Raw genomic sequence first — 72089 nt, forward strand, 5'->3', positions numbered from 1 at the left:
CACAAGCTCATGTTCATTCTTTTTCCCACTTTGCAAGCATCAATAATTCATCATGAAACAGTCCAACATTTAAACTCTAATGCCATCAATTAATCCAACTTACAAGAGAATGAAGATGAAAATTGAGTATTTTGGATTATATTTATTTTGTTTTAGAGACAATATTTATAATTATGTTTTGGATTATGTTTATTTTGCTTTGGGAACAATATTTATAATTATGTTTTGGATGAAAATTTGGTTTATAATTATATTTATTAGATATTTATAATTACAAAGACTTTAATGTTTGTGAATATAAAAATTATAATTTGTTTATACTTTTAGAAATTATAATAGTTAAAAATAAAAAATTGGAGAGATTTTTTATGCCTTTATATATATTATTTAATAGTTAAAAATAAAAAAAAAAAGAAAAAAAAGGTTATTTGGCGGGCTTAGCCCGCCAGCCCACCATTAGGCGGGGTGGGGCGGGCTTCCTCGCTTGCCACCCCTACTCAAAACTTATCATTAAGCACTAATCAATTTATATACTCATACATTTATTTCTATCTTAAAGTCAACTAGCCTAAATCTTCAGAGAATATTTTATATTACATACGTGAAATCTAAACCATACTTGGCCACTTTTTTCACGTATTGTCCAAAGCCAAACACAGCCTCACAAGTCCAAAAATCACCAAGGCACAAGTACCCGACCTCCACCAAGCTCCAAGGCTCACAATTCAAGCTCCAACATATACATATATACACCTAATTTCATATATATCACATATACATACCCAAATTCAATACTCAAAATACCAAATCAAGAGATTAGCTAGAGTTCTAGTATCCTCACCTTATCCAAGCGTCGTATAAGTAAGAGTGAATATCTTTCTCAAGCTAATCGGATCCTAGTACATCAAGAGTCAAAAACTCAACACCACTTACATAATTTCGAGAAATTGGGGGAAAGGAAGGCTGAGAGAGAGAAAGAGTGGCTTACCCATGAAATTATTCCGATGGATTTGTAGAGCTCGACAAGATGGACGCGTGGCTGCAAACAGTGCGGCGATCGGAACTCGGAACCAGAAGTTATGATGGATTTAATGGAAGACAAGGGTTTGTTCCTCACCTTCTTCCTCCTTGGCTATGGAACGTGAATGAGGAAATGAAGAGGAGTGCAATGAGCTGAAGCTCATTAAATGGGTAAGTGTGGGTTGGGCCTTGGGCCCATTTTAGATTCGGTTCAACCGGTTCGGTTTATTCGGCTCAATCTTAGGCTAAATTCTTTGAAATTAGTGTCAAAATTCTCATTTTAATGAACTCTATCCTAATTTAATATAATATTTATATTTTAAATTTTTTTATTAAAATTTAATTTATTGACTAATTATTTCCTAATTTAACGGAGTTTACACTATATATATCACATTGTGATTTGTGAATTTGCATGTAAGTTCTTCTTCTTCCATAGACTCATCGTTGCAATGTCTTTGCTGGTCGCCGTCGCTGTGAGCCCGTCGCCAGAGCCCGTAGCCGTCACATATTCTTGTAAGTTCCTTTCTGTCTCTCTCTGATTATTATATTTATTTTTGTAGTTTTTGTATCTACTATTTTTATCATGAAATTCTGAATTTACGCTTGTCAATAACAATCGCATCAATATTACTGAAACCTAGTTAGCATAATAAATTCTTCTTGATTTGGAGATTCGATTTACTTATTGAATTTTCATCTTTTTTGTTAGTCATTGTGGTTTGATAGGGTTCCTATTGGATTTGACATTTGTTTTTGGTGAATTTATGCTCTGAATTTACCAATTTGTTGTTTATTTTGCTTTTATTAATGTAGAATCTAGCTTGGCATGAAAAATTTCGGAGTGTATTTTATAGGAGAAGACAAAAAGAAGAAGAAGAATAAAAAGGAGATGGAGGAGGCAAACAAGGATATACCAATCGGTCCAGTGAAACTGGGTCATAGGAGCTTCGATTTTTCGATGGACATTTTCGATTACATCTACAACTTTCTTCATTCCTGGCCCCTTAATCTCAACATCAACAAAGTTCAATTCCAAATTCCTCTTTTCTTAGCCTCAATCTAATAATAATGATAAGAAGAAAATGTATTATCAATGTCTATGCATATTTATAATCTTGCATGTATATTACGCTAGATTCAGTTATCTGTGATAATGAATAATGATTGACTTATGTTTAACAGTTCTGGATTGAATGAACTGCTTGCTAATTCATAATTGGCATAAAATGATGTCTTGATGTAATTGTGTGGCATATGAACATGAAATGTTGTTGGAATTGCTGAAGAAAGGACACAAGCGTGCTTCTCGGAAGATAGGCGTGAGAGTCCACTCCTTTCAAGTGTGTTGTGCATACTTCTCCAGCTTCTTCCATACTTCCTCTAACGGTAAAATTGCACTATCCAAATTTTTTACTCTCTATTACATCATTGTGTGTTTCTTTAACACTCATATTCCTTTGTAAAGTGATGCCTTACTTCATCCAAGTTCAACCAATTTTTGGTTTTTGTTACTATCAACTTTCATTTGTTTCATATTCAATGCTAGAGCTTTTGAATGGCTGGGAAATAGAACAGTATAATTTTTCTTTTGAAAAATTCTAGTTGGCTTGGCCATATGTTTTTAGATTTGACAAGTGGAGCAGCGTAAATTGCAGATGTAAATGTTATTTCAGAATGAATACCGAACATAAATACACAATGTACTTCATAAGAAAAACAGATTAGGAACTAGGAACTTCCGGTTTACTACATAAAGTCTCTGAGTGGAGAGGTAAGCAACTATATATAAGTATTCTACTTCATGGATTCTGAACTTTCTCGAGTAAATTTATGCAGATTTAAGTTTTAGCTTTGGGTTCTGTTGAGATGTTTAGTTAAAATCTTTCTAACTTTGGGATATTATGGTTAATTAAATAAATAATTGTAAATAGGAGTTTGCACACCTATAGAAAAAGATGAGGCATCATGAGATTGCCAAAGAAGATAGAGCGAAGTATGTATATGTAGGAAAGATTTTCAGTAATAAAATTCCTTATCTTTGTTTTCTTTCTCTTGCTTATGTTTTATTTTGGAATTTTGTCTAACTCAAAGCTGGTGACAGAAGCTCTGCAAAAGATGAAGGAAAAAATTTTTGAAATTACAGGGTCTCACATTTCTTCTTAAATACTTCAGGTATATAATGTTGCTAATTTGCTAAATTTCCATCTTTATTTAATGGTAAAGAAAAAATTGGTTTCACATTTTTTTGAGAGTAGCTGGTAATTTTAATATTTCAATTATTTCTCTCTTTAATTATAAACTTGTGTCAAGCATTGTTTACAAGCTGAAAGAGATATAGTGTTCGAAGAACTAAGGCCACATTTTTTATCCCTAGCTCACAATATGCATATTCTGCTCACTTAGTAAAGAAGATGCGGGACAATGATAATAGTCAACCTGAAATATTTCTAGTGATATGTTACTTTTACTTGATGGATTTTGAACTATATGGGTCATGGATTCTGGCTATGTGACGCATCAAAGACTATCCAATTAATGAAATATATTCGAATTTTATTTTTATATTTAAAAATTTATTTACATTAACTATCTATTATTTTCAAATAAAAAAAATCTAATAAAAAAATTTGGCCATTAAAATCGACAGCGCTGTTGTCGTTTTTTTAATTTAAAATAGAAAAAATCGACAGCAACATTGTCGCTTTTTTAGTTTAAAAATCGACAGCATCATTTAATTTTAATAAATCAAAATATCGACGGATAAGTTGTTGATTTTAGATAATATTATCGACTGGCAAGATGTCGCTTTTATTAAAAACTTATCGACAGTTTAGCTAACCGTCGATTTTTAATATTATCGACAGTTTTACCGTCAATTTTAATAGTGTTTCTTATATATATATAGTTTCATTATACATCCAAATATTTTTGTCAACTAAATTTAATTAAATTAGTTAAAACCTAACAAAAATTACTTACAATATGCACATAAATTACACTTTTTTTACATGAAAAATAATATATACCAACCTTTTTCAACCGTGATACAAGAATTTCTTAACTAAAATTTTTCATGATTCTAGACTTGATGCTGCAGCTCTTTTCTTTCTTTTGCTTCTTTTTATTCTTTTTTTTTTCGTGCAAAATCTCTATATTTTTATTTATAAAGTTATGTGTTTTTCCTTCTAAAATTTTTATGTTTATTGTAAAAAAAATCCAAAAAAAAAATTGTAAGTTTTCTTCATTTTATTATTATTTTTTTATTCTTGTTAAAGAGTGAAATAAGAAAAATTATGAAAGTGTAAAATAAAAAAAAATATAAAAATGAGGAGGAGTTGTTTGAAAAAAATTATAAAATAAAAAAATAACACTAAAATTTTTTAATCGTCACACCTGAATTTTTTAACTTTGACGTTGAAATTTCTTAACCGTGACAGGAATTTCTTAGCCGAAATTTTTTAATGTTCTAGACTTGATGCAACAGTCTTTTAACAAGAGAATTTATTTGGCTTCTTCTTCTTTCTTCTTTTTTAGTTGATCTTACTTTTTTTGGTTATGTTTTTTTTTCTTCTTGTTTTTGTTTTTTTTTAGAAAGAGATTAAAAAAGAAAACGGAATAAAGAAGAAGAGGATGATGATAATGTATGCATGTATGTTGATGATGAAGAAGAAAAGAAAGGAGAAAAAAAGACATGAAAAAAAAAAAAGAAAAAAAAGGAAGAAAAAAAAAACTACACAAAATGTGTACGTAAAATTCAGTTATTTACGATTTTATTTCAATTGAAATAAAGTATCGCGTGAATATGAGATGTATAATTTTAATTTAGTTGAACTCTTTAAGTAAAAGGCTTGACTGCGTAACTTTTTTTTATATATATATACAAATAATATATAATAACTAATTTAGTGGTTAATTTTTAGTATATATATATAATTTGAGTGGTAGTGTTAATTTAATTTGGATATCTAAAAATCATTAGGGATGAAAGAGGGTAAAGTATATCTATTTTATTCCTAAAATTTTTAGAACCTTCCAAAAATACATTCAAAATGTAATTAAAATCAATTTTGCTCTTCATGTCTAAAAAATAAATTTTATTTTTATATTAATATTTTTACAATTAACTTATTTAAACCATTTTTAAAATATAATTTTAATCTTCTAACTTTATATCTTGGCTCCCAATTTTTTTGGACAAAATTTAACAATTTTAAGTGTATAAAATTATTATATATTATAGAATTTTATTTTTTATTTAAAAAATAAAATAAGTGATTGTTTTATATAAATAAATATATTATTAAACTAAAAAATAAGTCACAATCCTTAAAATTGAGAAAAATATTATTGTCAATCATTTTTTATGTTCAAATTTTTAAATATTTAAGCTTTTTTTTTTCGTTTTAAATATTTTTCTCTTAATTTTTATACTTATTATCTTATAAAAATATATAATAACATCAATATCTAATTAAATATTAAAAAATTCTTATATATTACAGTAGATACATGAAAATAAATTATTTTAAAATTTATTTATTTATTTATAATATTAAAATTATAACATATTAAATAAATTTATTAAAATGATTATACTTTTTATATTTTATTTAGAAATATGTTTTAAAGGCATATAACAAAATTATCAAATAATTTATTTATATTATTTTATAGTATATTATTTTATGATATTAAAAATAAAAATATAATTTATTATCGCAATAATACACAACAAATACAACAAAATAAACTAATTAAAAGTGTAGATAATTTTTTTATTTTATCAAATTTAAAATTAATTTTTTTTATAAAAATTAAGATAACTTTTTTTATATAACAAATACTTATTATTTTTAATTAAAAAATACTAATCATATTATATATATTATGAAATATATAATATTATATTTGATTATATAATATTTTAATTTTTGACACATCTTCTACCAAAATTTTAGTTCTGTCACTGTCTATGTTCCACTTTATCCAACCCCACCCAACTCCATCTTGATTCTATCACCCACGTGCATTTTAAAAAGTTTGGACTTTTAAGTATAAGTGTGGTTAAGAGTGAAGTGCTCTATTAGAATTTTCTAGTGCTCTGTTATGGTTTTTAACAAAATTTTTGCTGCCGTCAATGCTACACTGTCAATGTCAATTAAATTTTAACTTAAATCTCTGACTACTAGTTTGACAAAGATAGTCTACGTAATTTGCATGGCTGAGGCAAGGAAAGATGAAGATCGGACTGAGGAAGAAAATCGAAAAGGAGGTAGGAATGTGATTCTGCTGGAAGAGGCAGATATATCAGAAGGTATTAACTCTTGCTCCAATAGTCTCTATCGCAGACTCTTTGCTTCCAAAACCTTCTCAGTTGGAACCATGGGGAATGCTTTAAAGGATATATGAGAAAATCCGGAGGGATTTAGCGTGAGTGACAAAGGAGACAATTACTTCCAATTCTTTTTTAATAAAGTGGGGAAGGTCTTGCGTGTTGAACGTGGTTCTCCGTGGTTATTCAAGGATTACGTGCTCCATGTCAAGAGATGGAAGGAAGATCAAAATGGTGATGAAGAGATTTTTCCAATTTTTCAGTTTGGGTTCAATTTTGGAGTTTGCCAAAATCGTTTAAAACCCTCGAAGTTGGACATAAATTGGGAGAGAGGCTGGGCACAGTGTTGGAGGTAGGTAAATTTCAAATGAGAGGCAGAGAAACTAGGATTGTAAAGGCCAAGATCAATATTGAAGCTACCAAGAAAGTGAGGGATCAGTTAATTGTTGCAGGACCTAATAAAAAGGAGGTAGAGGTGGCATTGCGCTATGAGAGACTTGGAAAGTTCTGTACCTACTGCGCAAAATTGGGGCACGAGGTGAAAAACTGCCATGATCTGCTGAAGGACACAGAGAGTGATAGGGTAAAAGAGGATGACATTGGCGAATGGGTTAAAGCCAGCCAAGTGGGAATACAAATTAACTCTGAAAGAGAAAGAACATTTAATAACTCAGCCCAGAATCAGAATAAGCTTACTCAACGTAAGAAAAAGCCAGTCTTAAACTGCTTATTGGAGGAATTTGCAAGGATGTCAATGCAAGAGGAGGAACAAAGTTTGAAACTACAAAACGCTGGCAACAAGGCAGCACCTGAGTCACCTCAATCAGCCAACTCTAGAACAGAATGCATGGAGGTTATCATAGCTGGTCAGTCCAATGCCAAGGAGGATGAAGGATAACCTATGCAATTCACTATTGGGCAATGTCTCACAACAGAGGAAGGCAGGAAGTGGAAAAAATTAGCAAGACAAGGTGCTGGAGGGTTGGATACTAAAGCTGCATCCAAAAAAAGGTTGATGAGTGGTATAGTTGAAGGATCTACAAAGAAAGCAAGAACAGAGGATGAAAATATAGTTGAACAGGGGGTGGAGGGTGCCAGCCTACAAATGGCACCCAAGGCGCCATGGAAACTATAGTTTGGAATTGTCGGGGTTTGGAGAGACCCCTGACAATTCACACCCTAAAAGGGATATGTAAATCCCACTCCCCTGAGATTGTGTTCATAAGTGAAACAAAGAAATAATCTCGACAGGTGGAAGCAAAACTCCGGGCATGTAGCTATGAAAACTGACATATTGTTAACCTGTCAGGAATGGCAGGAGGACTTGCGCTAGCTTGGAAGGACAGCATCAATGTTCAAATTATAAACAGTGGGAAATTATTTGTAGCAGTGACGAACGGAACTCTCGCGCGATCTAGAATTTTCACAAATAAATTTCCGTTGGTAGTATAACTTCTAGACCGACAAGGATTCCTTTCGTACAAAAGTTTGGTTGTCACAAGTAACAAAACCCAATAAAATTTATAACCGAAGTATTTAAACCTCGGGTCGTATCTCAAGGAATTGCAGGGCAGTATGATTTATTATTGGTTATAAGAAAAAGCGTATTTTTGTTTGGGTTTTTGAAATAAGGAACAAGTAATTTAAATCGCAAGAAAAATAAATTAATAATTATAAAAATCTCTTGCAAGGTATAAGAACTGGAAATCCTATCCTAGTTATCCTTATCAGGTGTGATGAGAATTCTTATTGCTCCCACTTAGTTAACCCTTACTAAATAAAGGAAAGTCAAGTGGATCAATCAATTTGATCCTCAAGTCCTAGTCAACTCCTGTGAAAAGACTAGCTTTAGAGCGATCCAAATCAATCAGCAATTTCCAATTTTCAATCAACTGCTGAGTCTGATAACTCAAGTGTTACCAATTACTTAACCAAAGCAAAAAGGGAATAAATCTTAAATTAAATTGAAAGCATTATAAATAGAGTAAAATAATCATAAATCTGAAATACCTCAAATTATATTAAATAGAATATTCAAATCTAACATGGAAAGATTCATAAGCCAATTTGGCAACATAAGTAATTAACAAATAAAAGCATTAGAGTATCTAAAAGTAGAAGAGAACATAAAATTAAAGTTGGGAACATTGAACCTGGATTGAAGTAATAACCATAAAGTAAAAGAAATCCTAATTCTAAAACCTAAGAGAGAGGAGAGAGCCTCTCTCTCTCTAAAACTACATCTAAGACCTCAAATTCTTTTTTGAAAGTTGTATCAAATGTTGTTATTGATTTCCCCATTCTCTGGCTACTATTCTGTGTTTCTGGACTTGGATTTGGGCCGAAAAAGGGCCCAGAAATTGCTGGGAGTAACTTCTGCAGTTTTCTGCACGTGGCGTCCGTCACGCGTGCGCGTGAGTCATGCGTCTACGTCATTTGAAGTTTTTCCTTGTCACGCGTACGCGTCAGTCACGCGTGCGCGTCAGTTGTGTTCTGCTCAAGGCACGCGTCCGCATCGTCCACGCGTACGCGTCACTGCCATTTCGCGCTAGGCACGCGTCCGCGTCGTCCACGCATGCGCGTCGCTGCCTTTTTTCTTCAAAACTCCATTTTTGTGCTTTCCTTCCATTTTTGCATGTTTCCTTTCTGTCCTTTAAGCCATTCCTGCCCTATGAAGCCTGAAAATACTTAACACACAAATCAAGGCATCGAATGGTAATAAGAGGGAATTAATATTTGGTAATTTAAAGGCTTGGGAAGCAAGTTTCCAATTATAGAACAAAATCAAGAAGGAAATTGTAAAACCATGCATTTTGTATGGATAAGTGTATGAAAGATTGATAAAATCCACTCAATTGAGCACAAGATAAACCGTAAAATAGTGGTTTATCAATCTTTCCACACTTAAACATTAGCATGTCCTCATGCTAAGCTCAAGAGAAGCTATAAAGGAGTGAAGAAGAATGGTAGAATGTATGAAATGCAACCTATCTATATGAATGCTACTACATGATAAGATGTTTGTACCTACTTGGTTAAAAGTAAATAAGCTCTTCAAGACAAACATAAATCAGATTTCACTAATTCAAATTATACAATAAAAGACAAGTAAACTTGCAGAAGAAAATAGCTCATGAAAGCCGGGAACAAAGAATCGAGCATCGAACCCTCACCGGAAGTGTATACACTCTAATCACTCAAGTGTTTAAGGTTCGATTCTCTCAATTCTCTACTAACCTTGCTTTCTAAGGCTTGCTCTTCTTCTACCAATCAACAGAAATTTAATGCATAGATACACATATCAAGAGGTCTTTTAAGGGTTGTAATAGGGTTAGGGTCAAGGTAGGATTGTATTTGGCCAAGTGGACTAAAATCCGAATCCTTAATTAACTTAAACTTTCCACCTAACTTTAGACAATCCATGTAATCGTAATACCACATCTAACTATCCATTAACCATGTTTTCCACATATTCATGCATTCTAATTTCAAGTACAGTACATATGCATTGCTTTCACCACTTACTTTGGGGCATTTTGTCCCCTTTTATTATTTGCTCTTTTTCTTTTCTTTTTCTTTTTTTTTCTTTTTTTTATATATATGCCTATAATTTTTTTCTTTTTTTTTCAATGCATATGATTAAATTATTGAATGCATGAACATGTCCTAAACATTTCTTTCACATTTTCATGAAGAAGTTTAACATACTTAATTTCCAAAACTAAACGTTTCCAACCCACTTTCTGCACACTTAATTCATGAGCACTCTCACTAGTCTCAGCTAACCAAGGATTCAAATTAAGGACATTATTGTTTTTCGCTTAGAGTTAATGATGTGCTAAAGTAAAGAATAAAAGGGATAAAATAGGCTCAAATTGGTTTGCAAGGGATAATGAAAGGGTAAGGCCATATGGGTATGTAAGCTCAGTGAAACAAAGGCCTCAATCATATAAGTGCATGCATACATCAAACCATGGAAATATAGAATCAAGCAAGACAAAGATCACAATTTTAGAGAAAACAACACATCAAAAATAAAATATTGGTTGATAGAATGCAACCAATTCAAATAGGCTCAAAATCTCACAGGTTTTATGTGTTCGAGCTCTAAACCATGTTCCAGTATAATATTTCTTCAAACAAGTTCAACAAAAGTTTTAATTCAAATTAGTGAAATGTTATAAAAAGTTTCTTGAAAAAGAAAATATTACTCTAACCAAGTGGTGCTAAAATATGCACAAAATCAAATAAATATGCAATCAACATGCAAATGCAACAATGAATTAGCAAAGAAAATAACACATTGGTGTTGAAAAGAAAATAACTAACCCATGGAGATCGGTATCGACCTTCCCACACTTAAATATCGCACCGTCCTCTGTGCATGCTAAGATGTGCAAGTGGATGGGGGCTACAACTGATGCTTTTCTCCAAGGATTGTACAGATGGACTTGTTTGTCTCCCCATTTAGAAGCTTTCCCTTTCCCTTCTTTGGTGTCCATCCTGAAAGAAGAGGAAAAAGAAGAAAAGTAACCCAAAAACAAAGATAGAAAATAAATAAAATATGGTTGGGTTAATGCCAAATGATGAGAGTCTCAATTACATGGTAGCTACAACATGCAAGTGAGAAAATAGTAGAAGCACATGGCAAATCAATAGTGCAAAAAATTGCAACAAATGGGGGAGAGGGAGTGGGTAATGCAAGATAGTATAAGTGCATATCAATGCAAATAGAATACAAGTATCATAAAAAATTAGCATTGACTTATGAATAATAATACCCAATCAGAATAAAACAAGTCATGAAGCACCAGAATAATTCAAGAAAAAATGCAACAGTTGAATAAGAAAATTTTAACACCAATGGAAAAATAATAATTTTAGAAAAGAAAATAAAAATATGCACAAAATTAAAATGAAATGAATAAAAGTATGCAAATAAATTAAGTAAAATAAAATAGAAGTGAAGAGGGATGAGAGGTTAAAGGGATGAAGAAGAAGAAAGTAAGAAAGGAGGAAGAAAGAAAGAGAAAAGATAGAAGAAAGAAGAAAGAATGATAATAGAAAGATAAGTAGGATTGGAGAAGAAAAGATAGGAATTCTGGTGCTGATATGGATAAACTGTGCGTCGCATGCGACGCGGACGCGTGGAGCACGCGTTCGTATGGTTGGCGTTATCTTCAAGTAACGCGGACGCGTGGGTCACGCGTTCACGTGAAGTGGATTGTGCCATTGGCGCGAGTGCAGCCTTGCGCACGTGCAACTTTCTGTTTCATACTCTCATTGCCAAAATTCAGGGTGACGCGTGCGCGTGGGTGACGCGCACGCGTGGATGACCTTTTTTTGAAAAATGACGCGGACACGTGGGGCACGCGTTTGCGTGATAGGGCTTGTGCTTCCAGCATCATTCCAGCCCCACTCCATCATAACTTTCTGCAATACACCTCTTTACGTCGATTTTGCAGGGTCACGCGTGCGCATGGGCGACGCGCACGGATGGGAGGCTATTTTTCAAAATGACGCGGACGCGTCAGCGACGCGTTCGCATGGGCATGGTTGTGCCTAAGGCACGCCTCCAGCCATGCTTCCGCGTGACTCTCTGCTTCTTTTCTTCCTAGTTTCTAATGCACGAATGACGCAGACGCGTCGGCGACGCTTGCGCGTCGCGTGCTTTTTTTTTTATGCAGTATGCAGAATGCAGAATGCAAATGCTGATGCAGGCACTATGAATGAACACTAAGAAAAATAAAATAGAACTAAAAAATAAAACAAAATAAAATAAAAATAAGACTGAAAAAGAACGATCATACCATGGTGGGTTGTCTCCCACCTAGCACTTTTAGTTAAAGTCCTTAAGTTGGACATTTGTTGAGCTCCCTGTCATGGTGGCTTATGCTTAAACTCATCCAAAAATCTCCACCAACGTTTACAATTCCAATAGCCTCCGGGGTCCCATACTAGGCAAGTAAAGCTTTCGAGCAAGTTAGAGCAGGTTTTCAGACTCCATGAGTATTGATTATCAGGATAAATTCCAGGATCTCAAACCGTGCTTTTGTACCCATCTTTGTCTTGATCTACATTTTTCCAGCCGGGTAGTACGGAATTTGAATTCTCACTAAGATTACTAAACATCTTCCGAGACCCATTCAATTGAACTCGAAACCAATCCTTGTACCTCAAATTGAAGCGTGGAGCTTTATTGAATCTTGCATACTAGCTCTGAGTGCGAGCCATTTCGCTCTTACTCTTAAAGCCACAAAGAGCTCTAAGCTGGCCATCTGTTTCAAGCAAACCATATTCAAGTGGAAAAGTAAAGATAAAGGCTAAGAATTTTACCCACTTGAAGTTTGTATTGGGTGGTAATGGCCTTGGGATAGGTGTTTCCAGTGGTTTTGCAAGCTCTGCTCCCTTGTATTCTTCTGTGAATTTCTCCACTTTTTTGAAAACTTCTTCAACTGTAACCACATCTTGATCAAAGTCTTCGATATCTTCCTCATCACTCAAGTTATAAATTGGAGGTTGAGAAAAGTCTACCTCCGCATCATCTTCGTATTCACTAGGGGAAGATTCTTCAATCTCAAAGAATTCACTTGCGGATGCAAGTTCATTACTAGGAGAACTTGATTCTAGTTATCAGTACCAAGGAAACTTGCTTCTTGATCTGTTCCGTCCAGTTCTTCATAAGATACATGCTTCGAGGGTCATGCACTATCCTCCTTAGCATCGATTGCAAATTGCTTGGCAGAATTTTCCACAATTCTTAGTTCCCATGGAGGTTCAGCATCTCCTAAGTCTTCAACCAATTCTTCTTCTTTGATAATCACGACTTCCTCTACTTGTTCCAGTACAAAGTCAAGCTCCGTACTGTCCACTGGAGTTTCTAGTATCTCCTTCATGCTACGTTCTTCATTAGATTGTCCACATGAAGCCATGGGGTTCCTTGAGTGTCCGAACGTCGGGAAGCTAATCGATTGATCGCTTGATCCAATTGGTGAAGGGTTGCATGAAATTTATTCACTGTTTCCTTGAGACGCTCCTGTGATTCTCGGGTCTATGGATATGGACATGGTGCATATGGAAGTGGTGGTTCTTGGGAGTAATTGGATTGGAGTTGGGGTGGATAAGGGTTAGGGTCATATGGAGGTGAATGGTGGTAGGTGACTTGTGAGTGTGGTGGTTCATAGCTATGTTGAGGAGGTGGTTCATAAGTAAATGATGGGGCTTGTGGGTAACTACAAGGGGGTCCACCATATCTATTATCTTGGTACACACCTCGGAATGGCTCTTGACCATAGTAATTTAGTGGGTGTTGGTTGTCACGAAGAGGTCCACCATAACTATTGTCTTGGCATGCATTATAGAATGGTCGTTGTCCATGGTATCTTGGAAGGTGTTGTTGCCGAAAGGGTTGATCAGATCCTTGTGGCTTCTTCCATCTTTGATTATTTTGACCTCGATGCATGTTCCTGTTATAGCTTCCATTCCTTACAATAACATTAGAACCAAACTCAAAGCGACGGGGGTGAGAGCTCATAGTAGCTAATAAAAAAATTAAAAAAAATAAAAACAAATAAACAAGCAAAATAAAATATTTACAATAACCAATGATAAGGCACACAGTTGCAATTCCCCGGCAACGGCGCCATTTTGACGAACGGAACTCTCGCGCAATCTAGAATTTTCACAAATAAATTTTCGTTGGTAGTATAGCTTCTAGACCGACAAGGATTCCTTTCGTACAAAAGTTTGGTTGTCACAAGTAACAAAACCCAATAAAATTTATAACCGAAGTATTTAAACCTCGGGTCGTATCTCAAGAAATTGCAGGGCAGTATTATTTATTATTGGTTATGAGAAAAAGTGTATTTTTGTTTGGGTTTTTGAAATAAGGAACAAGTAATTTAAATCGCAAGAAAAATAAATTAATAATTATAAAAATCTCTTGCAAGGTGTAAGAACTGGAAATCTCATCCTAGTTATCCTTATCAGGTGTGATGAGAATTGTTATTGCTCCCACTTAGTTAACCCTTACTAAATAAAGAAAAGTCAAGTGGATCAATCAATTTGATCCTCAAGTCCTAGTCAACTCCTGTGGAAAGACTAGCTTTAGAGCAATCCAAATCAATCAGCAATTCCCAATTTTCAATCAACTGCTGAGTCTGATAACTCAAGTGTTACCAATTACTTAACCAAAGCAAAAAGGGAATAAATCTTAAATTAAATTGAAAGCATTATAAATAGAGTAAAACAATCATAAATCTGAAATACCTCAAATTATATTAAATAGAATATTCAAATCTAACATGGAAAGATTCATAAGCCAATTTGGCAACATAAGTAATTAACACATAAAAGCATTAGAGTATCTAAAAGTAGAAGAGAACATAAAATTAAAGTTGGGAACATTGAACCTGGATTGAAGTAATAACCATAAAGTAAAAGAAATCCTAATTCTAAAACCTAAGAGAGAGGAGAGAGCCTCTCTCTCTCTAAAACTACATCTAAGACCTCAAATTCTTTTTTGAAAGTTGTATCAAATGTTGTTATTGATTTCCCCATTCTCTGGCTACTATTCTGTGTTTATGGACTTGGATTTGGGCCGAAAAAGGGCCCAGAAATTGCTGGGAGTGACTTCTGCAGTTTTCTGCACGTGGCGTCCGTCACGCGTCCGCGTCATTTGAAGTTTTTCCTTATCACGCGTACGTGTCAGTCACGCGTGCGCGTCAGTTGTGTTCTGCTCTAGGCACGCGTCCGCGTCGTCCACGCGTACGCGTCACTGCCATTTCGCGCTAGGCACGCGTCCGCGTCGTCCACGCGTGCGCGTCGCTGCCTTTTTTCTTAAAAACTCTATTTTTGTGCTTTTCTTCCATTTTTGCATGTTCCCTTTCTGTCCTCTAAGCCATTCCTGCCCTATGAAGCCTGAAAATACTTAACACACAAATCAAGGCATCGAATGGTAATAAGAGGAAATTAATATTTGGTAATTTAAAGGCTTGGGAAGCAAGTTTCCAATTATAGAACAAAATCAAGAAGGAAATTGTAAAACCATGCATTTTGTATGGATAAGTGTATGAAAGATTGATAAAATCCACTCAATTGAGCACAAGATAAACCGTAAAATTGTAGTTTATCAAGCAGCTGAAGTTAAGGAGTTCGGAAACAATGGGGTATGGACATTCATTGGTGTCCATTTGAGCTGTTCGGAACAAATTCGAGCCATACAGTTTGAGGAGCTTACAACAATGAGTCAACAACTAGAAGGAAAAGTGGTAATAGCGGGAGATTTTAATGCTATAATAAGTCAAGCGAAAAAGGATGGTGGAGGCAAAAAATCAGCAACTACCATTGCAACATTCATTAATTTTATTGATAGCAACGAATTAGTGGATATTGGAATTGTGGGACGGCCTTTCACATGGACAAACCGAAGACAAGGAGAGGATTTGGTGAAGGAGAGGCTTGACCGCTATTTAGTAGGGATGGGATGGAAGCTGAAGTTTTCGAATGCAGTGGTGCACAGGTGGTACGGTATTTATAACCCACAAACTAACCAGCAAGTGCACCGGGTTGTACCAAGTAATACCTCAGGTGAGTGAGGGTCGATCCCACGAGGATTGAAGGACTAAGCAACAATGGTTGATTAATTTACTTAGTTAGGCAAACAGAAAATAGTGGTTGAGAGTTCAAAGACATTAAACAATAGCAAGAATATTGAAGAAAGGCAAGTAAATAAGTTGGGAATAAAATATGGAGAAGGCAGTTAAGGCTTCAGAGTTATCTATTTTCCGGATTGACTGTTCTTATTAACTATTTTAATCATGCAAGATTTAATTCATGGCAAACTATATGTGACTAGACCCTAATTCCTTAGACCTTTCTAGTCTCCTCTAAAATTCATCAACCGCCAATTCCTTGGTCAATTAATTCCAATTAGGGGGTGAAGTTTAATTCTAGTTTATGTGCCACAGAAACTCTAATTACCCAAATATAAAAGGATTATATATCACGTATCCCGTTAAATCCAAATAATTAGAAGTTTAGGAGAAATTGTTTTCAAGCTGTTGTTCAAGTAAAGAGATGTTCCAAGTTATACAAGAACTCAATTAGAAAGAGGGTCATACTTCCGTTCCACCCAAATTCATAAGATAAAGAACGAAAACAATTTTTGAATTATAAATCACTACATGAATTAAAATAGAAAAATAATAGTATCAATCCATACAATAGATAGAGCTCCTAACCTTAACAGTGGAGGTTTAGTTGCTCATGGTACAGAGAAAATAAGGATTCTGATAAAAATGTATTTTGGTAGTTTGAATGGAATAATGTTGTGTTTGAATCTCCCTGTTGGAATCCCCTTTTATATCTAATCCTCATTAATTTAAAAATCTATTGATGTGTGGAAAACGATCCAACACAAAACTCACCGGCAAGTGTACCGGGTCGCATCAAGTAATAATAACTCACATGAGTGAGGTCGATCCCACATGGATTGAAGGATTGAGCAATTTTAGTTTAGTGGTTGATTTAGTCAAGCGAATCAAGTATTGGTTGAGTGGTTTGTATTTGGCAGAAACTAAATTGCATGAATTGTAAAGGGAGAGGGAAGAATTGCAGTAAATTGAAGAGAACAAGAAGTAAAAGTGCTGAATCTTAAAGAACAAGTAAATTAAATTTCAGAAACTTAGATTGCAAGAAATGTAAATAACTGAATCTTAAAATGCAAGAAATGTAAATTGCTTGAATTATAAAAGGGATTGGGAGCTGGGATTGCAGAATTTAAACAAGGAGAAGTAAATTGCAACAAAACAGAAGAGTAAAAGGTGAATTGAAGTAAAGTAGATCTAAACAGAAAAGTAGAAATGCTTGAGAAATTAAAACAGAAAATGATGCTTAATTTGTAGCAATTAAAAGGATGTTGAAGATCTCAGGAGGAAGAGACTAGAAAACAAGTCTAGATCTCAAATCCTTCCTTGATCCAACAAGAACAATTGCAAAATGAAAATGGAAAATTAAATTGCAGAAAGAGTAGAAGAATGAAACAGTAAACAGAAATTGAATTATGCAGTAAAAGTAAACAAGAGATCTCAAGGTGAGATTGAAACAGAAGTTCTTCAATTCTCCACCCAAGATCTAAGATGAAAAGTAAAGGGTGCTCAAGCAAGAACAAGGAAGAAGAGAGATCAATTCTCCTTCCTAATTCTCCAAGATCCAAGTTCAATGTAAAGAGCTTTCAAAATTACAAAAAATGGAAATTCAAAGAAGCAAAAGAAAATTTCAAAGTAAGTAAAAGGTAAAAGTAAAAAGGTCCTTCCTAAATCAAACTAACACCTATTTATACACTTCCTAATTTGGATCTAAGAATTTGGGTGGGCTCTAAAATTTGGTGAAGAAATGAATTAATTTGGATTTTTGATCAATTTTTGGCTCATGGTGCATCTCCCAGGGGAGAGTTCGGCTCTTGGCAAGAGCTTTGGCCAAGAGCTTTGGTTCCCTTTCCTTCCAAATTGTTGCGCACGGTTCCTTGTGACAAGAGAACAAAGCTCTTTGCAAGAGCTTGAAAGCTCTTGGCAAGAGCTTTACTTGTCCTTGAGGTCCTTGGTTCAAGTCTTGGGTGGAGCACTTGTGGAGCTAATTTCCTTGCAACCAAGTAGCGCCTGATGTCTCCCTTCCTTGAGGTGCCTAGTTCGATCCTTGGGGAGTGCAAAAGCTGCCCATTTTTCATGGCACAAGAGTAGCGCCCAAAGCTTTGCTTCCTTGAGGGACTTAGTTCGAACCTTGGTGAGTGAAAACAAGCCAAAATTGGCTTGTTTTTCCTTGTGAAGTAGCGCTGGCCCCCCTCCCCTTGGTCATGGGTTCAAGCCTTGGTGAGTGAATTGGCAAGCTTTTCTTCCTTGATTTTCTTTGGAGCATGCCCGAAAAAGCTCTTGGCAAGAGCTTCCAAGTTCTTTGGCAAGAGCTTGACTCTTGCTTCCTTCTTCCATGTGTTCTTGATAAAGCTCTTGGCAAGAGCTTCAAAGCTCTTGGCAAGAGCTTGGCTTCTGATTCTTTAAAGGAAAGCTCTCCACAAGAGCTTTAAAGCTCTTGGAAAGAGCTTTGTGCCCTTGTTTCTTGACTTCACCCACGCTTTTCCTTGTTTGAGCCACGCTTCTCTTCCTTGTGCCACGCTTTCTTTCTTTGCTTAGATCATGCTTCTTAGGCTATGCTTTTCTTATTTTTTTCTTTTCTTCACCTACAAGTAATCAAAACAACTAATCAAAGTATCACAAAATTCACAAAGCTTAAAATTCATTTAAAACCAATTAATTTTAGTTTAAACTTCATGATTTTGCATCAATTAAAGGGTGGTTGATTGATTCAAAGAAACCATGCACATCCACTCCAAATTGCTAACTTACAATGCAAGAAAGTGCATAAAACCTAATAAAAATAAAGAAAAAGACTAGTAAAACTAGGCTAAGATGACTTGTCATCACAACACCAAACTTAAAACTTGCTTGTCCCCAAGCAAGCACTAAACATAAGAGAAGATAAAATGAAATAGAGAAGCATGCATGTCCTTATTAGGAAGATAGTTGAATTTGGTTTATGGGGTTTTATGCAGATCAAAAGTAGCTCATTTTTTACTTGCTGTCAAAACAAACAATGTTTCCTTAAGAGTTCACCAAGGTTGCTGCTACTATGCCTTACTTTCTGCTTATTTCCCTTGTTAACTTTTTCTTCTTTCTTTTGCATTAAAGAGCTTATTTCTTATTGAAGGCTTGGTGTCAAATGTTGCAGTGGCCTTTGGCTTAATTTCACTTAATATTTCTTCACCACAGACACATGGCTCACCTTTTTCTTCCTAGGATCATTGATGCCTAGCATCTCTTTGGATAACTAAATGTTTTGTAGCTAGGTTGCTCTTTATTGTGGACTTTCAGTTGGCAATCCCAAATCAGTTGATCTAAGTGACCAAGTTTTGAAATACTCCTTAGAACTTACTTGTCCAAGCATATCCTAGTACACAAACACCACAGGCATATGTCCTAGGGTCCGAGCTATTGGTGTCTAGCCTTATTATTTGTTTCTTTGCCACTTTTTGGCTTTTCTATTTCTTTTTCTTTCTGTTTTGATTTATTTTCAAGGGGCTTTCATTAATTGAAGGATCATAACAGCAAACTAGCTTAGGCTCCAAAGAACCTGTCATTATGCAACATTTATTTTGTGAGCTATCAATTGAATCAGACACATACCACCACTAACTTTCATTCTAACTTTTGCAACATTGAACAATTACTTTTCTAAATCAAACATCTTTATTTTATTCAATCAGCAAGGGAAACAAAGCAAAGTATTCAAGTCAATGAATGATGACAATTATTATGCAGATAAGCAAAAATTATGCAGATAGATTTCTTCAGCATGTACTTCCACTTGCAACTAAATGATCATTCCAGCCAGATATAAAGGAGTCTCTGAATTAAATCATTACATATCAATAAGAATCAAGTATAGATACAACCTGTGGGTTGCAGCTTCTCATTCTTCCTTCTGTTTGCTCCTTTTGAATCATAATGCAAGTGTTCTTTGAATTTGTTGGCTATTTTCCTGCATAATCCTCAAAAGTGGCTTGCTTCTCAAGCCCTTAAGGTGTCAGGTTAATTTGCAAGGCTCATTTGTGTGCTTTTGAACTTACTTTGGTGTGTGAACACTAAACTTAGTTCCTTGCCAATGCCTCTCATGCAGCAAATTTATTGCCTGTGAAATCCTTTTTCGTGCTAAAGGTAATGAAACTAAAAACTCTGAACAGCAGATAGTTAACTAGTTCATCTAATTGTTTGAAGCTAGCATTAGGCAGAAAATGAGAATGTATTTTATGATGAGATTTTGGTGGAACACCAAACTTAGAATCCATCATTCTCCCTTATATTGTTTTGGTGTGCAACACCAAACTTAGCTCCTTGCAATATAAATAAAGCTAATTAACCATTTTTATTAAATAGCTATGAAAAGAAAACTACCTCAGGTTGGGTTGCCTCCCAATAAGCGCTCTTTTATTGTCACTAGCTTGACATTGAACTCCTCTTTTATGGTGGTTGATGACTGTAGTGCCTCAACTTGTCCCCTCTGACTGTGAGCTTCTTCTTTGTTCCTTGATGCTCAATCTCATCATGCTCTAGTGAGAGTATTTTGCTCACAGTATAGTAATCATCAGTCTGTTGGCTTGCTCCCAGTTGTTGATAGATCAACTGTACTTTGTCACCCTTGGAAAGCCCTTCTGTTGGAATTTTTTTGTTCTTCCAACCCTTTTTGCTTCTGTTCTTGTTTTTCTTCCCTCCTTTTGTTGACCCTTCTTCTTTGACAATAGGCTTCCCCTTGAGATTTCTCTTTTTGGTTGCCACTACTCCAATGTCTTCTTAAACTTCTTCATTATTTTGCACAATCTCTTCCTCTATTTGACCTGCTGTATCATCTATCTCTTGCTTTGGAAAGCAACTGTTGTTTGTCTTGTTGATCCCTTCCTTCCATTGCAGATTTTCTTTGTCAATTTTCATACAGTCCTTCTTTTCATCAATGAACTGTGTTTCTGGAAGTACATTCAGGGTGACACTTTCATCATGCATTTTGAGGGTTAGCTCTCCTCGTTCTACGTCTATAATGGCCCTTGCAGTGGCTAAGAATGGTCTTCCCAATATAATGAAATCACCTTCATCTTCATCTAAATCTAAGATCACAAAATCTGTTGGGAAGATGAATTTGTCCACTTTTACTAGAAGGTTCTCAATCACACCCCTGGGACATATCACGGACTTGTCCACCAGTTCTGAGGACATCTGTACTGGTTTCACTTCTTCTATGCACAGCTTCTTCACTAAAGAAGAAGGCATCAAGTTGATACTAGCTCCTAAGTCGCACATCGCCTTATTGATGGTCATACTGCCAATGGCACAAGGTAGAAAGAAGCTTCCAGGATCTTCAAGTTTAGGTGGAAGTCCTTTTTGGATTAACGCTCTGCATTCTTCAGTGAGCAGTATGGTTTCATTCTCTTGCCAACTTCTCTTCTTGTTAATAAGCTCTTTCAAGAACTTGGTGTATAAGGGCATCTGTTCCAATGCTTCAGCCAGTGGAATGTTTATCTCCAATTTCTTGAAGACTTCAAGAAATTTAGGGAAGTGTTGGTCCTTAGTCTCTTTGCTGAACCTTTGAGGATATGGCAATGGAGGTGTGAAGTTCACTCCCTGCCTTTGTTCCTTGGTTGGCTCTCCCATTGCTTCCTTCTCTTTTCTTGATTTTTGTGGCTGGTCTTCCTTTTCTTGAGCTTGATTCTGAGTTTACTTGCTTGCTGTTACATCCTCATCATTGGTTTTCTCTTCTTCAGCTTGCTTCTTGTCATTTTCCTTTGGCTTCTTGGTTGTTTCTTCATTTTTCACCAGGATCTTTCCACTCTTTAGTTGTATTGCTTTGCACTCCTCTTTTGGATTAGGAATGGTGTCACTTGGTAGTGAACTTAAAGGTCTCTCAGTAGCGAGTTGCTTGGAAATCTGCCCAATCTGCCTCTCCATATTTTTCATGGAAGCTTCCTGGTTCTTTGTTGTCATCTCTTGGTATTTCATCATTTTATCCATCAAGAGCTCCAAATTGGTAATCCTCTGAGAGTCTTGTGAGATTGGTTGATTGCGGGGTGTTGAGGGCTGAGAGTAAGTGTTTTGGTTGGAGGCTTGGTTATTGGATGGATGATGGTTAGAGTTGGGGTAAGTGTTTTGTGGTTTTCTGTATGTGTTTTGGTTATTGTTTTGCTGGTTGTTGTGGTTTGTGTTTTTCCAACTGTTTTGGTTTGAGTTTCTTTGCCATGGTTGTTGAGTTTGATTTTGATTGTCTCCCCATCTGAGGTTGGGGTGGTTCTTCCATGAGGGGTTGTAAGTATCACCATAGACTTTATTTGGCCCAGAATTTTGATTATGCATGTACTGAACTTGTTCTTGCTGCTGCTCCTCTTGAGTCTCTTCACCTTGCCTCCATGTGGTTGATGGTTGGCTTGTGTTGACTGCTGCAACTTGAAGATTGTCAATCCTCTTGGCCATTTGCTCAAATTGTTGTTGAATTTGCTGCTGCATCATTTTGTTTTGAGCTAGGATTGAGTCCACTCCTTCCAACTCCATCACTCCTTTCCTTTGTGATGGTTGGCGTTGCCTTTGGTGAGCAAAGAAATACTGGTTGTTGGCCACCATATCAATGAGATTTTGGGCTTCCTCTGCAGTTTTCATGAGTTGTAAGGAGCCTCCTGCTGAATAATCCAAAGCCTCTTGAGATTTCAATGTCAAGCCCTCATAGAAATTCTGCAATCTGTCCCACTCACTGAATATTCCATGTGGGCATTTCCTGATTAGAGCTTTGTATCGTTCCCATGCCTCATACAAGGGTTCAACATCCATTTGTGTGAATGTTTGTACTTCAGTCTTCAATCTAATAACCCTTTGAGGTGGGTAAAACTTGGCAAGGAACTTGGTTACTAGATCATCCCAATTGTTGATGTTGTCTCTTGGGAAGGATTCCAACCATTGAGTGATTTTATCTCTGAGAGAAAATGGAAATAGCAGTAGCTTGTAACTATCAGGGTGCACACCATTGGTTTTGACAGTGTCACAAATCCTCAAGAAGGTAGACAAGTGTTGGTTAGGGTCTTCAAGTGGTCCTCCTCCATAAGAACAATTGTTTTGAACCAAGGTGATGAGTTGTGGCTTTAGTTCAAAGTTATTTGCATTAACATTTGGGGTGAGAATGCTACTCCCACAATGTCTAGGATTTGAAAATGTGTAGGAAGCCAAAACTCTTCTCTGTGGTGGATTATTGTTGTTATTGGCTGCTCCTTCTGGTGGATTTGGTGGATTTGTTAAGTGTTCCTCCATATCTTGGAACTCTTCTTCTGAATCCTCTTCTCCAACAATGTTTTTCCCTCTTTCAGCTCTTCTTAATCTCCTGAGGGTTCTTTCGTCTTGTTCATAAAAAGTGGGTAGAATTCTCCTTGTACCTGACATACAACCAAAGCATAAGAATCACACAACACCAGAGAGGCAATAACACTTCAATCCATTGCTGAAGTGAAATGTTAGTTGGCTTAAGCAAAAATTCAAACAGTTAGTGTGTTAGTCAAAAATTAAAGAAACAGAAAAGAAAAAGTGCTTAATCTAGATCTCCACTTCACTTAATCATTGTCAATCTAATTCAATCCCCGGCAACGGCGCCAAAAACTTGATGTGTGGAAAACGATCCAACACAAAACTCACCGGCAAGTGTACCTGGTCGCATCAAGTAATAATAACTCACATGAGTGAGGTCGATCCCACAGGGATTGAAGGATTGAGCAATTTTAGTTTAGTGGTTGATTTAGTCAAGCGAATCAAGTATTGGTTGAGTGGTTTGTATTTGGCAGAAACTAAATTGTATGAATTGTAAAGGGAGAGGAAAGAATTGCAGTAAATTGAAAAGAACAAGAAGTAAAAGTGCTGAATCTTAAAGAACAAGTAAATTAAATTTCAGAAACTTAGATTGCAAGAAATGTAAATAACTGAATCTTAAAGTGCAAGAAATGTAAATTGCTTGAATTATAAAAGGGATTGGGAGCTGGAATTGCAGAATTTAAACAAGGAGAAGTAAATTGCAACAAAACAGAATAGTAAAAGGTGAATTGAAGTAAAGTAGATCTAAACAGAAAAGTAGAAATGCTTGAGAAATTAAAACAGAAAATGATGCTTAATTTGTAGCAATTAAAAGGATGTTGAAGATCTCAGGAGTGGAAGAGACTAGAAAACAAGTCTAGATCTCAAATCCTTCCTTGATCCAACAAGAACAATTGCAAAATGAAAATGGAAAAGTAAATTGCAGAAAGAGTAGAAGAATGAAACAGTAAAAGTAAACAAGAGATCTCAAGGTGAGATTGAAACAGAAGTTCTTCAATTCTCCACCCAAGATCCAAGATGAAAAGTAAAGGGTGCTCAAGCAAGAACAAGGAAGAAGAGAGATCAATTCTCCTTCCTAATTCTCCAAGATCCAAGTTCAAAGTAAAGAGCTCTCAAAATTACAAAAAATGGAAATTCAAAGAAGCAAAAGAAAATTTCAAAGTAAGTAAAAGGTAAAAGTAAAAAGTTCCTTCCTAAATCAAACTAACACCTATTTATACACTTCCTAATTTGGATCTAAGAATTTAGGTGGGCTCTAAAATTTGGTGAAGAAATGAATTAATTTGGATTTTTGATCAATTTTTGGCCCATGGTGCATCTCCCAGGGGAGAGTTCAGCTCTTGGCAAGAGCTTTGGCCAAGAGCTTTGGTTCCCTTTCCTTCCAAAGTGTTGCGCACGGTTCCTTGTGACAAGAGAACAAAGCTCTTGGCAAGAGCTTGAAAGCTCTTGCCCAAGAGCTTTACTTGTCCTTGAGGTCCTTGGTTCAAGTCTTGGGTGGAGCACTTGTGGAGCTAATTTCCTTGCAACCAAGTAGCGCTTGATGTCTCCCTTCCTTGAGGTGCCTAGTTCGATCCTTGGGGAGTGCAAAAGCTGCCCATTTTTCATGGCACAAGAGTAGCGCCCAAAGCTTTGCTTCCTTGAGGGACTTAGTTCGAACCTTGGTGAGTGAAAACAAGCCAATTTTGGCTTGTTTTTCCTTGTGAAGTAGCGCTGGCCCCCCTCCCCTTGGTCATGGGTTCAAGCCTTGGTGAGTGAATTGGCAAGCTTTTCTTCCTTGATTTTCTTTGGAGCATGCCCGAAAAAGCTCTTGGCAAGAGCTTCCAAGTTCTTTCGCAAGAGCTTGGCTCTTGCTTCCTTCTTCCATGTATTCTTGATAAAGCTCTTGGCAAGAGCTTGGCTTCTGATTCTTTAAAGGAAAGCTCTCCACAAGAGCTTTAAAACTTTTGGCAAGAGCTTTGTGCCCTTGTTTCTTGACTTCACCCACGCTTTTCCTTGTTTGAGCCACGCTTCTCTTCCTTGTGCCACGCTTTCTTTCTTTGCTTAGATCATGCTCCTTAGGCTACGCTTTTCTTATTTTTTTTTCTTTTCTTCACCTACAAGTAATCAAAACAACCAATCAAAGTGTCACAAAATTCACAAAGCTTAAAATTCATTTAAAACCAATTAATTTTAGTTTAAACTTCATGATTTTGCATCAATTAAAGGGTGGTTGATTGATTCAAAGAAACCATGCACTTCCACTCCAAATTGCTAACTTACAATGCAAGAAAGTGTATAAAACCTAATAAAAACAAAGAAAAAGACTAGTAAAACAAGGCTAAGATGACTTGTCATCATCTATCTTCTAAAACTAAAATAATGTCTTTTCCTATTTTATCATAAAAATTAAAGTTTAAATCAGAATTAATTAAAGCAATCAGCATGTCTTCAATTGATGGATGGGGACCACTTGCTTCGTAGGGTCCACGCCTAACTTGGAGTGGGCATAACCATTCTTATGTGAATCTCCCTTGAGTCTCTGCTATCCCCTGGCTCTAGTCTGTGTTTCTGGGCCGAAAACTGGGTTGAAACTTGGCCTGAAATCGCCCCCAGCATTTTCTGTGAATTCTGCATGTCGCGTATGTCACGCGTACGCGTCGATGGTCTTCTTCGCATGTCACGCGTACACGTCAGGTACACGTACGCGTCAGGTACGCGCACGCGTCGCCATGGACAGCTCCAAATCATGCATATGCGTTAGGCACGCGCACGCGTCGCTCCTCGCTGGTCAGCTCCTTGGTTTCTTCTCTTTCTCTGCAGAAACTCCATCAAATCCATCCGAATGCTACCTAAAATAAACAGAATTGCACAAGGCTCAAAGTAGCATCCATAGTGGCTAAAAGATAATTAATTCTTGATTAAACTCAACGATTTAAATGCAAATTCACTAGGAAAAGATAGAAAAGATGCTCACGCATCACAACACTAAACTTGAATTGTTGCTTGTCCTCAAGCAACCAAAATAATATAGGCTTAGAATGTGAATTTGCATGAGAATGAGAGTTAGATTAAGCTCATGTCTCTTCTTATAGTGGGGTTTACAACTGCAATCCTGAATAGTTTTGGCATCTCACTCTCCTTTGAATCAGAAGAATGTTACTGTCATTCGGAATTAGAATCTGGATAATATTATGAATTCTCTGATCTTTTGTAACTCAATTTAACCCTTGAACACATCAATTTTTCTTTTCTTTGGTGCTTTTCACCTTGAGCCTAGCCATGACTTTAAATGTTTTGTCTCAAGTTTTACTTGACATAGAAACACCACAAGCACTTAACTGGGGAACTCTTTTGAAGTTCTGATTTTTCTTTCAGCTACTCCCAGACAGTGGTGCTCAAAGCCTTTGGTATACTCTATTAATTGCCATTGATCTCGACTCTAAATGTTTTGTCTCAAGGATTACTTAACACAAGAACACCACAAGCATATAACTAGGAAAACAACTCTTTGAGCTTTTAATCATGTCTGACCTCCCTAGTCATTGATGTTCAGAGCCTTGGACCTGGCTTTTTTTTTTCAATGATGTTTCTTTTGCTTCAAGGATTAAACTTTTACTTATTTCAGAGAAGTCATAATAATTCTCTAGATCCCTGTTCCTTGTACATCAACATTCTTTGATTCAAATTTAAATATGCACTGTTCATGTCATGCATTCAGAATCACAGAAAATACCACCACATTTGAATAAATGAGACTTTTCTAGAAATTACACTTAAATTCTCATGCAATATATATCACTTCTTTTTCTTTTTCCTTTTAGATTCAAGTTCAGTGAGCGGTACGTGAGACAAATAATAGAATGAAACTAATTCTAAGAACTGAAAGTACTAATGATCATGCAGACAATCGAAGCAACAGAAAATAGAAAACAACAACGTAAGAACAGAAGAGAAATAGAATGAAAGGAACTCAACCACCTTAGTTATGCTGGTGGCCATCTCATTCCTCCATGAAGAACATTCATCTTCCTTTGGTGCTATTAAAATAAACACAGAAGCCATAAGCGTAGCGACAACACCAAACTTAAAGGTTTGCCTGTCCTCAAGCAAAGAAGAACTGAAAACAAAAACACATAGTAAGATGAAAGAATAATAAAAGGATAAAAGAAAGAGAGAGAATTAGGATTGGGTGGATGATTTGAATTCAGGCGCTGAGGGGTTTAATTTGGGCGTCGCATGCGATGCGTACGCGTAAGGCACGCGTATGCGTGGATCGCATTAAGTTCAGATGACGCGTACGCATCAGGGACGCGTACGCGTGGACTTGCTTTTGTGCGAATCGCGCGAAGGCGGCTGCGCGCACGCACAACTCTCTGCTTGCGTGGTATGGGAATCAAAATTTTCAGATGACGCGTGCGCGTCATGCACGCGCACGCGTGGATGGCCATTTGGGAAAAAGACGCGCACGCGTCAGGGACGCATACGCGTGATGCGACTTATGCTCCCAGCACCATTCCAGCCCCACACCATCTCAACTTTCGGCCATGCACCCATTTACGTCGATTTTTCAAGGTCACGCGTACGCATAAGGGACGCACACGCGTGGGTGGCCATTTGCGCAAACGACGCACACACGTCAGGGACACGTACGCGTGATGCGACTTATGCGCCCAGCATGGTTCCATCCCCACTGCTGCTCAACTCTCTGGCCAATTTTATTTTTCACACACACATATGACGTGTACGCGTCAGCGACGCTTGCGCGTCGTGTGCTCATTTTTTTTTTTGGTGTCGCCTGAAGTGTTTGGTTCCTGTTATCAAATAGCTGCATGATCAAAAAAGCAGTAAAAACTAAATAAAAATCAAACAAGTAAGAAAACTACTACTACGAAAAATAACTAAGGATACAAAATTATCGGGTTGCCTCCCGACAAGCGCTTTTTTAACGTCACTAGCTTGACAGTCAGTTCTGCTAAGTCAGCAGATGAGCGGACCTCTGGCGATCGATCTCGCCTCCAAGATAGTACTTCAACCTCTGGCCATTCACTGTAAATTTCCTGTCAGAATTCTCTTCCTGTATTTCCACATAACTGTATGGTGAAGCTCTGGTAACTACAAACGGTCTTGACCACCAAGATTTCAGCTTCCCGGGAAAGAGTTTGAGCCTTGAATTATACAGAAGCACTCTCTGTCCTGGCTCAAAAACTCTGATGACAATCTTCTTGTCATGCAGTAACTTGGTTCTCTCCTTATAGAGCTTGGAATGCTCATAGGTTGAATATGTGAATTCATCAAGCTCATTTAACTGAAGCATTCACTTGATTCCTGCAGCTTCTGAATCAAGATTCAGATATCGGATTGCCCAGTAAGCTTTATGCTCCAACTCAACTGGCAAGTGACAGGCTTTGCCATAGACCAACTGATAAGAGGACATGCCAATAGGAGTCTTGTAAGTTGTCCGGTATGCCTAGAGAGCATCATCAAGCTTCATAGACCAGTCCTTTCTTGAAACACTGACGGTCTTCTCCAAAATTCTTTTAAGTTCCCTGTTGGAAACTTCAACCTGTCCACTTGTCTGAGGGTGATAGGGGGTTGCCACTTTATGACGGACTCCATATCTCTGCAGAAGAGAGTCCAACTGTCTGTTACAGACGTGACTTCCTGCATCACTAATGAGTGTCCTTGGGACACCAAACTGGCTAAAGATATATCTCTGAAGAAAGCTCATTACCACCTTGGAATCGTTGGTGGGCAGAGCTACAGCTTCCACCCACTTGGACACATAATCAACTGCCACTAGAATATAGTTGTTTGAATGTGAGGGTGGAAAAGGTCCCATGAAATCAATACCTCACACATCAAACAACTCAACCTCAAGAATCCCCTGTTGTGGCATTTCATGGTTGGCAGGGAGATTTGTGGCTTTTGCACATCTGTTACAGTGCTTCACAAATGCTCTTGAGTCTCTGAAGAGAGTCGGCCAGTAAAACCCGCTCTGAAGGACCTTTGTAGTTGTCCTTTCACCACCAAAGTGGCCTCCATACTCAGAACCATGATAGTGCCAAAGAATCTGCTGTTTTTCTTCATCTGGGACACATCTCCGGATGATACCATCTAAACACATTTTAAAAAGGTATGGTTCCTCCCAAATGTAGTACTTTGCATCAGTCAATAGCTTCTTCACTTGTTGCCTACTGTACTCCCTTAGGATAAAATTCATGGCCTTATAATTTGCAATGTCTGTAAACCATGGAGCCTGATGAATGAGGAACAATTGCTCATCCAGAAACATCTCAGTCACAGCTATGGGTGGTTGTACTCCTGCTTCAGGCTCAATTCTGGAGAGATGGTCAGCTACTTGATTTTCTGACCCTTTTCTGTCTTTTATCTCAATATCAAACTGCTGAAGGAGCAATACCCATATGATTAATCTTGGTTTAGAGTCCTGCTTGGTTAGAAGGTACTTCAAAGCAGCATGGTCAGTGTAAACAATAACCTTAGAACCAAGTAAATAGGACCTAAATTTATCAACAGTATACACAACAGCTAATAATTCCTTTTCTGTGGTTGTGTAGTTCTTTTGGGCATCATTTAGCACACGACTGGTGACGAACAGATTCTTGCGAATTTAGAATTTTATAAAAATAATCACGTTATAGGTATAGTTTCTAAACCAACAGAGAATCCTTTCGTACAAAATTTTGGTTGTCACAAGTAACAAAACCCAAATAAATTTATAATCGAAGTAATTAAACCTCGGGTCGTCTTCTCAAGGAATTGCAGGGAGGTATGATTTATTATTGGTTATGAGAAAAAGCGTATTTTTGTTTGGGTTTTTTAAATAGAGAACAAGTAATTTAAATGGCGAGAAAATAAATTAATAATTAGAAAAACTCTTGCAAGGTATAAGAACTGGAAATTCTATCCTAGTTATCCTTATCAGGTGTGATGAGAATTGGCTTTTGCTCCCACTTAGTTAATCCTTACTAAATAAAGGAAAGTCAAGTGGACCAATTAATTTGATCCTCAAGTCCTAGTTAACTCATGTGGAAAGACTAGCCTTAGAGCGATCCAAATCAATCAGCAATTCACAATTTTCAATCAACTGCTGAGTCTGATAACTCAAGTGTTACCAATTACTTAACCAAAGCAAAAAGGGAGAAAATCTACTCAAATAAAAAATGTCTTCAGATTGGAAGCAGCAGTAACATAAATAAAAGAAAGAAATCTTAAATCTGGAATACCTCAAATTATATTAAATAAAGAAATCAACTCTAACGTGAAGTTCATAAGCCAAATTGAAAAGATAAATAACAATTAAAGTAATAGAATAAATAAAAGTAGAAAATAAATTAAAGGAACATTGGACCTGTGATTGAAGAGAAGTAGCCTAATCATAATAGAAATCCTAATTCCTAAAATCCTGAGAGAGAGGAGAGAGCCTCTCTCTCTCTAAAAACTACATCTAAAACCTAAAAATTATGAATATGAATGTCGTATGAATTGTTCATGTTGATTCCCACATTCTCTGGATTCTATTCTGTGTTTCTGGGCTTAGATCTGGGCCAAAAAGAGGTTCAGAAATCGCTGAGGGTATTTTCTGCAGATTCCTGCACGTGGCGTCTGTCACGCGAACGCGTGGGTCACGCGTTCGCGTCATTTGGAGTTTTTCCTGGTCACGCGTACGCGTCGCTGCCATTTTGCGCTAGGCACGCGTCCGCGTTGTCCACGCGTACGCGTCGCTGCCTTTTCTTCAAAACTCCATTTTGTGCTTTCCTCCCATTTTTGTATGTTTCCTTTCTGTCTTTTAAGCCATTTCTGCCCTATGAAACCTGAAAAATACTTAACACACAGATCACGGCATCGAATGGTAATAAAGCATAATTAAATTTAATATTTTTAAAGCATAGGAAACATGTTTTTACATATATCATAAAATAAGGAAGGAATAGTAAAACCATGAAATTTACATGAGTAAGTGGGTGAAGAATTGATAAAAACACTCAATTGATCACAAAATACATCATAAAATAGGGGTTTTTCAACTGGCATAGTAAATGACATGTACAAGCTTACCATGCCTCTGTCCTAAAACAGCTCCTATAGCAAAGTCACTAGCATCACACATAAATTCAAATGGTAAATCCCAGTCAGGGGGAGCTATGATGGGAGCAGAGGTAAGGTTTACTTTCAGAGTTTCAAAAGCATGCAGACAATCAGAATCAAAGACAAAAGGAACATCAGCAACCAATAGGTTGCTTAAAGGTTTAGCAATTTTAGAAAAATCCTTTATAAATCTTCTATAAAATCCTGCATGACCTAAGAAACTCCTTACTGCCTTAACATTAGCTGGTGGTGGTAATTTTTCAATTACCTCCACCTTTGCTCTATCAACCTCAATTCCCTTACTTGAAATTTGATGTCCAAGAACAATACCTTCTGTAACCATAAAATGACATTTTTTCCAATTTAAAACAAGGTTTGATTCTTGACACCGTTTCAAGACAAGAGATAAATACTTAAGGCAAGATTCAAAAGAATTATCAAAAATAGAGAAGTCATCCATAAATACCTCAATGAACTTTTCAACCATATCAGAAAAAATTGAAAGCATACACCTCTGAAAAGTTGCTGGAGAATTGCAAAGCCCAAAAGGCATTCTCCTATAGGCAAATACTCCAAAGGGGCACGTGAATGCTGTCTTCTCTTGATCTTGAGGGTCCACTGCAATTTGATTATATCCAGAATATCCATCTAGAAAATAGTAAAATGCATAACCAGCTAACCTCTCAAGTATCTGATCAATGAAAGGCAGGAGGAAGTGATCCTTCCTGGTAGCAGTGTTGAGCCTCCTGTAGTCTATACACATTCTCCATCCTGCGACTGTTCTTGTAGGAATAAGCTCATTCTTTTTATTCTTGATCACTATCATCCCTCCTTTCTTGGGAACTACCTGCATGGGTGATACGCGAAAATTATAAATATTAACGCGCAACCGGCAAGTATACCGAGTCGTATCAAGTAATAAAACTCACTAAGAGTGAGGTCGATCCACGGAGATTGGTAGATTAATCAATTTTAGTTAAATGGTAATTTTAGTCAAGCAAACATGGTTTTGAATTCATGAGATTTGATTTTTTTGAATGTAATTGCGGAAAGTTAAATGACAAAGAATTTAAAGAACTAGAATAAAGAAGAACAATGAAAGTAAATAACTGAAACTTAAAATGCAAGAAACTTAAATGACATGGAAAATAAATTGTAAGAAAGTAAAGGTTGCAGAATTTTAAAGAGCAGAAGAGTAAATTGCAAGAAATAGAGAAACAGAATGTAAATGACAAGATTAATAAATTGCAAGAATGTAGAAGGGAATTGGGTAATGGGTATTCAAACAACTAAAGAGCAAAAGAAATGAGAATTAATGATGGAAAGGATCATTAGGGATCAGAGATGCAAATTCTCATGAATTGATGTTGATCAATTCCTTCTCAATCATGGGTATAGATCCATGGCAGATTGTGGGTAATTGAGTCCCAATCTCTTGGTAACTCAATTTCTCTCAACACAACCAATTGCCACTCTCGTGATCTAATTGTTCATGAGAAGAGATGAAGTTCAATTTCTAATCCAAGCCACACATCTTCCAGAATCTCAACTAAGGGAGGTTACATGTCACATACCAACCCAAAGTGTATTGATCAAAGAAATCATGAAAGGATGAACTCTAAACTGAATTATGTAGCTCCTTTCTCAAGTTCACCACATAATTCATATAGATTCAATCCCTCTCTCGATGGTGATTAAATCTGTGAAGAACAAGAGTTTCCTCTTAGATGAACCACTTGAATTGAGAATGAAAAGAAAAGTTATCAACCCATTCAAATGAGCAGAGCTCCTCCCCCTAATGAAAATGGGGTTTAGTGAATCATAGCTCTAAATTTAGCAACAAGTGCAAAAGTAAACATTCCAATTGAGTAGTGAAGAATATTGAGGAATGAAGGAAAAGTTCTTGAAAACTGAAATTCAAAATTGCCAAAAGAAAACAAAATAGAAGATGGTTGAGAGGCAGTAAAAACAGAAAAAGTCTAAGTGTAAAAGTAAAAGTCTCTAAAAAGTAAAATGTTCAAAAAGTCCTAAAATTCATAATCCCCCTTAAAGTACAAACTCCTTCTCTATTTATACTAGTCCTAAAACTCATTTGGAGATCTTCAATTGGGTTAGCAATGTGGGCTTTATCCTTGTTGAATATTGCTTCATGAAAGAATTCTTGTCAAACAGAGAAAACATGGCTCATTCTCATTGCTCTGGCCTAATGGCCTGGTGTTGTTGCCCAAGTTATTGGCAAAACACACCAGTGACAACGTGCATGGCAATTTCCTGGGAGTGGGACATGGTGCTTGGGCGTTGTTGCCCAAGTTGTTGCCCAAGTTGTTGCCAAACACTTGGCTTGTTCTTCATTCTTATTTCACTTTTTATGCTTGATGTTTCCTGTGATTTGAACTTTAATTTTGTACTCCACTATAGACTATGATATATGGTTGGAAAGCTCTTGATGTCTACTTTTCAACGCAACTGGAAGTACCTCAATTAGATCTCTGTAGCTCAAGTTATGTTCCATTGAAGAAGACATGGTCAGGCTGCCTGGCGTTGTTGCCCAAGTTATTGGCAAAACACGCCAGCAACAACGCCCTTAGTCTCTGAGGCTCTAAATAAAGCCAGCTTTTGAGTCTTCAAATAAACTCCAATCCCATACTATGATATATGGTTAGAAAGCTCTTGATATCTTCTTTCTAATGCCACTGAAATCACCTCATTTGGAGTTTTCTAGCTCAAGATATGCTCCTTTGAAGAGAGCAAGGTCAAGCTACCTGTCGTTGTTGCCCAAGTTGTTGGCAAAACACGCCAGGAACAACGTGCATGCCTCTTCTTTGGTGGCTTCCTGGAATTGTTGCCCAAGTTATTGGCAAAACACACCAGGAACAACGTGTATGCCTTCTCCTCCATTTTTCATGGGCGTTGTTGCCCAAGTTGTTGGCAAAACACGCCAGGAACAACGTGTATGCCTTCTCCTCCATTTTGCATGGGCGTTGTTGCCCAAGTTGTAGGCAAAACACGCCAGGAACAACGTGCATGCCTCTTCTTTGGTGGCTTCCTGGCATTGTTGCCCAAGTTATTGGCAAAACACGCCAGGAACAACGCTCAACCTTCTTCTCCCTGGCAGCTTGATTTGTTGGGTGTTGTTGCTGGAGTTGTTGCTGAACACGCAGACAACAACGCCCCTTCTTCCTCCTTGCTCCATCACCTAACATAAACCAAAGAATTTTCCTCAAAGTTTTGCCATCTTATGCAATAATTTTCAAGAGAATCATTCACATCAACTTATATATAAACTCCTTGAGTCATTTGCATGAATTATGCCAAATTTCACTTAGTTCTTGGTTCATGGATGCATAGATGAAACACTCACAAAATTGCTCATTTATTTCAAAGAAAATGAATGAAACTAAGCTAAAACTACTTAAACTAACTAGCTAAAATAGCAAAGATACAAACGCATCACAACACCAAACTTAAACCTTGCTTGTCCTCAAGCAAGAAAAGAACTATGCACAAAGGTTTCTTTTAATCGGAACAAGTTGAGGGGTAACTTGTAATGCCTTGGTGAGTGAAGTGATTAAGTGATAGTGGGATGAACTCTGAATTATATGCTCATGTAAGAATTCCAGTGCTTATTAGTCCCTACATTTTGGAAGTCTTAGATCTTAGGACTTTCATTCAAATGATATCATGGAAATCTCTCTATATGTAATCACCTTGAAGCAGTCTTATAGTTTTTGTGTTTTGGCCTTGACTCTAAGTGTCATGTCTCAAAGCAGCTCTTTAGATAAGCTTTCAATCAATACTCCTAAACCAGTTGGTTTTAAGGTATTAGGTGTTGAAGCACCCCCCTTAGGATTTACTTGCTCAAGCCTCTCTCTTTGACACAATTCTACCACATGCATTTGACTAGGATAATAACTCTTTGAGTTCTTATTTCTTTCTTTTTCTTCCTAGTAATTGATGCTCAGAGCCTTTTGCCATGTTCTTTTTTTTTTCTTTTGCTGCTTCTTGGATCAAAAGATATTTGAGAATCTCCACAATACTTCTTTGAACTCTATTTCCTGCCTATGAGCTCCCATGCAGGTTTTCACAAACATGCAACCTCAATACACAATCATACAACTAGAACTACCACTTCTCTTAATCTTTTGCTTGCCTCAAAACAAATTTTTTGACTCCTCAATCATTCTTTTCAAAGAACTGTTCTCTATTTGCAATTTATAGATCTTGAGTGTAAGCAGATTTTCAAGTGTATGGTGCTATGATGTATTTAGCATCTTAATTATTGAACTTTTAAAGAGATTATGCTAAGCAGACAAGCAGGGGTGCAATATTGCTTTCAATCATAACAGTTTTAAATAAAAGACAATCACTTAACAATACAACCTTTTTTGAGTTCACTTGCTTTACTCCTTATCATCATCATTGTTGGTCTTTACATCCTTCTTTGCCTCTTTGATTGATGATGCTTAATCCTTCCAAAAATTGAAGTGACTGCCTACAATGAATTTTGAAAGTTGCTTGTCCCCAAGCACTTGAGAAATGGTTAGCATGCATGAATTATTTGTGGGCTTTTGAACTTACTTTGGTATGGGAACACCAAACTTAGTACCTTTCCAATGGTTCTCATGCATCAAATCAACCATATGTGGAACTTCTTTTTCTTTGCCAAAGGTAATAGAACTAAAAACTAGGAAACAGCAGAATAGTTAACTAGTTTATCTAAATACTTGAAGCTAGCATTATGCAGAAGGAGAGAATATGTTTTATGATGAGATTTTGGTGGAACACCAAACTTAGAATCCTTCATTCTCCCTTATATTATTTTGGTGTGCAACACCAAACTTAGCTTCTTGCAATATGGATAAAGCTAATTAACTTTTTTATTAAACTAGCTATGAAAAGAAAACTACCTCAGGTTGGGTTGCCTCCCAACAAGCGCTTCTTTATCGTCATTAGCTTGACAGTTGTCTCTCTTTAGGGAGGATGATGATCATAGTGCCTTAATCCTTCCCCTCTCACCGTGAGCTTCCTTCCAGTGTCTCTCTTGATGATTTCCACATGTTCAAGTGAGAGGATTTTGTTCACTGTGTAATATCCAGAAAAGTGTGGAGATGTTTCCAGTGGTTGGTAGGTTAGCATCACTTTATCCACTGGCGAGAAACCTTCAGTGGGGATTTTTTTGTTTCTCCATCCTCTTGGCACTTTCTTCTTGGGACTCTTTTCTTTTTTTGGAGGTAGTTCAGATTTCGAAGCCTCAATTTTTGGAATGTTCTTGCTGAGAATCTCAAATGCAGGCTTTGGTTGTAGCTTCTCCTCTATTCTTTGAGCTTGTTGCACCACTTCTAACTCTTCCTTTCTTTTCCAGCATGAGCTTAGGTGCATTGGAAGTGTTTCATCAGGTACCCCTTTCAAGTTTGGATTTATGGAATCAATCTTCATACACTCCTCCTCTTGGATAGAGTCTTGCAAATTCTTGAAGACATGGAACACTATATGCTCTTCATGCACCCTTAGCATCAATTCTCCTTTTTCAACATCTATCAATGCCCTGGCAGTAGCTAAGAAGGGTCTCCCTAGGATAATGGGAGTGTTTTCATCTTCCTCTATGTCTAGGATGACGAAGTCAGCTGGGAGAAAAAATTTGTCCACCTTTACCAATACATTCTCCACAACCCCAAGTGCTTGTTGAATAGATTTGTTTGCCATTTGAAGGGCTATTTTTGTGGGTTTCAATTCATGAATCTGAAGCTTCCTCATCAAAGATAGAGGCATTAGATTTATGCTTGCACCAAGGTCACAAAATGCTCTCTCAATCATCATGTTGCCTATGGTGTAGGGGATATGAAAGCTCCCTGGGTCCTTCCTCTTTCTTGGCAATCCTTTCTGGATGATGGCACTACACTCCATGGTCATTACAACCATTTATCCCTCCTTTAAGGATCTTTTCTTTGTCAACAATTCCTTCATGAACTTTGCATACAATGGCATTTTTTCAAGTGCTTCTATGAAGGGGATGTTGATGTGCAGTGTCTTGAATATCTCTAGGAATTTGGAGTATTGCTTCTCTTTGTTCTCTCCCTTGAATCTTTGAGGATATGGTAGCATTGGTTGATATGCTCTCACTGCCTCTTTCTTAGTTGACTTATCACTTTGTGTAGAGGTTTCTTGCTCCTGCTTTTGCTCATTCACCTCTTCTTTTAAGCCTTCTTTGTTGTGCTCTTCCTGAGTGATGGCTTCTGTCTCCACCTTCTTACCACTTCTCAGGGTGATTGCTTTACACTCTTCCCATTTTATGGCTTTTCCTGTGTCCCTTGGGTTGTCTTCAGTGGTACTAGGGAATGCTCGCTTCTCACCTATCTCTGTGATATGTTTAGCCATTTGTCCCATTTGTCTTTCAAGATTTTTCATAGATGCATCTTGGTTTTTGAGTGTCAGGGCTTGATCTTGTCTTGCCATCTCTTGAGTCTTGATGAGTTTCTCTATTAACATCTCTAAGTTAGAGATCCTCTGAGAGTCTGGATGTGGTTGCATGGGAGGTGATGGTTGCTGGTGGAGGTTGTTTGGAGCATTGAGGTGGTTATTTTGTGAGTTGAGTGGAAGTGTGGAAAAGTTATTTTGGTGAGTTTGTGAGTTGTTATGAGGTGGATGATATGTGTTTTATGAGTTTTTGTATTGGTTAGTGTTACTGGATGAATGATTTTGGTTGTTTGTGTTGCGGGAGTTGTTGGAATTGTGGTTTCTCTGCCATGAATTTTGATTGTCACCCCATCTTAGGTTGGGGTGATTCCTCCAAGATGAGTTGTATGTGTCACCATGGAAGTCATTTTGAGAAGAATTTGAGGCATTTTGCATATATTGAACCTGTTCTTGTTGCTGCTCAACATGGCTCGCTTCATTTTGACCCCATTCAATTGAAGGTTATTTGTTATGCTCACTGAAGCTAGTTGGAGGCTATCTATTCTCTTAGCCATCATTTCCATTTGTTGCTGGCTTTGTTGGTGCATCAACTTGTTCTGTGTCAAGATCGTGTCCACTCCTTCCAGTTCCAACACACCCTTCTTTTGAATAGGTTGGCGTTGCCTCTGATGAGCAAAGAAGTATTGGTTATTTGTCACCATGTCTATGAGATTCTGAGCTTCTTCGGCTGTATTCATCAATTGTAGCGAGCCTCCTGCAGAGTAATCTAAGGACTCTTGAGATTTTTGAGTCAACCCTTCATAGAAATTTTGAAGTTTATCCCATTCACTGAACATCTCAGGTGGACATTTCCTAATCAGAGCTTTGTATCTTTCCCATGCCTCATACAATAATTCTCCATCCATTTGAGTGAACGTTTGCACCTTCGTTTTCAACCTGATGATCCTCTGAGGCGGATAGAACTTGGATAGGAATTTATTCACCAGATCATTGATGAGCGGATAATTTATACGCTTTTTGGCATTGTTTTTAGTATGTTTTTAGTAGAATCTAGTTACTTTTAGGGATGTTTTCATTAGTTTTTATGTTAAATTCACATTTCTGGACTTTACTATGAGTTTGTGTATTTTTCTATGATTTCAGATATTTTCTGGCTGAAATTGGGGGACTTGAGCAAAAATCAGATTCAGAGGTTGAAAAAGGACTGCTGATGCTGTTGGATGCTGACCTCCCTGCACTCAAAATGGATTTTCTGGAGCTACAGAACTCAAAATGGCGCGCTTCCAATTGCGTTGGAAAGTAGACATCCAGGGCTTTCCAGAAATATATATATAATAGTCTATACTTTGGCCAAGAATAGACGACGCAAACTGGCGTTCAACGCCAGCTCTCTGCCCAATTCTGGCGTCCAGCGCCAGAAAAGGATCCAAAACCAGAGTTGAACGCCCAAACTGGTACAAATACTGGCGTTCAACTCCACAAATGGCCTCTGCATGTGCAACACTCAAAGCTCAGCCCAAGCACACACCAAGTGGACCCCGGAAGTGGATTTATGCATCAATTACTTACTTCTGTAAACCCTAGTAGCCAGTTTATTATAAATAGGACATTTCACTATTGTATTTGACATCCTGGATTGTATTCTGATCCTGTGATCTTGTTTAGAGGGGCTGGCCATCTCGGCCATGACTGGATCTTTCACTTATGTAATTTTAATGGTAGAGTTTCTACACTCCATAGATTAAGGTGTAGAGCTCTGCTGTTCCTCAAAGATTAATGCAAGTACTACTGTTTTCTATTCAATTCATCTTATTTCGCTTCCAAGATATTCATTCGCACTTCAACCTGAATGTGATGAACGTAACAATCATCATCATTCCCTATGAATGCGTGCCTGACAACCACTTCCGTTCTACATTAGATTGAATGAGTATCTCTTAGATCTCTTAATCGGAATCTTCGTGGTGTAAGCTAGAATGATGGCGGCATTCAAGAGAATCCGGAGAGTCTAAACCTTGTCTATGGTATTCCGAGTAGGATTCAATGATTGAATGACTGTGACGAGCTTTAAACTCGCGATTGCTGGGCGTAGTGACAGAACGCAAAAGGATAGTAAATCCTATTCCAGCATGATCGAGAACCGACAGATGAATAGCCGTGCCGTGACAGGGTGCGTTGACCATTTTCACTGAGAGGATAGGATGTAAACCATTGACAAGGGTGATGCCTCCAGACGATTAGCCGTGCCGTGACAGGGCATTTGGATCATTTTCCCGAGAGAAGACCGAAAGTAGCCATTGACAATGGTGATGGATTACATAAAGCCAGCCATGGAAAGGAGTAAGACTGATTGGATGAAGATAGCAGGAAAGCAGAGGTTCAGAAGAACGAAAGCATCTCTAGTGCACTTGCTGGTTAGTTGTGCGAAGTTGTGAACCATGGTATTGGCATCATGTTTTTGGCGCCATTACTAGGGAAAGAAAGAGCGATGAATTTTATATAATCAAAGTGTAATCACAACTTCTGCGCACCAAGTTTTTGGCGCCGTTGCCGGGGATTGTTCGAGTTTGGACAACTGACGGTTCATCTTGTTGCTCAGATTAGGTAACTTTCTTTTCGTTTTCTTTTCAAAAATTTTTAAAATAAAAATGTTTTCAAAAATATATCTTTCTTCAAAATCTTTAAGAATGAATTCTAGTGTTTCATGAAGCATGTTGAAGCCTGGCTGGCTGTAAAGCCATATCCAAACTCCTTTGGGATTGGTCTTCAACTAATCACCTCAATGGATGTAATTCCATTCTAAAGCTTGGCTGGCTATTAAGCCATGCCTGACCCTTTGATTGGAGCTTTAGAGCATAAGATTCCTGGAATTTATATTAAAAATTTTTGAATCCTTATTTTTCTTTTTCAAATAATTTTTGAAAAATATAAAATAAAAATCCAAAAAAATTAGAAAATCATAAAAATCAAAAATATTTTTTGTGTTTCTTGTTTGAGTCATGTGTCATGTTATAAGTTTGGTGTCAATTGCATGTGCATCTTGCATTTTTCGAAAAAAATCATGCATTCATAGTGTTCTTCATGATCTTCAAGTTGTTCTTGGTAAGTCTTCTTGTTTGATCTTTGCATTTGCATGTTGTGTCTTTTCTTGTTTTTCATATGCATTCTTGAATTCTTAGTGTCTAAGCATTAAAGAATTCTAAGTTTGGTGTCTTGCATGTTTTCTTTGCATTAAAAATTTTTCAAAAATGTGTTCTTGATGTTCATCATGATCTTCATAGTGTTCTTGGTGTTCATCTTGACATTCATAGCATTCTTGCATGCATTCATTGTTTTGATCCATAACTTTCATGCATTGCATCATTTTTCTTGTTTTTCTCTCTCATCATAAAAATTCAAAAATAAAAAAAATATCTTTCCCTCTTTTCTCTCATAATTTCGAAAATTAGATTTGACTTTTTCAAAAAAATTTTAAAATCTAGTTGTTTTATGAGTCAAATCAAATTTTCAATTTAAAAATCTTATCTTTTTCAAAAAATCTTTTTCAAAAATCAAATCTTTTTCATTTTTCTTAGTTATTTTCGAAAATTCTAAAAATATTTTTCAAAAATCTTTTTCTTATTTTTATACCAAATTTTCGAAAATAACAATAACAATTAATGTTTTGATTCAAAAATTTCAAGTTTGTTACTTGCTTGTTAAGAAAGATTCAAACTTTAAGTTCTAGAATCATATCTTGTGATTTCTTGTGAATCAAGTCATTAATTGTGATTTTAAAAATTCAAATATTTTTCAAAAACTAATTTCTATCATATCTTTTCAAAAATATCTTCTTATCTTTTTTTTCAAAAATTTGATTTCAAAATATCTTCTCTAACTTCCCAACTCCTTATCTTTTCAAAATTGATTTTTGTTTCAACTAACTAACTAACTTTTTGTTTGTTTCTTACCTTTTTCAAAACCACCTAACTAACTCTCTCTATTTTCGAAAATATCTTCCCCCTTTTTCAAAAAATTTCTTTTTAATTAACTAATTATTTTATTTTTATTTTGAATTTTCGAAAAAAAAACAACTACTAACCTTTTTCAAAAACTATTTTCAAAAATCACTAACTCTTTTTCAAAAATTATTTTCGAAATTTCCCCTCTCTCATCTTATTCTATTTATTTATTCATCTACTAACATCTCTCCCTCACCCACCAAAAATCCGAACCCTCTCTCTCTCTTTCTGAGTTCAGATTTTTTCTCTTCTTCTCTTCTTCTACTAACAATAAGGAACCTCTTTACTGTGACATAGAGGATTCCTCTTCTTTTCTTTTTTCTCTCCTCTTTCTTATGAGCAGGGACAGAGAAAAAGGCATTTTTGTTGAAGCTGATCCAGAACCTAAAAGGACTCTGAAGAGAAAATTAAGAGAAGCTAAATTACAACAATCCAGAGACAACTTGATTGAAAATTTCGAACAAGTAAAGGAGATGGCAGCCGAACCCAACAACAATGCAAGGAGAATGCTTGGTGACTTTACTGCACCAAATTCCAATTTACATGGAAGAAGCATCTCCATTCCTGCCATTGGAGCAAACAACTTTGAGCTGAAACCTCAATTAGTTTCTCTGATGCAGCAGAACTGCAAGTTTCATGGACTTCCATCTGAAGATCCTTTTCAGTTCTTAACTGAATTCTTGCAGATATGTGATACTGTTAAGACTAATGGAGTAGATCCTGAAGTCTACAGGCTCATGCTTTTCCCTTTTGCTGTAAGAGACAGAGCTAGAGTATGGTTGGACTCTCAACCTAAGGATAGCCTGAACTCTTGGGATAAGCTGGTCAAGACTCTCCTAGCCAAGTTCTTTCCTCCTCAAAAGCAGAGCAAGCTTAGAGTGGATGTTCAAACCTTCAGACAGAAAGAAGGTGAATTCCTCTATGAAGCTTGGGAGAGATACAAAGGACTGACCAAAAAGTGTCCTTCTGACGTGCTTTCAGAATGGACCATCCTGGATATATTCTATGATGGTCTGTCTGAGTTATCTAAGATGTCATTGGATACCTCTGCAGGTGGATCCATTCACCTGAAGAAAACACCTGCAGAAGCTCAAGAACTCATTGACATGGTTGCAAATAACCAGTTCATGTACACTTCTGAAAGGAATCCTGTGAATAATGGGACGCCTATGAAGAAGGGAGTTCTTGAGATTGATACTTTGAATGCCATATTGGCTCAGAACAAAATATTGACTCAGCAAGTCAATATGATTTCTCAGAGTCTGAATGGAATGCAAGTTGCATCCAACAGTACTCAAGAGGCATCTTCTGAAGAAGAAGCTTATGATCCTGAGAACCCTGCAATAGCAGAGGTGAATTACTTAGGTAAACCTTATGGAAACACCTATAACTCATCATGGAGAAATCATCCAAATTTCTCATGAAAGGGTCAAAAGCCTCAACAGGGCTTTAATAATGGTGGAAGAAACAGGTTTAGCAATAGCAAGCCTTTTCCATCATCCACTCAGCAACAGACAGAGAATTCTGAGCAGAACCCATCTAGCTTAGCAAACTTAGTCTCTGATCTATCTAAGGCCACTGTGAGTTTCATGAATGAAACAAGGTCTTCTATTAGAAACTTGGAAGCACAAGTGGGCCAGCTGAGTAAAAGGATCACTGAAATCCCTTCTAGCACTCTCCCAAGCAATACAGAAGAAAATCCAAAAGGAGAGTGCAAGGCCATTGACATAACCAAAATGGCCGAACCCAATGAGGGAGAGGAGGACGTGAATCCCAAGGAGGAAGACCTCCTAGGACGTCCAATGATCAATAAGGAGCTTCCCTCTGAGGAACCAAAGGACTCTGAGGCTCATCTAGAGACCATAGAGATCCCATTAAACCTCCTTATGCCATTCATGAGCTCTGATGAGTATTCCTCTTCTGAAGAGAATGAGGATGTTACTGAAGGGCAAACTGCCAAGTTTCTTGGTGCAATCATGAAGCTAAATGCCAAATTATTTGGCAATGATACTTGGGAAGTTGAACCTCCCTTGTTCATCAATGAACTAAGTGATCTGGATCAACTGACATTGCCTCAGAAGAGACAGGATCCTGGAAAGTTCATAATACCTTGTACCATAGGCACCATGATCTTTAAGGCTCTGTGTGACCTTGGTTCAGGGATAAACCTCATGCCCCTCTCTGTAATAGAGAAACTGGGAATCTATGGGGTGCAAGCTGCTAAAATCTCATTAGAGATGGCAGACAATTCAAGAAAACAGGCTTATGGACAAGTAGAGGACGTGTTAGTAAAGGTTGAAGGCCTTTACATCCCTGCTGATTTCATAGTCTTGGATACTGGAAAGGAAGAGGATGAATCCATCATCCTAGGAAGACCTTTTCTGGCCACAGCAAGAGCTGTGATTGATGTGGACAGAGGAGAATTGATCCTTCAATTAAATAAGGACAACCTTGTGTTTACAACTCAAGGATCTCTCTCTGCATCCATGGAGAGGAAGCATAAAAAGCTTCTCTCAAAGCAGAGTCAAACAAAGCCCCCACAGTCAAACTCTAAGTTTGGTGTTGGGGAGTCTCAACAATGCTCTGAACATCTGTGAGGCTCCATGAGAGCCCACTGTCAAGCTATTGACATTAAAGAAGCGCTTGTTGGGAGGCAACCCAATTTTTATTTATCTAACTATATTTTTCTTAGTTATATGTCTTTATAGGTTCATGATCATGTGGAGTCAGAAAATAAACAAAAAAATTAAAAACGGAATCAAAAACAGCAGAAGAAAAATCACACCCTGGAGGAGCATCTGCCTGGCGTTCAATGCCAGAACAGAGCATGGTTCTGGCGCTGAACGCCCAAAATGGGCAGCATCTGGGCGCTGAATGCCCAGAACAAGCATGGTTCTAGCGTTCAACGCCAGAAATGGCAACAAATAGGCGTTGAACGCCCAAAATGGGCACCAACCTGGCGCTGAACGCCCAGAGTTGTGTGCAAAGGCATTTTACATGCCTAATTTGGTGCAAGGGGGTAAATCCTTGAACACCTCAGGATCTGTGGACCCCACAGGATCATCTCAGGATCTGTGGACCCCACAGGATCCTCACCTACCTCCACTCACTTCTTCTCACCCCTCTTTCACACAATCCCATAAACACTCTTCCCCAAAACTCTTCACCAATCACCTCAATCTCTCTTCCCCATCACCTCTTCTCCACTCACATCCATCCACTTTTCCCCATAAACCTACCTCATAAACCCCACCTACCTTCAAAATTCAAAACCAATTTCCCACCCAAACCCACCCATATGGCCGAAACCTTTCCCCCCTCCCTTCCCTATATAAAGCCCTCCATTCTTCTTCAAATTCACACAACACAACCCCCCTATACCCTTCTTGGCCGAAACACAACACCTTCCCCCTTTCCTCCATATCTTCTTCTTCTCCTTTTATTCTTTCTTTTATTGCTCGAGGGCGAGCAATATTCTAAGTTTGGTGTGGTAAAAGCACAAGCTTTTTTGTTTTTCTATTACCATTGATGGCACCTAAGACCGGAGAATCCTCTAGAAAGGGGAAAGGGAAGACAAAAGTCTCCACCTCCGAGTTATGGGAGATGGAAAGATTCATCTCTAAAGCCCATCAAGACCACTTCTATGATGTTGTGGCCAAGAAGAAGGTGATCCCCGAGGTCCCTTTCAAACTCAAAAGAAATGAGTATCCAGAGATCCGACATGAAATTCAAAGAAGAGGTTGGGAAGTTCTAACAAATCCCATCCAACAAGTCGGCATCCTAATGGTTCAAGAGTTCTATGCCAATGCATGGATCACCAAGAACCATGATCAAAGTAAGAACCCGGATCCAAAGAACTATGTTACAATGGTTCGGGGGAAATACTTAGATTTTAGTCCGGAAAATGTGAGGTTAGCGTTTAACTTGCCTATGATGCAAGGAGATGAACGCCCCTACACTAGAAGGGTCAACTTTAATCAAAGGTTAGACCAAGTCCTTATGGACATATGTGTGGAAGGAGCTCAATGGAAGATTGACTCCAAAGGCAAGCCGGTTCAACTAAGAAGATTGGATCTCAAGCCTGTGGCTAGAGGATGGTTGGAATTCATCCAATGCTCCATCATCCCCACTAGCAACCGATCTGAAGTTACTGTGGATCGGGCCATCATGATTCATAGCATCATGATTGGAGAGGAAATAGAAGTTCATGAAGTCATCTCTAATGAACTCTACAAAATAGCCGAAAAGTCATCCCCCATGGCAAGGCTAGCTTTTCCTCATCTTATTTGCCATCTATGTTACTCAGCTGGAGCTTTCATAGAAGGAGACATTCCTATTAAGGAAGAGAAGCCTATCACTAAGAAAAAGATGGAGCAAGCAAGAAAGCCCATTCATGGAGCTCAAGAGGCGCAAGAAGCTCATCACCATGAGATCCCGGAGATGCCTCAAATGCAATTTCCTCCACAAAACTATTGGGAGCAAATCAACACCTCCTTGGGAGAATTAAGTGCCAACATGGGACAATTAAGGGTGGAACATCAAGAGCACTCCATCATGCTTCATGAAATAAGAGAAGATCAAAAAGCAATGAGGGAGGAGCAACAAAGACAAGGAAGAGACATAGAAGAGCTCAAGGACATCATTGGTTCCTCAAGAAGGAAACGCCACCATCACTAAGGTGGACTCATTCCTTGTTCTTATTTCTTCTGTTTTTCGGTTTCTATGTTAAGTGCTTATCTATGTTTGTGTCTTCATTGCATGATCATTAGTAGTTAGTAACTATGTCTTAAAGTTATGAATCTCCTATGAATCCATCACCTCTCTTAAATGAAAAATGTTTTAATTCAAAAGAACAAGAAGTACATGAGTTTTGAATTTATCCTTGAACTTAGTTTAATTATATTGATGTGGTGACAATGCTTCTTGTTTTCTGAATGTATGCTTGAACAGTGCATATGTCTTTTGAAGTTGTTGTTTAAGAATGTTAAATATGTTGGCTCTTGAAAGAATGATGACTAGGAGACATGTTATTTGATAATCTGAAAAATTATAAAAATGATTATTGAAGCAAGAAAAAGCAGCAAAGAACAAAGCTTACAGAAAAAAAAAATAGGCGAAAAAAAAAGAGAAAAAGCAAGCAGAAAAAGCCAAAAGCTCTTAAAACCAAGAGGCAAGAGCAAAAAGCCAATAACCCTTAAAACCAAAAGGCAAGGGCAATTAAAAAGGATCCCAAGGCTTTGAGCATCAGTGGATAGGAGGGCCTAAAGGAATAAAATCCTGGTCTAAGCGGCTAAACCAAGCTGTCCCTAACCATGTGCTTGTGGCGTGTAGGTGTCAAGTGAAAACTTGAGACAGAGCGTTTAAAGTCAAGGTCCAAAGCAAAAAAAAGAGTGTGCTTAAGAACCCTGGACACCTCTAATTGGGGACTTTAGCAAAGCTGAGTCACAATCTGAAAAGGTTCACCCAATTATGTGTCTGTGGCATTTATGTATCCGGTGGTAATACTGGAAAACAAAGTGCTTAGGGCCACGGCCAAGACTCACAAAATAGCTGTGTTCAAGAATCATCATACTGAACTAGGAGAATCAATAACACTATCTGAACTCTGAGTTCCTATAGATGCCAGTCATTCTGAATTTCAATGGATAAAGTGAGATGCCAAAACTATTCAAGAGGCAAAAAGCTACAAGTCCCGCTCATCTGATTGAAGCTATGTTTCATTGATAGTTTGGAATTTATAATATATTCTTTTCTATTTATCCTATTTGATTTTTAGTTGCTTGGGGACAAGCAACAATTTAAGTTTGGTGTTGTGATGAGCGGATAATTTATACGCTTTTTGGCATTATTTTTAGTATATTTTTAGTAGAATCTAGTTACTTTTAAGGATGTTTTCATTAGTTTTTATGTTAAATTCACATTTCTGGACTTTACTATGAGTTTGTATGTTTTTCTGTGATTTCAGGTATTTTCTAGCTGAAATTGAGGGACTTGAGCAAAAATCAGATTCAGAGGTTGAAAAAGGACTGCTGATGCTGTTGGATGCTGACCTCCCTGCACTCAAAATGGATTTTCTGGAGCTACAGAACTTAAAATGGCGCGCTTCTAATTGCGTTGGAAAGTAGACATCCAGGGCTTTCCAGCAATATATAATAGTCCATACTTTGGCCAAGAATAGACGACACAAACTGGCGTTCAACGCCAGCTCTCTGCCCAATTCTGGCGTCCAGCGCCAGAAAAGGATCCAAAACCAGAGTTGAACGCCCAAACTGGCACAAATACTGGCGTTCAACTCCACAAATGGCCTCTGCACGTGCAACACTCAAAGCTCAGCCCAAGCACACACCAAGTGGGCCCCGGAAGTTGATTTATGCATCAATTACATACTTCTGTAAACCCTAGTAGCTAGTTTATTATAAATAGGACATTTCACTATTGTATTTGACATCCTGGATTGTATTCTGATCCTGTGATCTTGTTTAGAGGGGCTGGCCATCTCGGCCATGCCTGGATCTTTCACTTATGTAATTTTAACGGTAGAGTTTCTACACTCCATAGATTAAGGTGTAGAGCTCTGCTGTTCCTCAAAGATTAATGCAAGTACTACTGTTTTCTATTCAATTCATCTTATTTCACTTCCAAGATATTCATTCGCACTTCAACCTGAATGTGATGAACGTGACAATCATCATCATTCCCTATGAACGCGTGCCTGACAACCACTTCCGTTCTACATTAGATTGAATGAGTATCTCTTAGATCTCTTAATCGGAATCTTCGTGGTGTAAGCTAGAATGATGGCGGCATTCAAGAGAATCCGGAAAGTCTAAACCTTGTCTGTGGTATTCCGAGTAGGATTCAATGATTGAATGACTGTGACGAGCTTCAAACTCGCGATTGCTGGGCGTAGTGACAGAACGCAAAAGGATAGTAAATCCTATTCCAGCATGATCAAGAACCGACAGATGAATAGTCGTGCCGTGACAGGGTGCGTTGACCATTTTCACTGAGAGGATAGGATGTAAACCATTGACAAGGGTGATGCCTCCAGACGATTAGCCGTGCCGTGACAGGGCATTTGGATCATTTTCCCGAGAGAAGACCGAAAGTAGCCATTGACAATGGTGATGCATTACATAAAGCCAGCCATGGAAAGGAGTAAGACTGATTGGATGAAGATAGCAGGAAAGCAGAGGTTCAGAGGAACGAAAGCATCTCTATTCGCTTATCTGAAATTCTCACCAGTGATTTACATAAGTATTTCTATCCCTATTTTATTAATTACTTTCGAGAACTCCATTATTATTTTATATCCGCCTGACTGAGATTTACAAGGTGACCATAGCTTGCTTCATACCAACAATCTCCGTGGGATTCGACCCTTACTCACGTAAGGTATTACTTGGACGACCCAGTGCACTTGCTGGTTAGTTGTGCGAAGTTGTGAACCATGGTATTGGCATCATGTTTTTGGCGACATTACCAGGGAAAGAAAGAGCAATGAATTTTACATAATCAAAGTGTAATCACAACTTCTGCGCACCAATCATCCCAAGTGTTGATACTTTCTTTGGAAAATGTCTCCAGCCATTGAAATGCCTTGTCCCTCAAAGAAAATGGGAATAATAGCAGCTTGTAAACATCTGGATGCACACCATTTGTCTTGATAGTTTCACATATTCTTAGGAAGACAGATAGGTGTTGATTTGGATCCTCAAGGGGACCTCCTCCATAGGAACAATTGTTTTGCACGAGAGTGATGAGCTGAGGCTTCAATTCAAAGTTGTTTTCATGAACATTGGGAGCGAGTATACTGCTCCCACAGTGTCTTGGATTTGGGAGAGTGTAAGAAGCTAGAACTCTCCTTTGAGGTGGGTTGTTATTGTTGGGAACTCCCTCAGCAGGGTTATGTGAGTTGCCCTCCATGACCTGGTCTTCTCCTTCTGAATCCTCTTCACCAATTATCCCTTTTCCTGTTGCTTCTCTTCTTAACCTTCGGAGGGTTCTCTCGTCTCCAGGATCAAGTCTCCTTGCCCCTGACATACACAAACACAAACCAACAACACAAATGAAACACTCTATTGCTAGAGTGAAGTTAAAGTTAACGAAACAAAATATCAAATAGTTAGTGGGCTTTAACAAAGAAAAGAAAAATGCTTAATCTAAACTACCATTCACGTAATCATTGTCAATCTTTTCCAATCCCCGGCAACGGCGCCAAAAACTTGATACGCGAAAATTATAAATATTAACGCACAACCGGCAAGTATACCGAGTCGTATCAAGTAATAAAACTCACTAAGAGTGAGGTCGATCCCACAGAGATTGGTAGATTAATCAATTTTAGTTAAATGGTAATTTTAGTCAAGCAAACATGGTTTTGAATTCATGAGATTTGATTTTTTTGAATGTAATTGCGAAAAGTTAAATGACAAAGAATTTAAAGAACTAGAATAAAGAAGAACAATGAAAGTAAATAACTGAAACTTAAAATGTAAGAAACTTAAATGACATAGAAAATAAATTGCAAGAAAGTAAAGGTTGTAGAATTTTAAAGAGCAGAAGAGTAAATTGCAAGAAATAGAGAAACATAATGTAAATGACAAGAATAATAAATTGCAAGAATGTAGAAGGGAATTGGGTAATGGGTATTCAAACAACTAAAGAGCAAAAGAAATGAGAATTAATGATGGAAAGGATCATTAGGGATCAGAGATGCAAATTCTCATGAATTGATGTTGATCAATTCCTTCTCAATCATGGGCATAGATCCATGGCAGATTGTGGGTAACTGAGTCCCAATCTCTTGGTAACTCAATTTCTCTCAACACAACCAATTGCCACTCTCGTGATCTAATTGTTCATGAGAAGAGATGAAGTTTAATTTCTAATCCAAGCCATACATCTTCCAGAATCTCAACTAAGGGAGGTTACATCTCACATACCAACCCAAAGTGTATTGATCAAAGAAATCATGAAAGGATGAACTCTAAACTGAATTATGTAGCTCCTTTCTCAAGTTCACCACATAATTCATATAGATTCAATCCCTCTCTCGATGGTGATTAAATCTGTGAAGAACAAGAATTTCCTCTTAGATGAACCACTTAAATTGAGAATGGAAAGAAAAGTTATCAACCCATTCAAATGAGCAGAGCTCCTCCCCCTAATGAAAATGGGGTTTAGTGAATCATAGCTCTAAAATCAACAACAAGTGCAAAAGTAAACATTCCAATTGAGTAGTGAAGAATATTGAGGAATGAAGGAAAAGTTCTTAAAAACTGAAATTCAAAATTGCCAAAAGAAAACAAAATAGAAGATGGTTGAGAGGCAGTAAAAACAGAAAAAGTCTAAGTGTAAAAGTAAAAGTCTCTAAAAAGTAAAATGTTCAAAAAGTCCTAAAATTCATAATCCCCCTTAAAGTACAAACTCCTTCTCTATTTATACTAGTCCTAAGACTCATTTGGAGATCTTCAATTGGGTTAGCAATGTGGACTTTATCCTTGTTGAATATTGCTTCATGAAAGAATTCTTGTCAAATAGAGGAAACAGGGCTCATTCTCATTGCTCTGGCCTAATGGCCTGGTGTTGTTGCCCAAGTTATTGGCAAAACACACCAGTGACAACGTGCATGGCAATTTCCTGGGAGTGGGACATGGTGCTTGGGCGTTGTTGCCCAAGTTGTTGCCCAAGTTGTTGCCAAACACTTGGCTTGTTCTTCATTCTTACTTCACTTTTTATGCTTGATGTTTCCTGTGGTTTGAACTTCAATTTTGTGCTCCACTATAGACTATGATATATGGTTAGAAAGCTCTTGATGTCTACTTTCCAACGCAACTAGAAGCACCTCAATTAGATCTCTGTAGCTCAAGTTATGTTCCATTGAAGAAGACATGGTCAGGCTGCCTAGCGTTGTTGTCCAAGTTGTTGGCAAAACACGCCAGCAACAACGCCCTTAGTCTCTGAGACTCTAAATAAAGCCAGATTTTGAGTCTTCAAATGAACTCCAATCCCATGCTATGATATATGGTTGGAAAGCTCTTGATGTCTTCTTTCCAATGCTGCTGAAATCACCTCATTTGGAGTTTTCTAGCTCAAGATATGCTCCTTTGAAGAGAGCAAGGTCAAGCTGCCTGGCGTTGTTGCCCAAGTTGTTGGCAAAACACGCCAGGAACAACGTGCATGCCTCTTCTTTGGTGGCTTCCTGGCGTTGTTGCCCAAGTTATTGGCAAAACACGCCAGGAACAACGTGTATGCCTTCTCCTCCATTTTGCATGGGCGTTGTTGCCCAAGTTGTTGGCAAAACACGCCAGGAACAACGTGTATGCCTTCTCCTCCATTTTGCATGGGCGTTGTTGCCCAAGTTGTTGGCAAAACACGCCAGGAACAACGTGCATGCCTCTTCTTTGGTGGCTTCCTGGCGTTGTTGCCCAAGTTATTGGCAAAAACGCCAGGAACAACGCTCAACCTTCTTCTCCCTGGCAGCTTGATTTGTTGGGTGTTGTTGCTGGAGTTGTTGCTGAACACGCAGCCAACAACGCCCCTTCTTCCTCCTTGCTCCATCACCTAACATAAACCAAAGAATTTTCCTCAAAGTTTTGCCATCTTATGCAATAATTTTCAAAGGAATCATTCACATCAACTTATATATAAACTCCTTGAGTCATTTGCATGAATTATGCCAAAATTTCACTTAGTTCTTGGTTCATGGATGCATGGATGAAAAACTCACAAAATTGCTCATTTATTTCAAAGAAAATGAATGAAACTAAGCTAAAACTACTTAAACTAACTAGCTAAAATAGCAAAGATGCAAACGCATCAACAGGACTTACCCAAGAACTGTCAGAAATAGGATAAATAATACTTGCTTCCCATAGTTTCATTACCTCTTTTTGGACCACCTCTTTCATAGTTGGATTAAGTCTCCTTTGTGGTTGCACAACTGGTTTAGCATCATCTTCAAGGAGGATCTTGTGCATACACTTGGTTGGACTAATCCCCTTTAAGTCACTAATGGTCCACCCAAGAGCTGTTTTATGACTCCTGAGCACTGAAATAAGCGCCTCTTCCTCTTCAGGCTTCAGGGAAGAGCTAATAATCACTGGATAGGAACCATTTCACCCAAGAACACATATTTCAGAGAAGGAGGTAAATCTTTGAGCTCAAGCTTGGGGGCTTCCTCCTCTGCTTTAGGCGTGTGAACTAGTGCCTTCTGGGGTGGTGAATCATCAACTTCAACTAACTCATATTCAGAAATAGGATCCAGAATGTCATCAAGTACCTCAGCTTCCAGTACTTCTTGGACAATTTGTTCAACAACATCAATTCTCATGCACCCTTCAGAATCATTAGGGTGCTTGAGAGCTTCAAAACCATTCAGGACCACCTATTCTTCATTGACCCTCAAGGTTAATTCACTCTTTTGCACATCAATCAGAGCTCTACCTGTAGCTAAAAAGGGTCTACCAAGAATAATAGAGGATTTTACATCCTCTTCCATGTCTAATATAACAAAATCAGTAGGAAAAATAAATGGTCCTACTTTCACAAGTAAATCCTCAACAACACCCACAGGTAATTTAATAGAGAGATCAGCAAGTTGAAGAGAAATACGAGTGGGTTTTACCTCCTCAATTTGAAGCTTTTTCATCACTGAAAATGGCATGAGATTGATGCTAGCTCCAAGATCACATAAAGCTCTCTGAATGGTAACATCTCCAATGGTGCAAGGAATCACAAAACTCCCTGGATCTTGCATTTTCTCAGGAAGTTTATGTTGAATAATAGTACTGCATTCCTTGGTTAACACCACGGTTTCTTACTCCTTTCAATTCCTCTTGTTAGTCAACAATTCTTTCATAAATTTTGCATAGAGAGGCATTTTCTCAAGAGCCTCTGCAAAAGGAATGTTGATCTGTAGCTTCTTGAAGACATCTAAAAATTTAAAGAACTGCTTTTCTTTGGAAGCCTTCTGAAGTCTCTGAGGATATGGCATTTTTGGCTTGTATTCAGGAGCCTTTGGCAATGTAGGATATGTGCAAGAGAGTCGGGGAATGGGTTGTCTGCACGCTTTGGAGGGGCGTGCTCCACTTTTTCCTTCTTCTCCTCTGGAGCTTTCTTTTCAACTAGCTCTTCATTGGCCCTTGTCTCAGAGCCAGCTATTTTACCACTTCTCAATTGAATAATCTTGTAATATTCTCTTAGGTTCACCACTGTATTACATGGAAATGTACTTGCAGACTTTTCAGGTATTTGCTTGCTCAATTGGCCTATTTGCACCTCTAAGTTTCTAATCGAGGCTCTGGTTTCCTGCATAAAACTCCTCATCATCTCCCAATTAGAATCTTCTTGGGATTTAGATTTTGCCTGCTGAGGTGGTTGTTGCTGCTGAGACTGAAATTGGCGGTTATTGTGATTGTTCTGTTGGAAGCCACCCTGAGAATTATTGTTGAAATTCTGAGGATATGGATCATTGTTGGGATTTCTCCACCCCTGATTGTATGTCTTAGAATATGGATCATTGTTGGGATTTCTAGGACTACTTCCCATATAATTGACCTGTTCAGAAGAACATTGAGCATAGTCACAATTATCATTTTGCACAAAATTACCTGTCATGTCATAAGAGACCTCTTGAGATGAGTTTTGGGTGTTGATAGCTGAGATTTGCATGCCACCCATTTGTTGAGTAAGTAAACTTATTTGCTGAGACATAAACTTATTCTGAGCAAGAAGAGCATTAAGAGCTTTTACTTCCATAACACCCTTCTTCTGAGGAGCCTCAGAGTTCATAGGATTCCTGTTAGATGAGTATAAATATTGGTTACTAGCAGCCAATTCAATTAGCTCAATAGTCTCCTCCGGTGTCTTCTTCTTGTGCAATGAACCACCTGCAGAATTATCTAAGCACATCTTGGACATTTCACCCAAGCCTTCATAAAAGATATCTAGTTGGGTCCATTTAGAGAACATGTCTGGAGGGCATTGCCTAATCAGTAGCTTGTACCTCTCCCAAGCTTTATAAAGAGTTTCGCCATCCCTCTGCTTGAAGGTCTGAACCTCCACCCTAAGCTTCGTCAGCTTCTTTGGTGGAAAAAATTTAGTAAGAAACTCAGTAACAACCTTGTCCCAAGTATTCAAACTCTCCTTGGACTAGGAATCTAGCCATAGCTTTGCTCCATCCCTCAGAGCAAACGGGAAGAGCATGAGTTTGTACACCTCTGGGTTCACTCCATTTGTCTTCATAGTATCACAAATCTGCAGAAAAATAGAAATAAATTGATTTGGGTCTTCGTGGAAAAGACCATGATACTGGCAGTTTTGTTGCACCAGGGTGACCAATTGTGACTTCAACTCAAATTTGTTCGCAGTTATAGGAGGCACCACAATGCTTTTTCCATAAAGATCTGCAGTAGGAACAGAGTAAGAGCCAAGCACTCTCCTTTGTTCTTCATTCGGATTTGCCACATTGGCATTAACAGCATTATTGTGATCCATAGTGGATTCTGCAGCCTTGTAAAGTCTTGCTTGTTGTAAACGTCGCCTACAAGTCCTTTCAGGTTCTAGATCAAAGTCTAACAGAGGTTCCTTGTCTCTGTTCCTGCGCATAAACAAACAGAAAATAAGAAAAGATGAGATTCTCTATATCAGAGTGCAGAGAAGTCCCAGTGAGGTATCCTGTGTAAAATAATAAAATAAAAATACTAAATAAAATAATAAATAACTTTCGAAAATAATAACTTAAATTAGACAGAAATTTTCAAAAATTAACAGGAAAAATAAACAAGAAAATTAAACTAAAATTAACTAGGTGACACCAAACTTAATTTCAGAACTTAAGGAAAAATATTAGTGTTATTTATTAAAAAAAAATTTCGAAAAAAAAAACTAAGAAAAAATTAAAGAAAAATTAAAACTAAAATGCCTAATCTAAGCAATCAAACAACTGATAGTTGTCAATCACAGTCAATCCCTGGCAACGGCGCCAAAAACCTGGTGCGGTATTTATAACCCACAAACTAACCGAAAAGTACACCAGGTCGTACCAAGTAATACCTCAGGTGAGTGAGGGTCGATCCCCCGAGGATTGAAGGACTAAGCAACAATGGTTGATTAATTTACTTAGTTAGGCAAACAGAAAATAGTGGTTGAGAGTTCAAAGACATTAAACAATAGCAAGAATATTGAAGAAAGGCAAGTAAATAAGTTGGAAATAAAATATGGAGAAGGCAGTTAAGGCTTCAGAGTTATCTATTTTCCGGATTGATTGTTCTTATTAACTATTTTAATCATGCAAGATTTAATTCATGGCAAACTATATGTGACTAGACCCTAATTCCTTAGACCTTTCTAGTCTCCTCTAAAATTCATCAATCGCCAATTCTTTGGTCAACTAATTCCAATTAGGGGGTGAAGTTTAATTCTAGTTTATGTGCCACAAAAACTCTAATGACCCAAATATAAAAGGATTATATGTCACGTATCCCGTTAAATCCAGATAATTAGAAGTTTAGGAGAAATTGTTTTCAAGTTGTTGTTCAAGTAAAGAGCTTTTCCAAGTTATACAAGAACTCAATTAGAAAGAGGGTCATACTTCCGTTCCACCCAAATTCATAAGATAAAGAACGAAAACAATTCTTGAATTATAAATCAATACATGAATTAAAATAGAAAAATAATAGTATCAATCCATACAATAGATAGAGCTCCTAACCTTAACAGTGGAGGTTTAGTTGCTCATGGTAAAGAGAAAATAAGGATTCTGATAAAAATGTATTTTGGTAGTTTGAATGGAATAATGTTGTGTTTGAATCCCCCTGTTGGAATCCCCTTTTATATCTAATCCTCATTGATTTAAAAATCTATCTTCTAAAACTAAAATAATATCTTTTCCTATTTTATAATAAAAATTAAAGTTTAAATCAGAATTAATTAAAGTAATCAGCATGTCTTCAATTGATGGATGGGGACCACTTGCTTCGTAGGGTCCACACCTAACTTGGAGTGGGCATAACCATTCTTGTGTGAATCTTCCTTGAGTCTCTACTATCCCCTGGCTCTAGTCTGTATTTCTGGGCCGAAAACTGGGTTGAAACTTGGCCTGAAATCGCCCCTAGCATTTTCTAGGAATTCTGCATGTCGCGCATGTCACGCGTAAGCGTCAGTCACGCGTACGCGTCGATGGTCTTCTTCGCCTGTCACGCGTACGCGTCAAGTACGCACACGCATCACCATGGACAGCTCCAAATCACGCGCACGCATTAGGCACGCGCACGCGTCGCTCCTTACTGGTCAGCTCCTTGGTTTCTTCTCTTTCTCTGCAAAAACTCCATCAAATCCATTCGAATGCTACCTAAAATAAATAGAATTGCGCAAGACTCAAAGTAGCATCCATAGTGGCTAAAAGATAATTAATTCTTGATTAAACTCAACAATTTAAATGCAAATTCACTAGGAAAAGATAGAAAAGATGCTCACGAATCAACAAGCTCACAGAATCAGGCTCGGATCATGCTCCTATCTTGATGGAAACTGAACCTCAATCCTGGCATAGTAAAAGGCATTTTAAATACCATGAATGTTGGTATGGAGAAGATGATGTCAAAAGAATTGTCAGCAAAGTGTGAAAATGGAAGTAGTAGGCTCGGCTATGTTCTCCTTGGCCCAAAAGTTGAAAGAATGTAGACATAGATTAGTTCAATGACAGATAACTCACAAAGCAAACTCTCGAAAAGAAATTGAGGACCTTCAAGCTAGCCTAGAGGAGCTGTGGGTGGCTAGAATCAATTGGAAGAGAAGTTAGAGCTAGCATATATGAAAGAAGAGAGCTATTGGAGAGAAAAATCTAGAGTCAAATGGCTAAAAGAAGGAGATCAGAACATCAGATTCTTTCATTAGAAATTTCAATCAAGGGTGCGAAGGAACATGGTGCACGAAATTGTGATCTTAGGCAACGGCGTCAAAAACTCTGTACGCACGTCTTAATAAATTGTTTTTCATTCACAACTTCGATACAACTAACCAGCAAGTGCACTGGGTCGTCCAAGTAATAAACCTTACGTGAGTAAGGGTCGATCCCATGGAGATTGTCGGTATGAAGCAAGCTATGGTCATCTTGTAAATCTCAGTCAGGCGGATAATAATTGATTATGGAGTTTTCGAAAACACTAATAAATAAACAGAAAATAAAGATAGAGATACTTATGTATATCATTGGTGAGAATTTCAGATAAGTGTATGGAGATGCGTTCGTCCCTGTAAACTTCTGCTTTCCTGCTGTCTTCATCCAATCAATCTTACTCCTTTCCATGGCTGGCTTTATGTAAGGATATCACCATTGTCAATGGCTACTTTTAATCCTCTCTGGAAAATGGTCCGATACGCTGTCACTGCATGGCTAATCGTCTGGAGGCATCACCGTGGTCAATGGCTGCATCCTATCCTCTTGTGAAAATGGTCCAAATGCTCTGTCACAGCACGGCTAATCATCTTGAGGTTCTCGATCATACTGGAATAGGATTCACCCTCCTTTTGCGTCTGTCACTACGCCCAGCACTCGCGAGTTTGAAGTTTGTCACAGTCATTCAATCCCAGAATCCTACTCGGAATACCACAGACAAGGTTTAGACTTTCCAGATTCTCATGAATGCCGCCATCAATCTAGCTTATACCACGAAGATTCTAATTAGGAGATCCAAGAGATAATCATTCAATCGAAGGTAGAACGGAAGTGGTTGTCAGGCACGCGTTCATAGGGAATGATGATGATTGTCACGTTCATCACATTCATGTTGAAGTGCGAATGAATATCTTAGAAGCGGAATAAGTTGAATTGAATAGAAAAACAGTAGTACTTTGCATTAATCTTTGAGGAACAGCAGAGCTCCACACCTTAATCTATGGAGTGTAGAAACTCTACTGTTGAAAATACATAAGTGAAAGTTTCAGGCATGGCCAAATTGCCAGCCCCCAAAACGTGATCACAGGATCAAAAATACAATCCCCGGATCCCAAATACAATAGTAAAAAGTCCTATTTATACTAAACTAGTTACTAGGGTTTACAGAAGTAAGTAATTGATGCATAAATCCACTTCCGGGGCCCACTTGGTGTGTGCTTGGGCTGAGCTTGAATGTTTCACGTGCAGAGGCTCTTTCTGGAGTTAAACACCAGGTTGTAACGTATTTATGGCGTTCAACTCTGGTTTGTGACGTGTTTCTGGCGTTTAACTCTAGACAACAGCGTAGAACTGGCGTTCAACGCCCTTTTACGTCGTCTAAACTCGATCAAAGTATGGACTATTATACATTTCTGGAAAGCTCTGGATGTCTACTTTCCAACGCAATTGGAAGCGCGCCATTTTGAGTTCTGTAGCTCCAGAAAATCCACTTTGAGTGCAGGGAGATCAGAATCCAACAGCATCAGTAGTCCTTCTTCTACCTCTGAATCTGATTTTTGCTCATGTCCTTCAATTTCAGCCAGAAAATACCTGAAATCACAAAAAAAACACACAAACTCATAGTAAAGTCCAGAAATATAAATTTAACATAAAAACTAATAAAAACATCCCTAAAAGTAACTAGATCCTACTAAAAACATACTAAAAACAATGCCAAAAAGCGTATAAATTATCCGCTCATCACAACACCAAACTTAAATTGTTTCTTGTCCCCAAGCAACTAAAAATCAAATAGGATAAAAAGAAGAGAATATACTATAAATTCCAAACTATCAATGAAATATAGCTCCAATCAGATGAGCGGGACTTGTAGCTTTTTGCCTCTTGAATAGTTTTGGCATCTCACTTTATCCATTGAAGTTCAGAATGATTAGCATCTATAGGAACTCAGAGTTCAGATAGTGTTATTGATTCTTCTAGTTCAGTATGATGATTCTTGAACACAGCTATTTTATGAGTCTTGGCCGTGGCCCTAAGCACTTTGTTTTCCAGTATTACCACCGGATACATAAATGCCACAGACACATAACTGGGTGAACCTTTTCAGATTGTGACTCAGCTTTGCTAAAGTCCCCAATTAGAGGTGTCTAGGGTTCTTAAGAACACTCTTCTTTTGCTTTGGACATTGACTTTAACCGCTCAATCTCAAGTTTTCACTTGACACCTTCATGCCACAAGCACATGGTTAGGGACAGCTTGGTTTAGCCGCTTAGGCCAGGATTTTATTCCTTTAGGCCCTCCTATCCACTGATGCTCAAAGCCTTGGGATCCTTTTTATTTACCCTTGCCTTTTGGTTTTAAGGGTTATTGGCTTTTTGCTCTTGCCTCTTGGTTTTAAGAGCTTTTGGCTTTTTCTGCTTGCTTTTTCTCTTCTTTTTTTTCCATTTTTTTTCGCCATTTTTTTTTTGCAAGCTTTGTTCTTTGCTGCTTTTTCTTGCTTCAAGAATCATTTTTATGATTTTTCAGATTATCAAATAACATGTCTCCTTGTCATCATTCTTTCAAGACCCAACATATTTAACATTCTTAAACAACAACTTCAAAAGACATATGCACTGTTTAAGCATTCATTCATAAAAACAAAAAGTATTGTCACCACATCAATATAATTAAACTAAGTTCAAGGATAAATTCGAAACTCGTGTACTTCTTGTTCTTTTGAATTAAAACATTTTTCATTTAAGAGAGGTGATGGATTCATAGGACATTCATAACTTTAAGACATAGTTACTAACTACTAATGATCATGTAATAAGACACAAACATGGATAAGCACTTAACATTAAGAAAACGAAAAACAGAAAATAAGAACAAGAAATGAGTCCACCTTAGTGATGGTGGCATTTCCTTCTTGAGGAACCAATGATTTCCTTGAGCTCTTCTATGTCTCTTCCTTGTCTTTGTTGCTCCTCCCTCATTGCTTTTTGATCATCTCTCATTTCATGAAGGATGATGGAGTGCTCTTGATGTTCCACCCTTAATTGTCCCATGTTGGAACTTAATTCTCCTAGGGAGGTGTTGATTTGCTCCCAATATTTTTGTGGAGGAAAATGCATTTGAGGCATCTCCGGGATCTCATGGTGATGAGCTTCATGCGTCTCTTGAGATCATGAATGGGCTCTCTTGCTTGCTCCATCCTTTTCTTAGTGATGGGCTTTTCTTCCTCAATGGGAATGTCTCCTTCTATGAAAGCTTCAACTGAGTAACATAGATGGCAAATAAGATGAGGAAAAGCTAGCCTTGCCATGGGGGAGGACTTTTTGGCTATTTTGTAGAGTTCAAGGGAGATGACTTCATGAACTTCTATTTCCTCTCCAATCATGATGCTATGAATCATGATGGCCCGATCCACAGTAACTTCAGATCGGTTGCTAGTGGGGATGATGGAGCGTTGGATGAACTCTAACCATCCTCTAGCCACAGGCTTGAGGTCCAATCTTCTTAGTTGAACCGGCTTGCCTTTAGAGTCAATCTTCCATTGAGCTCCTTCCACACATATGTCCATGAGGACTTGGTCCAACCTTTGATTAAAGTTGACCCTTCTAGTGTAGGGGCGTGCATCTCTTTGCATTATAGGCAAGTTGAACGCCAACCTCACATTTTTCGGACTAAAATCTAAGTATTTCCCCCGAACCATTGTAATATAATTCTTTGGATTCGGGTTCTTACTTTGATCATGGTTCCTAGTGATCCATGCATTGGCATAGAACTCTTGAACCATTAGGATGCCGACTTGTTGGATGGGGTTTGTTAGAACTTCCTAACCTTTTCTTTGGATTTCATGTCGGATCTCCGAATACTCATTTCTCTTGAGCTTGAAAGGGACCTCGGGGATCACCTTCTTCTTGGCCATAACATTATAGAAGTGGTCTTGATGAGCTTTGGAGATGAATCTTTCCATCTCCCATGACTCGGAGGTGGAAGCTTTTGTCTTCCCTTTCCCTTTTCTAGAGGATTCTCTGGTCTTAGGTGCCATCAATGGTAATGGAAAAACAAAAAGCTTATGCTTTTACCACACCAAACTTAGAATTTTGCTCACCCTCGAGCAAGAAAAGAAAGAATAGATGAAGAAGAAGAAGAAATGGAGGAGAGGGAGAGAGAGATGTGTTTCGGCTAAGAAGGGGAAGAGAGGGTTGTGTTGTGTGAAAATGAGGAAGAATGGAGGGCTATATATAGGGAAGGGAGGGGGGGTAAGGTTCGGCCATATATGGTGGGTTTGGGTGGGAAATTGATTTTGAATTTTGAAGGTAGGTGGAATTTATGAGGTAGGTTTATGGGGAAGAGTGGATGGATGTGAGTGGTGAAGTGGTGATAGGGAAGAGAGATTGAGGTGATTGGTGAAGAGTTTTGAGGAAGAGTGTTTATGGGATTGTGTGAAAGAGGGGTGAGAAGAAGTGAGTGGAGGTAGGTGGGGATCCTGTGGGGTCCACAGATCCTGAGGTGTTCAAGGATTTACAACCTTGCACCAAATTAGGCATGCAAAATGCCCTTGCACACAACTCTGGGCGTTCAGCGCCAGATTGGTACTTGTTCTGGGCGTTGAACGCCCATTTGTTGCCCATTTCTGGCGTTGAACGCCAGAACCATACTTGTTCTGGGCGTTCAGCGCCAACTCTTCTCCAGAGTGCAATTCTGGTGTTCAAATGCCCAGATGCTGCCCATTTTGGGCGTTCAGCGCCAGAACCATGCTCTGTTTTGGCGTTGAACGCCAGCCAGATGCTTCTTACTAGCGTTTAAACGCCAGTGAGATCCTCCTCCAGGGTGTGATTTTTCTTCTGCTGTTTTTGATTCCGTTTTCAATTTTTATATTTATTTTGTGACTCCACATGATCATGAACCTGATAAAACATGAAAGAACAAGAAAAATAAAATTAGATAAATAAAAATTGGGTTGCCTCCCAACAAGCGCTTCTTTAATGTCAATAGCTTGACAGTAGGCTCTCGTGGAGCCTCACAGATGTTCAGAGCATTGTTGAGACTCCCCAACACCAAACTTAGAGTTTGACTGTGGGAGCTCTGGTTGACTCTATTTTGAGAGAAGCTTACTGTGCCTTTTTTCCATGTTTAAAGAAGGATAACCTTGAGTTGTAAACACAAGGGAGTCCCCATTCAATTAAAGGACTAATTCACCTCTGTCAACATCAATCACAGCTCTTGCTGTGGCTAGGAAGGGTCTTCCAAGGATGATGGATTCATCATCATTCTTCCTAGTATCCAGGACTATGAAATCAGCAGGGATGTAAAGGCCTTCAACCTTTACTAACACGTCCTCTACTTGTCCATAAGCCTGTTTTCTTGAATTGTCTGATCTCTAATGAGATTTTAGTAGCTTGCACCCCAAAGATTCCCAGTTTCTCTATTACAGAGAGGGGCATGAGGTTTATTCCTGACCCAAGGTCACATAGAGCCTTCTCAAACGTCATGGTGCCTATGGTACAAGGTATTAAGAACTTTCCAGGATCCTGTTTCTTCTGAGGCAATGTCAGTTAATCCAGATCACTCAGTTCATTGGTGAACAAGGGAGGTTCATCTTCCCAAGTCTCAATACCAAATAATTTGGCATTCAGCTTCATGATTGCACCAAGGTACTTGGTAACTTGCTCTTCAGTAACATCCTCATTCTCTTCAGAAGAGGAATACTCATCAGAGCTCATGACTGGCATAAGGAGGTTTAATGGAATCTCTATGGTCTCTAGATGAGCCTCAGATTCCTTTGGTTCCTCAGAGGGAAACTCCTTATTGATCACTGGACGTCCCAGGAGGTCTTCCTCCTTGGGATTCACGTCCTCCCCTTCCTCTTTGGATTCGGCCATGATGGTTATATCAATAGCCTTGCACTCTCCTTTTGGATTTTCTTCTGTATTGCTTGGGAAAGTACTAGGAGGGATTTCAGTGACTCTTTTACTCAGCTGGCCCACTTGTGCTTCCAAATTTCTAATGGAGGATCTTATTTCATTCATGAAACTCATAGTGGCCTTAGATAGATCAGAGACTAAGTTTGCTAAATTAGAGGTATTTTGTTCAGAGTTCTCTGTCTGTTGCTGAGTGGATGATGGAAAAGGCTTGCTATTGCTAAACCTGTTTCTTCCACCATTATTAAAGCCTTGTTGAGGCTTTTGATCATTCCATGAGAGATTTGGATGATTTCTCCATGAGGGATTATAGGTGTTTCCATAAGGTTCACCTAAGTAATTTACCTCTGCTATTGCAGGGTTCTCAGGATCATAAGCTTCTTCTTTAGAAGATGCCTCTTGAGTACTGTTGGATGTAGCTTGCATTCCATTCAGACTCTGAGAAATCATATTGACTTGCTGAGTCAATATTTTATTCTGGGCCAATATGGCATTCAGAGTATCTATTTCAAGAACTCCCTTCTTCATAGGCGTCCCATTATTCACAGGATTCCTTTCAGAAGTGTACATGAACTGGTTATTAGCAACCATGTCAATGAGTTCTTGAGCTTCTGCAGGCGTTTTCTTTAGGTGAATGGATCCACCTGCAGAAGTATCCAATGACATCTTAGATAATTCAGACAGACCATCATAGAATATATCCAGGATGGTCCATTCTGAAAGCATGTCAGAAGGACACTTTTTGGTCAGTTCCTTGTATCTCTCCCAAGCTTCATAGAGGGATTCACCTTCTTTCTGTCTGAAGGTTTGAACATCCACTCTAAGCTTACTAAGCTTTTGAGGAGGAAAGAACTTGGCTAAGAAAGCCTTGACCAGCTTATCCCAAGAGTTCAGGCTATCTTTGGGTTGAGAGTCCAACCACACTCTAGCTCTGTCTCTTACAGCAAAAGGGAAAAGTATGAGCCTGTAGACTTCAGGATCTACTCCATTAGTCTTAACAGTATTACAGATTTGCAAAAATTCAGTTAAGAACTGAAAAGGATCTTCAGATGGAAGTCCATGGAACTTGCAGTTCTGCTGCATCAGAGAAACTAATTGAGGTTTCAGCTCAAAATTGTTTGCTCCAATGGTGGGGATAGAGATGCTTCTTCCATGTAAATTGGAATTTGGTGCAGTAAAGTCACCAAGCATCCTCCTTGCATTATTATTATTTTCGGCTGCCATCTCCTCTTCTTGTTCGAAAATTTCTGACAGGTGCTTGCTGGATTGTTGTAATTTAGCTTCTCTTAGTTTCCTCTTCAGAGTCCTTTCAGGTTCTGGATCTGCTTCAACAAGAATATTCTTGTCCTTGCTCCTGCTCATATGAAAAAGAGGGACAGAAAAATAATAATAATAGGGATCCTTTTTACCACAGTATAGAGGTCCCTGTGTGAGTAGAAGAAAGGAAGAAGAAAAGAATTTAATGTAAAGAAAGAAACACAAGGGTGAGGAGAGCAGAGATGTGAGATAAAGTGTTAGTAGATGAATAAATAAATAGAATGAGATGAGAGAGAGAGGATTTTCGAAAATAATTTTTGAAAAAGAGTTAGTGATTTTTGAAAATAGTTTTTGAAAAAGGTTAGTAATTTTCGAAAATTAAAATCAAAAATTAAAATAATTAGTTAATTAAAAAGAAATTTTGAAAAAGAGGGAGATATTTTCGAAAATTAGAGAGAGAGAGTTAGTTAGGTAGTTTTGAAAAAGATAAGAAACAAACAAAAAGTTAGTTAGTTAGTTGAAACAAATTTGAAAATCAATTTTAAAAAGATAAGAAGATAAGAAGTTAGAAAAGATATTTTAAAATCAAATTTTTGAAAAAGATATGATTTTGAAAAAGATAAGATAAAAAGATATTTTTGAAAAGATATGATTGAAATTAGTTTTGAAAAAGATTTGATTTTTAAAATCACAATTAATGACTTGATTCACAAGAAATCGCAAAATATGATTCTAGAACTTAAAGTTTGAATATTTCTTAACAAGTAAGTAACAAACTTGAAATTTTTGAATCAAAACATTAATTGATGATGTTATTTTCGAAAATTATGAGATAAAGATAAGAAAGAGATTTTTGAAAAATATTTTTATAATTTTTGAAAATAAATAAGAAAAATGAAAAAGATTTTATTTTTGAAAAATATTTTGAAAAAGATAAAATTTTTAAATTGAAAATTTGATTTGACTCATAAAAACAACTAGATTTTAAAAATTTTTGAAAAAGTTAAATCTAATTTTCGAAATTTTAAGAGAGAAAAAAAAAAGGGAAAGATACATTTTTTTTATTTTTGAATTTTTAATGATGAGAGAGAAAAACATGAAAATGATGCAATGCATGAAAATTTTGGATCAAAACAATGAATGCATGCAAGAATGCTATGAATGTCAAGATGAACACCAAGAACACTATGAAGATCATGATGAACATCAAGAACATATTTTTGAAAATTTTTATATGCAAAGAAAACATGCAAGACACCAAACTTAGAAATTTTTCATGTATAAACACTATGAATGCAAAAATGCACATGAAAAACAAGAAAAGACACAAAACAAGAAAACATCAAGATCAAACAAGAAGACTTACCAAGAACAACTTGAAGATCATGAAGAACACTATGAATGCATGAATTTTTCGAAAAATGCAAAATGAGTATGCAATTGACACCAAACTTAAAAATTGACTCAAGACTCAAACAAGAAACACAAAATATTTTTTATTTTTATGATTTTATGATTTTTTTGGATATTTTGAAAATTATTTGAAAAATAAATATAAGGATTCCAAAATTTTTAATATGAATTCCAGGAATCTTGTACTCTTATTCTAAAGCTCCAATCTGAGGGTTAGACATGGCTGAATAGCCAGTCAAGCTTTAGAAGATATTGATACTTTCCATGCATAGAGCAACTAAGTGTGTGAGAATCAACAAGCTCTTGTGATGATAAGTTGAAACCCCAGTCCAAAAGATTTGGACATGGCTTTACAGCCAGCCAGGATTCAATCAAATCATCATGAAACACTAGAATTCATTCTTAAAAATTCTGAAGAAAAATATATTTTTGAAAACATTTTTTTTTTAAAAGAATTTTTTTAAAAATTTTTTTTTTCGAAAACAAAGGAGAAATTTTTGAAAGATTTTTGAAAAATTTTTGAAATTAAAACAAAAAGAAAATTACCTAATCTGAGCAACAAGATGAACCATCAGTTGTCCAAACTCGAACAATCCCCAGCAACGGCACCAAAAACTTGGTGCACGAAATTGTGATCTCAGGCAACGGCGTCAAAAACTCTGTACGCACGTCTTAATAAATTGTTTTTCATTCACAACTTCGATACAACTAACCAGCAAGTGCACTGGGTCGTCCAAGTAATAAACCTTACGTGAGTAAGGGTCGATCCCACGGAGATTGCCGGTATGAAGCAAGCTATGGTCATCTTGTAAATCTCAGTCAGGCGGATAATAATTGATTATGGAGTTTTCGAAAACACTAATAAATAAACAGAAAATAAAGATAGAGATACTTATGTATATCATTGGTGAGAATTTCAGATAAGTGTATGGAGATGCGTTCGTCCCTCTGAACTTCTGCTTTCCTGCTGTCTTCATCCAATCAATCTTACTCCTTTCCATGGCTGGCTTTATGTAAGGATATCACCATTGTCAATGGCTACTTTTGATCCTCTCTGGAAAATGGTCCGATGCGCTGTCACTGCATGGCTAATCGTCTGGAGGCATCACCGTGGTCAATGGCTGCATCCTATCCTCTTGTGAAAATAGTCCAAATGCTCTGTCACAGCACGGCTAATCATCTTGAGGTTCTTGATCATACTGGAATAGGGTTCACCCTCCTTTTGCGTCTGTCACTACGCCCAGCACTCGCGAGTTTGAAGTTCGTCACAGTCATTCAATCCCAGAATCCTACTCAGAATACCACAGACAAGGTTTAGACTTTCCGGATTCTCATGAATGCCGCCATCAATCTAGCTTATACCACGAAGATTCTAATTAAGAGATCCAAGAGATAATCATTCAATCGAAGGTAGAACGGAAGTGGTTGTCAGGCACGCGTTCATAGGGAATGATGATGATTGTCACGTTCATCACATTCATGTTGAAGTGCGAATGAATATCTTAGAAGCGGAATAAGTTGAATTGAATAGAAAAACAGTAGTACTTTGCATTAATCTTTGAGGAACAGCAGAGCTCCACACCTTAATCTATGGAGTGTAGAAACTCTACCGTTGAAAATACATAAGTGAAAGGTTCAGGCATGGCCGAATGGCCAGCCCCCAAAACGTGATCACAGGATCAAAAATACAATCCCCGGATCCCAAATACAATATTAAAAAGTCGTATTTATACTAAACTAGTTACTAGGGTTTACAGAAGTAAGTAATTGATGCATAAATCCACTTCCGGGGCCCACTTGGTGTGTGCTTGGGCTGAGCTTGAATGTTTCACGTGCAGAGGCTCTTTCTGGAGTTGAACGCCAGGTTGTAACGTATTTATGGCGTTCAACTCTGGTTTGTGACGTGTTTCTGGCATTTAACTCTAGACAGCAGCGTAGAACTGACGTTCAACGCCCTTTTACATCATTTAAACTCGGTCAAAGTATGTATTATTATACATTTCTGGAAAGCCCTGGATGTCTACTTTCTAACGCAATTGGAAGCGCGCCATTTTGAGTTCTGTAGCTCCAGAAAATCCACTTTGAGTGCAGGGAGGTCAGAATCCAACAGCATCAGCAGTCCTTCTTCTACCTCTGAATCTGATTTTTGCTCAAGTCCCTCAATTTCAGTCAGAAAATACCTGAAATCACAAAAAAAACACACAAACTCATAGTAAAGTCCAGAAATGTAAATTTAACATAAAAACTAATAAAAACATCCCTAAAAGTAACTAGATCCTACTAAAAACATACTAAAAACAATGCCAAAAAGCGTATAAATTATCCGCTCATCAGAACAGAATTTGGAGATTAGTTGGGAGGAACAATGAGATTGCATCGAAACCGGAGGATATTGCAAAGGTAGCTGAAGACTACTTCTGTGATATTTTTACTTCTTCTTGTTCGGTTGATCCGAATCCATATTTGGAGGATTTGGAGCCTAAGGTTACAGCTTCCATGAACCGTAGGCTCCAAAGGCCGGTAACTATGGACGAGGTCAAAAGAGCTACGTTCAGTGTCATTGCTCAGAGTGCTCCTGGTGATGACGGGTTTACAGCTAAGTTTTTTCACTTTTTCTGGGATATAGTTGGAGGTGACGTTTTTAAGGCAGTGCGAAATTTCTTTCACAGTGGCAGAATTCTAAAAAGTTTCAACCATACTCAAATTTGTTTGATTCCAAAGGTGCCAGATGTCAGTGACATGACTCAGGTACGACCGATTAGTTTGTCCTTAGTTATGTATAAAATTATTTCTAAAGTTATGGTGCACCGACTACAAGGTATCATGAATAAAATCATAAGCCCAAATCAGAGTGCTTTTCTCAAAGGTAGACTCATTTCAGATAATATTCTAATTTCCCACGAATGTATGCACTATTTAAAAAAATAAGAGAAGTGGAGCAGATCATGAGATGGCTATTAAACTAGATATGAGTAAGGCTTATGATAGGGTTGAATGACACTTCTTATGAAAAAGCTGGGCTTTAATGCTAAATGGATTAACTGGACTAAGGAATTGGTAACGACTGTTTCTTACTCTGTTGTTGTGGAAGGGCAACCTTTTGGCTACTTTAGGCCAAATAGGGGAATCTGAAAGGGTGACCCCCTATCTCCATATCTATTTCTTTTTTGTGCAGAAGGGCTTTCCTTCTTGCTACACAAGGCAGAGCAAAACAGATTAATTCAAGGAGTTTAAGTTAATCGGAGATGTCAAACAGTTAATCACCTTTTGTTTGCTGATGATTCAATCCTTTTTTGCAAGGGCTCACCTAATACAAGCCAAAGCATTTTGGAATTGCTAGAGATCTACGAGGGCTTCAGTGGGCAAAAAGTCAATTTGAACAAGTCGTCCATCTTTTTCAGTCACAACACACCTCAGAACACAAGACTAACAATTGCACAGACACTAAATATTGAACATATTGGAGCCCAAGACAAATACTCGGGGCTGCCTGATGCACCACTATTCCGTGGTACATCTTGTGCTTAATTGAGTGAATTTTATCCACTATTCTCACACTTGTTCATGTAAATCGCATGTTGTACATTTTCCTTCCTGATTTTGTGCTATGATTGAAAACATGTTTCTTTGACCTTATATTTGCTAATATTAATCCTCCTTTATTACCATTCGATGCTGTGATATGTGCGTTAAGTGATTTTAGGGATTACAAGGTAGGAATGGCTCAGAGGATGGAAAGGAAGCATGCAAAAGTGGAAGGAATACAAGAAACTGAAGGAACTGCTAAAGCTGTCCAGCCTGACCTCTTGGTACTAAATCGACCATAACTTGAGCTATAGAAGTCCAAATGACGCGGTTCCAGTTGCGTTGGAGAGCTAACATCCGGGGCTTCACAAGATATATAATTTTTCATAGCTGTCCTGAAGCCAGGTGACGCGCACACGTGGATCACGCGGACGCGTGACCTGGCAAAAACACAATCCGCGTGAACGCGTGGACGACGGTTCCGCGTGACTTTGCAGCGACCTGTACGTACCAAAAATCGCTGAGGGAAATTTCTGGGCTATTTTTGATCCAGTTTTTGGCCCAGAAAAAACAGATTAGAGGCTATAAAGTGGGAGAATCCATTCATTCATTGAAAAACTCATACAACATTCATTATTCATAATTTTAGGTTTTAGATGTAGCTTTTAGAGAGAGAGGCTCTCTCCTCTCTCTTAGGATTTAGGATTAGGATTAGGATTTCTATTATGATTAGGCTACTTCTCTTCATTCCAGGTTCAATGTTCCTTTAATTTATTTTCTACTTTTATTTATTCTATTACTTTAATTATTATTTATCTTTTCAATTTGGCTTATGAATCTTTCCATGTTAGATTTGAATATTCTATTTAATATGATTTGAGGTATTTTAGATTTATGATTATTTTACTCTATTTATAATGCTTTCAATTTAATTTAAGATTTATTCCCTTTTGCTTTGGTTAAGTAATTGGTAACACTTGAGTTATCAGACTCAGCAGTTGATTGAAAATTGGGAATTGCTGATTGATTTGGATCACTCTAAAGCTAGTCTTTCCATAGGAGTTGACTAGGACTTGAGGAATCAAGTTAATTAGTCCACTTGAATTTCCTTTATTTAGTAAGGGTTAACTAAGTGAGAGCAAAATCCAATTCTCATCACACCTGATAAGGATAACTAGGATAGGATTTCCAGTTCTCATACCTTGCCAAGAGATTTTGTAATTATTAATTTATTTTTCTTGTCATTTAAATTACTTTTCTCTATTTCAAAAACCCAAACAAAAATACACCGTTTTCCATAACCAATAATAAATCATACTTTCCTGCAATTCCTTGAGAAGACGACCCGAGGTTTAAATACTTCGGTTACAAATTTTATTGGGTTTTGTTACTTGTAACAACCAAACTTTTGTACGAAAGGATTCTCTGTTGGTTTAGAACTATACTACCAATGAGATATTATTTTTACAAAATTATAAATTAGCAAGAAATCCGATCGTCAAAATGGCGCCGTTGCCGGGTAATTGCAAACATGTGCCTTATTATTGGTTATTATAAATATTTTATTTTGCTTGTTTATTTGTTTTAGTTTTTGTTTTTGTTTTTAATTTTTATTAGTTACTATGAGTTCTCACCCCCGTCGCTTTGAGTTTGGTTCTAATGTTATTGTAAGGAATGGAAGCTATAACAGGAACATGCATCAAGGTCAAAACAATCAAAGATGGAAGGAGCCACGAGGATCTGATCAACCCTTTCGGCAACAACACCTTCCAAGATACCATGGACAACGACCATTCTACGATGCATACCCAGACAATAGTTATGGTGGACCCCTTCGTGACAAACCACCCCCACCAAATTACTATGGTCAAGAGCCATTCTACAATGCATACCAAGATGATAGATATGGTGGACCCCCTTGTAGTTACCATCAAGCCCCATCATATGCCTATGAACCACCTCCTCAACAAGCTTTGAACCACATACTCACAAGCCACCCACAACCATTCACCACCATATGACCCTAACCCTTATCCACCCCAATTCCAATCCAATTACCCCCAAGAACCACCACTTCCATATGCACCATGTCCATATCTGGTGCACGAATTGTAAATCACACTTTTCACAACTCGTACCACTAACTAGCAAGTGCACTGGGTCGTCCAAGTAATACCTTACGTGAGTAAGGGTCAATCCCACAGAGATTGTCAGCTTGAAGCAAGCTATGGTTATCTTATAATTCTTAGTCAGGAAATCAATGATAAGAGTGATTCTATTTATGAA

The 72089-nt window shown here is 37.6% G+C and overlaps 2 non-coding genes across 2 annotated transcripts; one reads left to right on the forward strand and one right to left on the reverse strand.

Moving 5' to 3' along the window:
• Positions 1-42664: 42664 nt before the first annotated feature.
• LOC112760356 (small nucleolar RNA R71) lies at positions 42665-42772 on the reverse strand. The gene has a single exon (XR_003180801.1). It is a non-coding gene; the product is annotated as a small nucleolar RNA R71 (small nucleolar RNA).
• Positions 42773-64328: 21556 nt separating this feature from the next.
• LOC112760072 (small nucleolar RNA R71) lies at positions 64329-64436 on the forward strand. Its single transcript, XR_003180528.1, has one exon. It is a non-coding gene; the product is annotated as a small nucleolar RNA R71 (small nucleolar RNA).
• Positions 64437-72089: the final 7653 nt, after the last annotated feature.

The sequence above is a fragment of the Arachis hypogaea genome, chromosome 16 (assembly GCF_003086295.3).
Source record: "Arachis hypogaea cultivar Tifrunner chromosome 16, arahy.Tifrunner.gnm2.J5K5, whole genome shotgun sequence".
NCBI classification, from domain to species: domain Eukaryota; kingdom Viridiplantae; phylum Streptophyta; class Magnoliopsida; order Fabales; family Fabaceae; genus Arachis; species Arachis hypogaea.